Below are 71318 nucleotides of genomic sequence, written 5' to 3'. Positions count from 1 at the left end.
TTAATCTCCATTGCAATACAAAATATTCTGCTGCCATCATAGCCCTGTCCAGTGTGCATTTATTAATGCACAGGGTCTACAATGGAAATTATTCTCCATTGAAGTTACAGCACAGTTTTAAAGACTCGAGAATCTTTTTTTAAATGGCATTTTGCTCACTCCCCTCCAGGGGCCACTGTTAGCAGTGATGTAATAAATAAGCTTTTTTTTCTTTCCCAGCTCATTAAAATAATCTCACGCAGAATCAACTGAGGGAATTTAAATAGAATCCCCTCCCATTGAAGTTCAGGGCAGCAAAAGGCTATTTAATTTATAAATCACCATGAGCATGTTTTACAGTTGTCCTTCCATATGCACTTAGTTGAAGCTTGAAATTATTTCGATCTGACCTATTTGGGGATGGGTACAAGGGAAGGTGGCACAGGACATATAAAAGAAAACAGCAGTGGACTTTTCCAGGCTTTTGTACAAAATGCCCAATCACATTGGGTGGCACAGCAAGGAGGAGGCTCCGGGTTCGAGTCTCACTCTGATGCTGCTCCCAGCAACGGCTGGCGGTTTATTGTGCGGAACAAACAAATCGACCCACGTGGCATTTATGTAATGACCTCCAGCGACCCCAAGGGCATCCGTGCCAGAATCCCGGTGACTAAATTTGGCCCCGCCCCCCTCCGGGGTCCGGAGAGGGCGATGTGGCCCGTGTCCTAGCGGCACCGCCTGTCCCGTCACGCCAAACACGCGTGTCACTCGCGAGTCCAGACCTCCACCCCGTGGCCCGCAGCTTCAGGCCCGAACAGAGATGCAGACGGAGCACGCAGAGCTTTATATGAGAAAGCAGGAAGAATCCCAGCGATAGAAAACACAAATCTGTGCACGTCACAGCGGAGAAGCAGGGAATGATTAAAGCTGAGGATGCAGGCATATGAGTGGATGCAGTTTTAAGGGGGGGGGGGGGCTGGTAACATGGGGGGGGTGGTAACATGGGGGGTGCTGTCAGCAAGATTTTTTTAATTCTCTTCAGAGAGAAAACTGTCTAAAAACATCAGACGTGATGAGTCACGCACGGCACAGAAGACTCCCTCCGTAGATTTGGACACAGGCTGTCAGGCTTATCATGGGAAATATTAAATGCTCTGCGTTTAAATGAGGAGCGTAATTTAAACAACTGTCAATTTCTGTTCAGACGAAATCTGAAAACATGCAATCGGGGTGTAAGTCCCTTCTGCAGTAGCAACAATGTGAAAAAATGCTGTGGTGTTTTTTCAGCAAAAGCTGAAAACCAGGATGTTTCTCTGTTTTGCTCAAACTGTCACAGCAACGGAACATTTTGTGTAAAACCATGACATGCGGTCACCCTGAGCGCACACCATGTGACCGATCCAGGTGAAGCGACCAGGTGTTCTGACACTAGGTGAGGGCAAGCAGGGGAATTGTGCTGGAGCCTTTATCAGAGGCCGCTCTCGAACCCTGCACTCCAAGCTGCTCGTTTATCAGAGGCCGCTCTTGAACCCTGTGCTCTCAACCGCTCTTAGAGCGTCTGCCACAGAGCAGACGAGTCAGAAACCCTCCGTGCTCAAGGAGGGGTTTGATCTGTGCTTCATCTCCAGGGGGGCCTGGAACGGTCTCATCACCTCACAGGCACCTCACAGGGAAACTGAATCTAACTTCAGTTTTACTTTTTTTTTTCCCTTTCACCAAAAAAGGGCTAATTTCTTCTGACAGTATTATGTGACAGAACTATCTTTAAAGGACCGAACCGTGTCACAGCATCGAGGAGCAGAGCCTCCAGGTGCTAAAAGCAGAGTTATGTAGCTGCGCTCAGGGAAGGAAGCTTTGCGGCTCGCTAGGATAAGAGCGCAGAGATGGGCGCACGTTCCGGTGATGCTCGGCTGACCCGTACGTGCCGCACTTTAAAAGGGGCTCGGTTTGATGCCTAACTAGCAATGGGGGGCTATAATTTGTTACTGCAGTCAGGCAGACACATGAATGATGAGCCATGTTGTTCTTTTTGAATGACATTTAACATTTTTGGTTTTATACCCTAAGGGGGCTCAAATTTAAGTGCACTGAGAAAGACTTCAGTCACCCCTGATCAGGACAGCTCCAAAAAAAAAAAAAAAAAAACTTGTGAGCCCCCAGTTAGAATAGTGGCGACAACAATAATAAGGAGGAAGGAGTATATTCACGCTGTCCCTCTTTGAGGGTGAGGTGTAGGATTTTAAAGGTGTAGTTCTGTATTCTTCCCGAACTGGGGAACAGACGTGGACAGGGGGCTCTGGGGGGGTTGTACAGTAAACTAGAGAAATCAAAGGCAGAGACTGCCCCCCCTGCGTGCGTGCTGTCAGGACAGAAAAGGCAGAGACTGCCCCCCCTGTGTGTGTGCTGTCAGGACAGAAAAGGCAGTGACTGCCCCCCCTGTGTGTGTGCTGTCAGGACAGAAAAGGCAGAGACTGCCCCCCCTGCGTGTGTGCTGTCAGGACAGCACTGCAAGCAGAAATGCATTTTAAATCAAACTGCTTCCTGTTCAGCGTAGCATACGCCTTACATAACTCACCGCTTCACACCCTCGGCTCTTATAAAGCTGGATGTCGGCTGAATCAGCCTCGGCTAAGCGCTCCAGGGTGTTGACGGCTTCGCCGGGATTTGAACATGTAAACAAGCCCGACTCCTGAGCCACTGAACCACAGAGCCACTGAACCACAGCGACTGCAGAGAAAATGGAGCGCATGCAGTAAACAGCAGCATCTCAGAGTCAGCTCCTCCCTCTGTGAGCTTCAACAGCATCTCTAGGCCAGCACCTCCCTCTGTGAGGCAGCATCTCTAGGCCAGCACCTCCCTCTGTGAGGCAGCATCTCTAGGCCAGCACCTCCCTCTGTGAGGCAGCATCTCTAGGCCAGCTCCTCCCTCTGTGAGCTTCAACAGCATCTCTAGGCCAGCTCCTCCCTCTGTGAGCTTCAACAGCATCTCTAGGCCAGCTCCTCCCTCTGTGAGCTTCAACAGCATCTCTAGGCCAGCTCCTCCCTCTGTGAGCTTCAACAGCATCTCAGAGTCAGCACCTCCCTCTGTGAGCTTCAACAGCATCTCTAGGCCAGCTCCTCCCTCTGTGAGCTTCAACAGCATCTCTAGGCCAGCTCCTCCCTCTGTGAGCTTCAACAGCATCTCTAGGCCAGAACCTCCCTCTGTGAGCTTCAACAGCATCTCTAGGCCAGCTCCTCCCTCTGTGAGGCAGCATCTCTAGGCCAGCACCTCCCTCTGTGAGGCAGCATCTCTAGACCAGCTCCTCCCTCTGTGAGCTTCAACAGCAGTTACTTATTTCTGTTGGTTACTTATTTCTATTCAAATCTTTTGGAATTGAAATAATTGTGCATTTTTGTAGTTTTAGTTATTTTGTTTCTGAGATTTAGTTTCTCTCGCTATTATGTGATAATGTTACAGGTTATTGCCTGCATCTTCACCTCCAATTAGCCCCATCTACCTGAGATCATGATTCATCAGAAGAAGAAACTGACCATCAGTTTATCGGCTAAGCACTTTCCTGGAAGTTGGGTATCAACTGTCAGGCAGATGGACTGGTGTTATCGCCTATTTATCTTCCATTTTCCAGATTCAGCCGTATTGTCGAGTTGTGTTAGCATTCTGATCCATTAGGCTGAGTGTAGCAGCTCGTGCGGCTGGAGCGTGTGCACTCCTCCGGTGCATTAGGCTGCATGTGCACTCCTCCGTTACATTAGGCTGCGTGTGCACTCCTCCGGTGCATTAGGCTACATGTGCACTCCTCCGGTGCATTAGGCTGCGTGTGCACTCCTCCGGTGCATTAGGCTGCGTGTGCACTCCTCCGGTGCATTAGGCTGCATGTGCACTCCTCCGGTGCATTAGGCTGCGTGTGCACTCCTCCAGTGCATTAGGCTGCGTGTAGCGGCTGGAGCGTGTGCACTCCTCCGGTGCATTAGGCTGCGTGTGCACTCCTCCGGTGCATTAGGCTGCGTGTGCACTCCTCCGGTGCATTAGGCTGCGTGTGCACTCCTCCGGTGCATTAGGCTGCGTGTGCACTCCTCCGGTGCATTAGGCTGCGTGTGCACTCCTCCGGTGCATTAGGCTGCATGTGCACTCCTCCGGTGCATTAGGCTGTGTGTGCACTCCTCCGGTGCATTAGGCTGCGTGTGCACTCCTCCAGTGCATTAGGCTGCATGTGCACTCCTCCGGTGCATTAGGCTGCGTGTGCACTCCTCCGGTGCATTAGGCTGCGTGTGCACTCCTCCGGTGCATTAGGCTGCGTGTGCACTCCTCCGGTGCATTAGGCTGCATGTGCACTCCTCCGGTGCATTAGGCTGCGTGTGCACTCCTCCGGTGCATTAGGCTGCATGTGCACTCCTCCAGTGCATTAGGCTGCGTGTGCACTCCTCCGGTGCATTAGGCTGCGTGTGCACTCCTCCGTTGCATTAGGCTGCGTGTGCACTCCTCCGGTGCATTAGGCTGCGTGTGCACTCCTCCGGTGCATTAGGCTGCATGTGCACTCCTCCGGTGCATTAGGCTGCATGTGCACTCCTCCGGTGCATTAGGCTGCGTGTGCACTCCTCCGGTGCATTAGGCTGCGTGTGCACTCCTCCGGTGCATTAGGCTGCGTGTGCACTCCTCCGGTGCATTAGGCTGCGTGTGCACTCCTCCGGTGCATTAGGCTGCGTGTGCACTCCTCCGGTGCATTAGGCTGCGTGTAGCTGGAGCGCATGCACTCCTCCGGTGCATTAGGCTGCGAGCCCATAAGTGAATCGCAGAGTGCGCTGAGCCGCGTGTAACTGACGGCAGTTAGGCGGTGGGTGTCGGGCCCGGGCCCAGGAGACGCTAATGCAGCAGGAGCCCCGGCTGGCTATAATTAGATAACGAGCCTAACTGAGTTTCAGACCCACGACTTCCCTTCCCTCAGCCCCTTCTCCAGCCGGCCCTCCGGGGAAGTCTGCGCTCTCCTGGTATATCGCTGTTTTAGTCTTCCCATATTGAGCTGATATTTGATCCCTTTACCGAGGCTCTGGTGTTTGTTCAGCAACCTTCCTAATGTTCCTCATATTAATCTCTGCAAAATGACTGGCCAAGATGCCTCAATCTCTCTGTCTCAGTCTGTCTGTCTCTCACTCCCTCTCTTTTTCTTTCTTTCTCTCTGCTCTCTCTCTCTCTCCCTGTCTCTCTGTCTCTCTCATTCCCCTTCTCTCCCTCTCTGTCCCCCCCCCCCTCTTTGTTTGGTCCTGAAATGTGTGTAAGATCGAGGCACTTAGGTTATCCCTCTTAAAGACAGTAGAGTGACCCTGGCCAGTCAAGGCTATGATTCAGGAGCAGGGTGAGATGGGAATCCTGTAATATTTAGGGCTGGCTCTCCCATCAGTCACACGGGGTTAGGGGTGAACGGCCCCTCCTGGGATCAATACTCCCAGTCCCTGTGTCATAAAACGAGAAGAATCAGAGAGTGGGGGAAAGAGGTGGGGGGCTGGGAGGGAGAGAGCTCGGACTGAACATCCCTGTTGTTCTGCTGAGTGGTTATTCAGCTCCGACTCGCTTCAGGATTGATAGTGATTCCACCCTGATGCACTGTCTTTAAGAGGTTTTTAGTGGGGTTTTATGAAGTACAAGAAAGGTGAATCTCCCTCTTATAGTTCACCCTGTTTAAGAGAGGCCAGATATATGTTTTCCAGCCGTTTGAGACGCAGCCAGTGTGTGGGACCCGGGGAGCCGGGGATCGGGATGTAGAGCGTGTTCGTTCAGTGTGACATGCTGCACGAATGACTAAAACATGACTACGGACTCATCACCACTGCTGGGGCTCGATAGCATTCAGCACTCGACACCCCCGCAGAGAGGACTGGGGACATGTCCCCTACCCAGCATGCCCTGCTCCTGCCACACGGACGCCCGCTGCGTATGACGTCACGGGAGATGTCAGCTCCGTGTAGACAGAGGCCTGGACACCATCTTCTCTCCAAGGAGCGCTACGCTGCGAGTCGCTAACTTAGCATTGTCCACTGAGCCTCCTCCCATCACCCACTGAGCCTCCTCCCATCACCCACTGAGCCTCCTCCCATCACCCACTGAGCCTCCTCCCATCGCCCTCCTCCCATCACCCACTGAACCTCCTCCCATCACCCACTGAGCCTCCTCCCATCACCCACTGAGCCTCCTCCCATCACCCTCCTCCCATCACCCACTGAGCCTCCTCCCATCACCCACTGAGCCTCCTCCCATCACCCACTGAACCTCCTCCCATCACCCACTGAGCCTCCTCCCATCGCCCACTGAACCTCCTCCCATCACCCACTGAGCCTCCTCCCATCGCCCACTGAGCCTCCTCCCATCACCCACCGAGCCTCCTCCCATCGTCCACTGAGCCTCCTCCCATCGTCCACTGAGCCTCCTCCCATCACCCACTGAGCCTCCTCCCATCGTCCACTGAGCCTCCTCCCATCGTCCACTGAGTCTCCTCCCATCGCCCTCCTCCCATCGCCCACTGACCGCCCCCCCCCCCCCCGAGGAGGCTGTTCTGCAGAGCCAGCTGGTAGGCCTCCCTCGCCTGAGCACTTTCCGCCATTCTGTGCATCTGTCGCCTAGTTTCCATATCGCCACACAGCCCCTCTGCTTCTGAGGCCAGTATACTGAGATGCCTCTCGATCCTGTTTAATCAGTCAGTAGAACTTTAAATCCAAGCCTGATATATAAAATTCTGCATATTTATGAGAAAAGGTGAGGAGGTTTAAGTCTGTGTTATAACCAAGGGATGAGGATATACATGCACCCATCACATGTGCACTTGTCAGAATGCTGCTGAGAAACAGCGATGGGTTTTTTTAAAGGTGGCAGAGAGAGGATCACACAGGAATCCTACCTGCTGCCTGTGACTATCCTGGACAGCCCACCACTCTTTCATTTTAAAAGGAAAATGAATAAATGATTGCTCTCTATGTTTTATTGAAAATGTGCTGCTGCTGTTGCACTCAGACCCTGATAGACCCTGGATCACAGCACTCCCCACCATGTGGGCCATTTCTGTTATTCCTAAATTTTATTTTTATTTTATTTTGTCCTCTTTTAATTAGTACAGCACAATACTGCCTCAATCCAAATCCCATTTTTACCCTGGCTTGCATGGCGTGGCTGAATCATCCAAAAAATAAGGCCACTGCCATTGGATGTTTTTTTGTAGTTGTTATTTTTTTGACTAATGCCACCTCATTTGCCCTACAATTGGCTTAAAAATGTGTGTGTGTGTGTGTGTGTATATACTCCCTTTCTGCTTTATGGTAGTGTGGTGTGACTTTAAAATTTTCAAATACTCCAAATAAGGCTTTAAAATGGCGTTCCATTTTAAAGCTCCCTTTAAATCCAATAAGCTCAGAGGTTCTAATAATTCCCTCTCATTGGCTTTGTTCAGTTCTTTATTTTGTATGGGTGCCATTAATTCAATTAGAGGGAGCATTTTGGGTTAAATGTGACAGTGATGGAAATCCACTGTCGATATCCTTTCCAGCAGTGAAACAAAGCGGCTTCAGCTTTTAATCCTCTAGAATGGATCCAGAGGTCATCTCTCCAGAAAATTCCTCACGATACAGAAGATGGCAGCCTGTGAGTTATGTTCAGCTAGGGATGCCAGTGTGGCAGTCTGCCACTCAACCAAGTCAGCAGGAACTCCACATCCTCGCTGCTGGGGTCAGGGAGTTTCTCCATCCCATCTCTGAACAGGAAATGACAAAAGCATTACTCCTGGAAGTGCTGAGACCCTTACCTCTGTTTTACCTTGGCAGTGAATCGGCTCACATTTGGATCAAGAAAAAGATAGATCAAGAGCAGCCCTGGAGCATGAAAGTGGAAGTTCTGATGAGAACATGACCTTCTACTGCTGTGCATGCTGGGATACTGGCTGACCTCTCAAAGGAATTCTTCGGTCAGGGAGGGCAGTCACAGGATTTCTCTATGCTGACCAGCTAGTCAGCTTGGTCAGCCTACCAGCGAAAGTTCTGTCTCTGTTGTCGTTGAAGCTCAAAGTGTTCAGATTCGTTGCCTCATTATGAATATTCATGAAGGTGCAGAAAAAGCATCCAAAGGTGGCACAGCAGCACATACAGCATCAGAACCTCTGGTTACATCGGCGCAGGTCAAACTGAACATGGGAAACTGCAGAAGAGTTCAACTGTGAAACACCCAACCTCACACTGATGAGGTTTACTAACGTCCCTGAAGGGCTTCCGGTACACCCCGGCCAGGTAAAGATGCTCCTGCTGTGTTTCTTTTTTACTCAACAGGTGTGATAAATGGGGAAACGTGAGAACCAATCAGGGAGCTGCGGTTAAAACCCACCCGTTTAAATAGCAACAGCGTTTTAAAAAGCTTTTAATTTGTGTACAACATGCACCCATGTGTAAACGGCCAGTCTTGCCAAAGCCGGATGGTAACAAAGGATCTAGCAATTACTGAAGGCTCAACCCCAGATCTGTGGCAGTCCATTAGAACATTCTCTTTTCCATTAGAACATTCCCTCTTTCACATTCGACTCCCACAGAGGTTATTTGCATCTCATTTCGTCGTCCGCGGCAGATCCATTAACCTGACTGTCTGATCGGCAGAAGCCGTCAGAGAAGCTCACTGGCGATGGTTCCTGGTAATCTTGTGTCCTGGATGCCATTAGATGGCTTAACCTCTTAAACTGTGGAAGTCGACCGAAAACTTCTGAATTATTTAGTGATGACCTTGAGGCGAGGGGAAGGGCGGGTATTCAGAGGGGCTGAGAGGTACAGCTGTGCGGAACATTCCAGTGACTCAGGCTGACCACCCTGTTCTCTCCACAGCACCTCACACAGCCTCAGTCACACTAACACCAAAACAATAACAATAAAATACCTGTAAATCATCAGTATGAGCCCATGACTGACAGCTGACACACAACACCACTGGGAGGTCACACGATGACTGACTGGGGAGTTACCCGTGGCAGGTACAGCAGGTGTGTGCATCTGTATTCATCCTCTCCATCCTCTTTGGCCGACCGCGTGCTTCCCCTGACAAGCAAGAGGACACAAAATGAGAGTTGAGTGGCAGGTGAAATTAAATATAAAACATTCTCTGATGTGACAATCAACATTATCGCAAGCATGTGTCTTTAGGGTTATTATTTCAAGTGTGACAGGGTCACATAAATCGGACTCAAAGTACTCAGTGATACTGATGGGAGAGGGCCTACTTGGTTATATCTGGAGAATCTGTTCCATCCTATATTATTGTCCTTCTAGTCTAGAACTGCCTCCACAGTATGTGCAGTTTATACTGTTTGCATTTGCCCATGCAGCTTAGCTTATCATTCGGATACATAAGGAGTTATTTTGGAAAGGTCAGGAAGGTTCTGCTTAATCACACTTTGTGAAATAAATGCTCAGCCCGTTCATGAGTGCCGCAGTCAACACAAATCACACAAACTACGCAGACGACACAGAAGTAAAAAAAAAACAGCCTTCAGACAGAGAACAGCTTTAACGGAGCTGGCCTAGCCCCTTCCCAGCTGGAGCATGCCTCAGTGCAGTAGGAGAACAGCGCTGGAGGAACTGACCCTGAAACAGCTCCTCCTCTAGTTACTCTGAGGCTCACTGAGGGGAGGCCCTGGAGGAACTGACCTGAGATCAGCCCTGCCAGCCCACTCTGAGGCTCTGTGAGTGAGGAGGCCCTGGAGAAACTGACCTGAGATCAGTCCTACCAGCCCACTCTGAGGCTCTGTGAGTGAGGAGGCCCTGGAGGAACTGACCTGAGATCAGCCCTGCCAGCCCACTCTGAGGCTGAGGACAGAGCGCCTCGTTGCAGAAGGAGCTCCACAGAGAGGACCTGCGGCACACGGACCGCAGATCCAGCGTTGAGTCTCGCGTTGAGTCTCGCGTTGAGTCACGCGTTGAGTCACGCGTTGAGTCACGCGTTGAGTCACGCGTTGAGTCACGCGTTGAGTCACGCGTTAAACACGATGCGCAAGGCTGACTCAGCAAACTGCAGCCGAGGTGTCTGTCCTGCGTTTACCAGCCTTTTAGCATCTCTTTAAGCGCCTGGGGGACTGACAAAAAACACAGTGTTTGTTTTTATCTGCTCACGGCAAACTATGCTGACCCAGTTGTTCTGAAAGTCTATAAATGGTTGCCAGGGGCGACATCAGAGACAGGAAACCCTCCATCCGTGGCCTTCCCTTCCTGCTCTGGGCCACAGGAAGTGCTCTCCCCCCAGACACACTGCTGAGGAAGCTCTGAACTTTCATCTTTTTCTAAATTCTATTTTTATTCTTTTTACTGCTGAAACAAAAATTTGTCTTTCTATTTCTGAGTCATTCCGAGAGACTAGGGGGACTGTCCATTGCACAGTGACTGGGGCTATGTCCAGGTCAGGTGGCAAATGGGCTCTTCAGCTGATGTTTAATGTTTTTAAACCTGATCAATTCTCTCTCAGCCTTTCTGACTCCCGGTTTGAAAGCACTTCATTAATAACCCAGCAGATTACCTGCTGGAGACTGGCTTAGGGATCAAATGAAGTCAGACACAAATGTGTGTGTGCGCGCAACACACACAGAAAAACACACACACACACAAAAGCAGTGGGGCCCACACATGGGGACCAGGTTTACCATGTAACAGATGGCCTTAGATTTCATCTGCAGCACCTAGTTTCCTATTTGTGCTTGTCCTGTATGTGTGTGTGTGTGTGTCTGTCTGTGTGACCTCTAGCCTAACACTGAACAAGCCTTTTTCTCAATACAAAACGGCTTGCGAAGTCTATTTTGGATGATGTTCTTTTTTTTTTTTTAATTGTCCCCTTATGAGGGGGCGGGGGGGGGGGGTGGCTGGGGGTCACAGTAAAGGGAATTTTGGGGTGTGAGGCAGCTATGCCACAGACTACGCCAGACGGTCTTCCCAGTTTTGGGTGATTTCTGAACTTACCAAACTTAATTTTGGCAGGAAGAACGGCTTTAAAAAGAGTTTAATTGTTAGCCCCAGGTAGGAATAAACGCTGATTGGATCCCCGCCCCAGAAGGTTTGTTTAACAGCGACGCACCTGGGAGAGGAGGCCCTGGGGTGTGGGATGACTTCCTCTGCAGATGATGATGCTCTTATCGGGTGTTTCCATGGCGATTCCAAAAGGAAATCGCCTAGGAGCATTTATAGCCCACAGTGTATAAACGGTATCGTCTGTGAACAGGTGCAAAAGCACAGAAGAAACTCAGTTAAAAAAGGAATACCTTGTAATTACACATGTATTATGAATGGTTTTTAGACTGCACATGTGTTATTATGCTTGTTTATGTATTGCCTATGTTCAGCATTGTAATATTATGCTAAGTGTAGTTTTTAGTAGTGTTAAGGAAACATTACTGGCTATCAAACTGTCCACCAGCTGTGACATCAAAGCAAGGCACTTAACCAGATGGCCAGTGAGTGGGGAGCAACACAAACACATTCATCACAGATATCTGTCACTGAGGCGCACCTCAACACTCAATCCTATTTACAGGCCTGCAAAGGATCCATTTAGCATGGAGCAGGAGCCAGGCTGCTGAAGACAGACGTGGCCAAGATGCCAACTCCCTCATCAGAGTTCTGACAGAGGACCCGGCATTGGGGATGAGCCGCCAGCTTCTCGTCCAATAAGCTGCTTAGAACCCGAATGATTTATGGCTTATTTAAACTAATTAGCAGGAGTTACTGCTGTTCTGAGTGAAATGGGTGGGCATGTTTCTCTGCTCTGTGTGAAAGTGTCGTTGGCCAGCACTCAGTTCTTCTCAGACTGGTCAGGATCTAGCGTAGTCCATCAGCAATCAGCATCCATATAATTTACAATTTCCTGAACTTTGTTCATGCGTATGCAGGAGCACAAGATCCTGACATCACAACAGGGAGCACACCCTGACCCAGCATCCCCCCTGACCCAGCATCCTCTGCTTCATCCTTACAGCATTTCCCAGCATCCTCTGCTTCATCCTTATAGCATTTCCCAGCATCCTCTGCTTTACCTGACAGCATTTCCCAGCAGACAGCAGTCATCAGTATCCAGGCTCATTATCAGGCAGCTCCTGACCACAGGAAAGCAAAGATCATGCTGTCGTACCAAGAACAGCGACTCATGGCAGGGATGCTTAATGAACCGAACAAGCCCTAAAGTCTCGCGTTTAATCACATTTCTCAGCACCAAGCTGCCATACTCTCATCCCAAACACTCAGTGGTAAATTAACAAGCGTCCAACATTGAAGGCAGTTACTGACAGTCTCATGCTACCCTCTCATTCCTTCCCTTAGTTTAGGCCATCAGTCCAATTCCAATCTGCCCGATAAAGACACAGCTCCTCAATCACAGGAGACCGTTGTAGTTCCTGTAAGTTTAAATTTAACTCCATAAAATGTTATTTTTTCAGGAATATCATAACATCAGATGCAATAAAATGACCAGCTTACTTTTTTGGTTGTTTACCAATTGAAAAAGTGTGTGTGTGTATACAGTACATATACAAAAAATATGTTGGTACAGTACATCATTATAGATTTTACTGTAGCACAAGATGGGCAAAATTAGTTTGAACACTTCATATTAAATAAGACGTTTCATATTAAAACGATGTCTATTTAATAAGAATAAAAACATGGCTGTAGACCTGGACAACGACACACTGAAGGATGACAATCTTATCCTTTCCTCAATAAGACATTTTTCCAGTGTTTTTGGTGCATTTAAGTAAAACCCTGTGTACCTGGCAGTCCACTACACATTGATTTTTCATGATAAGAGCACGCATTCTTTCGCACCAGAAATGCCAGCATACTCTTTTATTCCTCTAGCTTCTGCATTAACTTGATTCTCTGTGGTGTCCTTTTTCTTTTTTGTCACTTTTCTCTTTTCTTGTTTCATAGAAATATGGAGTCTTAGAACACAAATAAGCTTTTAGAAACCTGAATGGAGAAACGGACGAGGTAAGAGAAGAGCGGAGAGTGGTACCTGGTGCGGATGCGGAGAGAGAGGCAAACTGCATTATCCTCCTGAATTATTCGCACCCTGATGTGATCTGACACCCCATCCCGGGCCAGCCCTGCCTCGGCCATTACGGGGAACACAGGAAGGGGCTCTCTCCCGCCTCTCACCTCACCCTGATATACTCTGCATCCTCTCCTGTCAGCACCTCCACCGTGGGGCAGCGTAACCGTCCTAATGTTTCAGAGAGAAGAGGAGGGAGAGACAAAGAGAGTCAACAGGCCGTTCACCTCACCTCCTGACCAGCCTCCTGTTATGAGAAAGCAGCAGATTCTTTCCTTACGCAATGATCCCAAGATCCTCTTCGGTTTAACATGAACCGTGGGTCAATCCCATGGGTCATTTTTAAACACTTACCTATTTAGCAGAAAGGGAGAGGGGTGGCACTGCTTGAGCTGAAGGTGTTAGGATTGCTAAAATGGTCCTTTCACACCTGGCACTCTAACTATGAACAATATCAACAACTACAACATGTCTGGGTTTCCCTCTTAAAGAATTCCATTCACCTTATCTTCCAGAAAACCAGGTCTTCACACGGGTTTCTCCCAGACGCAGTGAGCTTCTCAAAACCCACTCACCAGCACCCTCCTCGGGACGTCCCACCCCGGGTTTGGAACAGGGTGCTTAAACGGGGTGCTTGATGAACGACGCCCTTGCAGGTGTGTCCACTAGGTGCTTGTTAACTTGGTGTGGCGCCCCCTGCTGCAGGCACCATGCACCAACACAGAGTCCTTCCCAGACCGGGCCTCTCACTGTGTTACTGCATGCGTTCTGTTTGCCCCTCCAGCGCACTAGGCGGGAGCTGGGGATCATCCTGCACACTCACAGGCAGGATGCTGTCCGCTGGCCAGGGCTGGCTGGGGTTCCATTGGCTCAGGCTGTTGCCGGGGTAACCTCAGACACCCTGGCTGGCTGGGGCACTTCCTGTAGCGGGAAGAGGCCAGCTGGGTCCCGCGGTCTCCTGGTTACGGTCTGATAAAGCTCCTGGCTGAACCCTGCCGAGCCTGGGCTGCAGGCATGTGGGTGGGCGGGGCCTCTACCAGCTGCGTAGAGCGTTCAGGCGTGACTGGCACTCTGAGTGTTGGCACAGCACAGAGGGGCACACACCAGGAACGGGAGTGCCAAGTCACCGTGGTGACGGACCGCTGGGTAAGCTGGGTAAACTCACAGAGCACTGCTGGATCAGCTCTGTGGATGACACTGTAAGACCAGACCTGTGCACCTCTAACTATGGTTACACATGACTGTAACATCAAGCCACCCCCACCATAAAAAAGGAAAAAGATTTACACCACATTGAGCAAGGCTAACACTATAAAACATTGTATAGAACTTCTTGTGAGTAATGCTGTGGTACATTGTGGTATGTGATTGTGAGTACACTTGGCAATGTGTCACATGTAGTACCTTGGCTGTGTTCACTTTGTGTGGGACTCTTGGCTGTGTGTCACATTGTGTGTACTCTTGGCTGTGTGTCATGTTGTGAGTACACTTGGCTGTGTCACATTGTGTGTACACTTGGCTGTGTCACATTGTGTGTACACTTGGCTGTGTGTCACATTGTGTGTACACTTGGCTGTGTCACATTGTGTGTACACTTGGCTGTGTGTCACATTGTGTGTACACTTGGCTGTGTGTCACGTTGTGTTAAGGGTCAGACAATCTCTCCATCAGTCAGTCCCTCCTTCCTTTCCTCTACCCAAAGATTATATTAAATTGTTAAATAATTTAATTTATTACTTTCTTCTTTTCTTTCTCCTCATTTCCAAATTCAAGAGACTCCCACGATATTAATGGATGTATTATTTGATTCCAGGGAAGGAAAGTTCAATTCAGGCGTTTATTAAAATTCAGAGATTTGCCTGTAAGAGCTAATGGTACTTTCAGAACTCACTGTGAGTGCAGCCACTACACAAAGCCAATTCAGTTTGCTTTGTTACTTCATAAAAACTGAATGCATGTTTTTATGAAGACCTAAAACTTACTTTAAATGCTTTTTAACAGAGGAGTGTTTGTTGTGCGTTATAACTTCTGCATAATTAATCTTCAAACACTTCCCCAGAAGAGCAGAGTTGCAATTGGCTGTTAAAAACACCATTAAACTTCTGCAGTGTTTACACAGCACTGGGCCCCACACAGAACTACACAGCGCTGGGCCCCACACAGAACTACACAGCGCTGGGCCCCACGCAGAACTACACAGCGCTGGGCCCCACACAGAACTACACAGCGCTGGGCCCCACGCAGAACTACACAGCGCTGGGCCCCACACAGAACTACACAGCGCTGGGCCCCACGCAGAACTACACAGCGCTGGGCCCCACACAGAACTACACAGCGCTGGGCCCCACCAGAACTACACAGCCTGGGCCCCACCAGAACTACACAGCGCTGGGCCCCACGCAGAACTACACAGCGCTGGGCCCCACACAGAACTACACAGCGCTGGGCCCCACGCAGAACTACACAGCGCTGGGCCCCACGCAGAACTACACAGCGCTGGGCCCCACGCAGAACTACACAGCGCTGGGCCCCACGCAGAACTACACAGCGCTGGGCCCCACACAGACTACACAGCCTGGGCCCTCAGCGCAAGAACTACACAGCGCTGGGCCCCACCAGAACTACACAGCGCTGGGCCCCACACAGAACTACACAGCACTGGGCCCCATACAGCACTGGGCCCCATACAGCGCTGGGCCCCACGCAGAACTACACAGCGCTGGGCCCCATGCAGAACTACACAGCGCTGGGCCCCACACAGAACTACACAGCGCTGGAACAAAGGCCCGGTCGACTCCCAGGGAAATGTGGGGCTACGCAATAGTTACTTCTTTTTTTTTTAAGGATGCAACGGGGAGGGGGGGACAAACAGAGAGAGAGAGAGACAGAGAAAGTCTGTCGGTTACGCTGGACACAGGAAGTCTGTTTGTTTCAGCGGTGCAAGTAGAAACCTTCGGAGCACAAGCATTACCAGCACTCAGAGCAGATAATGGGACACCCATCCAAATCATCTCTTCAAAATTTTGCACTGAGGCACTTTTAAGATTCATTTATCTGCCATGTGATGCATCCAAACTGAACCACGGAACGAGTCCTAAGTGCTTCTGTAATGGATACATTCATTATTCAATCACACTGGTAACTACCAGCCAGCACCCCACTGCCAGTATGAATGCAAATAAATAAATAAATATATGTACAGCACATGCTCTGAGACCACAGCCAGGGAGCCTAGGTGAGTCTGGAGTAACATCTGCTGGTGACAAGAGGCATTGCAGGCAAATGGAAAGGACACTCAGAGAGCTCAAACGTCAGATCTGAGAAAGGCAGACTGTTTCTAACAGAGCCTTAGAACTTTACACACAATAGGTCTTTTATACGCACTCATAGATTAGTGGTCTTTCGTCACTTTCTATAATTTATTTTGAATCAGTCCTGTTACGCATTTAAATGCCCGCTGTTGCACAGTCTCACCACCAGGGGGAGGCGGGCTGTACACTCGCACTGCCAACTGCAATGGAATACAAATGAACAGGGACAACAGTGGAAGTGTACATTATACATTTATTACTGAACCACCCTCTCAAATCCAGAAAACTGGGCACAGGGATTAAAAATAAAAATTCATTGCACTACTTAGTAAAGCATTACTGGTAATAACTCTCATAAAAAATGTACAAATGTCTGTTAAAAATTTTTATATCAAGCCTTCAAATGATTTTGGTTACAGTTATCATACATGTGAACCTACAACATCATGTTAATTGATACCGTTGTGTATATTTAATAGAACAAAATAAAAATAACAACAAAAAAGAACTCAAATTCAGAAGCTCTTGTATTGGTTTAGCAAATTCTGAAAATACATAAATAGTAAAAATGAGGTAACTGCAAGTGTACCAAGCAGGGGAGGAAAAAATAAACACACCAGATAATGATCCTAAAATAAGGAGAACCCAGACGGGCCGGTGGAACCCGGGTTTTGGGACGGGTAACGGGCTCGGCTATCGCTGGAGACGAGGAGAAGGCCTCTCTTTTTAAGACACTGCAGGCTCCGGGCGGAAAAATTGTTTATTCTAGTTATTCAGCGGGAAAACGGATGGATGGGAGCAGGAGGCTGTGGGGGGGGGGGGGGTGGGCAGTGGCTGTGTGTGTCGGGGGGTTAGCGTTGGGGGTGGGGGGGTACGAGAAGAGGGATGAAAGAGAATGGGAGTCAGGCTGAAGATTTCGGGTGAAAATGTGGAACTTTGGGATTGACGCATGATTTCAGCACCCTGAACCTGAAACACAGTGGGGAGAGGGGGGGGGGACCCCACAACTGAGACTCCCCAGTTTCAGCCAAGACCCAAATCTCTCTGCTGACCTCAGTGCACACACACAGGCACACGCACACACGCACGCACACAGGCGCACACACACACACACGCACACGGGTACACACACGCATAGGCGCGCACACACACTCATGCATACAGACAGGCACGCACTCACACACACACGTACGTGCACGCACACATACACGCGCACACCACACCCTCGAGCTCACTACTACAGAAACCGGTCCAAACAAAACCAAAAATACGAGTGTGTGCTTCCCTTCTACCGTAAACACAATCATCTCAGTGTGATACCGCATCACGTTTATGTGCCTTTATCTGTACAACCATTAAGAAAAATAATCATAATAATAATAATACACAGCTAATATTGTGCACTCAACCAAAAAGAAAAAAAGGGGACCCATTTCAGAGAGAGGCAGCCTGGGATTTCTGCATCGCCGTGGCAATGACGGTGTTGCGCACGCGCACGCGCACACGCACACGCACACGCACACGCACACGCACACGCACACGCACACGCACACGCACACGCACACGCACACACACCTCCAGTACTCCAGTCCTCAAATATACCCTATAACCTAATATTGAGCTTGTTATCTGTACGTTTTCTTTGTCCGTTTTTGTTTTAATTCCCCCTTAAACGCATGGTCAGTTTGCACAGCCACACGCAAAACTGTCTGAATACCTGGGAATGTTATAGCACACACACACACGTGCACACACCCATGCACAAGCGCGCACACACACACGGCCATACACACGCACACGCGCACACACAGAGCAAGAGTTCAAAACATGGCACAGCAGAGAACACCATCACCAGGTGAAAACACACCATCATACTGACCGTAAGAATATTCAGAACAATAACCTTTGGAGTTACAGTCACAGTCAGTTAAAAACAACCAACCGTGTGAATGCTTCAGTCTGTTCAGGTGCAGTTTAGAAGACTGTAACATGTCAAAGGTACACATTAACTCCCGCAGTGCAAAAGGAAATCCTGTGTGCGAGCGTGTGTGTGTGTGTGTGCCCGTGTGTGAGTATGCGTGCGCGTGTGCGCGAGCATGTGTGTGTGTGTGTGTGTTGTAATGGAGAGAGATAAGAAAGAGGGGACAGGGTGAATGAAAAGATGAAGAAAGGAGAAACAGGACCCAGGTGAGGTTGCAGATGCAGGGCAGGGGGAGGGGCTTATATACAGGTGGGCGGGGCAGAAGGGCAGACGGGGGGGCTGGACCCGCCCCCCTCACTCGGAGTCCCGCTGCACCTCAGACGCGTCCGCTCTGCAGATGGGGCAGGTTCTGTTGGCCTGCGGGGGGGGCAGAGAAGACGAAAATCAGCTTCAGCTACAAACGGTCAACGCGTGGGGGGGGGGGGCAGCTGAAATAAACAGAGTGCAGTTCTGCTGGGCTGCAGCCTCTAAAGACACACAGTGCTGAACACTGCACACCCAATGGGCCTCTGACTGCGAAAGGACACCTGCAGTACCGAGGCAGGCCACAGGAGGGCGCACTCACCTTCAGCCACTTGTCAACACACTTGGCGTGGAACTCGTGATTACAGGGCAGGACTCGCAGCAGCTGGCGAGACTCGAAATCGCACATGCAGACCACACACCTGCAGGAGCACACACCAGCGTCACATTAATATATACACACACACAGACCACACACACACCCCAACACACACCCCAACACACACACACACAGACCACACACACCTGCAGGAGCACACACCAGCGTCACATTAATAATACACACACACACAGACCCCAACACACACACACACAGACACACACCTGCAGGAGCACACACCAGCGTCACATTAATATACACACACACACACAGACCACACACCTGCAGGAGCACACACCAGCGTCACATTAATATATACACACACACACAGACCCCAACACACACACACACAGACCACACACCTGCAGGAGCACACACCAGCGTCACATTAATATACACACACACACAGACCACACACCTGCAGGAGCACACACCAGCATCACATAAATATATACACCCCAACACACCACACACACACACACACACACACAACACACACACACACACACACAGACCACACACACAGACCACACACACACACACACACACAGACCACACACACAGACCACACACACACACACACACACACAGACCACACACCTGCAGGAGCACACACCAGTGTCACATTAATATATACACACACACAGACCACACACCTGCAGGAGCACACACCAGCATCACATAAATATATACACCCCAACACACACACACACACACACACACTCACAGGGTGTGACCCCGCCCCCCACAGGGTGAGACCCCGCCCCCCTGGCTCAGGCACGTGTCACTCACAGGGTCTGCTCAGACTGGTGGTTGTTGGAGTTGAATCTGTAGGATGGAAGCTGCTCGATGTCGGCCTTGGTCAGTCCGCGCGGCTTAGCCTCCCCCAGCCTCTCCGCCAAGTTCAGCAGCGCCTGAGGAACACACACACACACACACACACACGTCACACACACGACCAACACACACTACCACGAACACAGCTCTCACACACACACAGCCCCAACACCACAAATATCCAGAAAAATGCCGCATTTGTGTGCATCTGCGAACAGGATTTCACTGTGAGCGGTTTGACATTATCACTTAACGCTTCCATCTGGAGTTTGGAATGAAGTAAACTTTCGCGTTTGAAAAAACAAGCCCTTCAGAATGCGTTTGGCTGCACAAAGAACTTGCAGTGCGATTATGGGCTTTGAAAACAGTCCATTTTAAATAAAGGAAAAGCTCGATACAGCATGTCTGTCCAAACAAACGTTTTCCCTGAGGTTAACTCTCAGAGACCAGAGCTTAAACAAACACAAGCGCCACGGCGGCCATCTTCCTGTCCTAGCCCAGAGCGGCTGTGTGAGAGCTCAGGAACAGCCCAGAGAGAGAGAGAGAGAGCAGCTGTGTGAGGAACAACCCAGAGAGAGAGCAGCTGTGTGAGGAACAGCCCAGAGAGAGAGCAGCTGTGTGAGGAACAGCCCAGAGACAGAGAGCAGCTGTGTGAGGAACAGCCCAGAGAGAGAGAGCAGCTGTGTGAGGAAGAGCCCAGAGAGAGAGCATCTGTATGAGGAACAGCCCAGAGAGAGAGCAGCTGTGTGAGGAACAGCCCAGAGACAGAGAGCAGCTGTGTGAGGAACAGCCCAGAGACAGAGAGTAGCTGTATGAGGAACAGCCCAGAGAGAGATCCGGTTGTGCGAGGAACATCCCAGAGAGAGAGAGCAGCTGTGTGAGGAACAGCCCAGAGAGAGAAAGAGCAGCTGTGTGAGGAACAGCCCAGAGAGAGAGAGAGCAGCTGTGTGAGGAACAACCCAGAGAGAGAGAGCAGCTGTATGAGGAACATCCCAGAGAGAGAGAGCAGCTGTATGAGGAACAGCCCAGAGAGAGAGAGAGCAGCTGTATGAGGAACAGCCCAGAGAGAGAGAGCGTGTGAGGAAAGCCGAGAGAGAAAGAGCAGCTGTGGAGGAACAGCCAGAGAGAGAGAGCAGCTGTGTGAGGACAACCCAGAGGAGAGAGCAGCGTATGAGGACATCCCGAGAGAGAGAGCAGCTGTATGAGGAACAGCCCAGATGAGAGAGAGGAGCGTATGAGGAACAGCCCAGAGAGAGAGAGAGCAGCTGTATGAGGAACAGCCCAGAGAGAGAGAGAGCAGCTGTGTGAGGAACAGCACAGACAGATCGAGAGAGAGCAGCTGCATGGGGACACTGATCCTGGGGCTGGGGCAGGTAGCGGAGAGAACAGCTGAGAGGGGCTTGTGAGGGGGGGGGGGGGGGGTCTGACCTCGTAGTTCTCCACCTCGCCGTCGTCCACGTCCAGCTCCAGACTGATGGCGGGTCCCACAGTGGGCTGGACCGGCAGCATCGAGCTGGGGGGGGGGGGGGGCAGGGAGAGAGGGCACGGTCACACAATGACAACTTAAGCATTTTATTTAAATGGGACTGTAAAACTAACCCACACACGCACCAACACTCTCATTCACACACAACAACACACTCACACAGATACTAACACAATCCCACAGACACTCACACACACGCACACGCTACGGCACTAACTCACAGGAAGTAGGGCAGGAAGCTGGGGTGGTAGGGCGGGGGGGGCACGGCCTGCTGGGAGCGGTAGCGCCTCCCTGTGACCCTCCGAGGCATGAAGTGGGGGTACGGCTGTTTGAGAGAGACACAGAGCACCGTCACCCAAATACAGATCCATTACATTACATCCCCAAGGCTAACATCTCAACGGCTTCAATCCTTTAAGCTGTGACGTCACAAATATGCGATTAGAGCGCTCCAGACTGAACATTCTAACGCTGATGTCACAGTCACTGCTGGTGACTGAAAGCAGTGGAGTTCTAGAACTCTAAACCATCCCAAGATACCCACTCTTCTAATAGCGCTGAGTGGGGAGGGGCCTTACCACTCCAAAGAGCTCCTGAGGTAGAGGATCATGGGAAAGGAACTGCAGAGGCGTGGAGGGGGGCATGGCGCTGGCGTGGGCCGAGTGGGGGAAGCCGAAGCCGCCGCCCACCGACAGGTGCTCCCCAAGCAGCTCCACCTCATTTTCGATTCTCTGCAGCGGCTGGGGGGGGGGGGGCAGTGGGGGGGCAGAAAGAGTGTGAGAATCATCTGGAACGCAGACCGGCCTCGCTGACAACTACAGCAGTGCACCATCTGCATAACGATGAGAGGACGTGCTTACAGATAAGGGCCTAGGGACCACACAGGAAGTCCGTCTTAACAAGTGCACCTTAATATCCACCACCAGCCAATGAAACAGTCCACTGGGCAGACGGCACACTCAGCTGGCCTAATTCCTGTCAGCCAGGGCAGCCATGAGAACAATGCTGCAGCCAATCAGATGAGAGCAAGTACACTGCCCCGCCCCCTAGACTCACCGAGCGGGACTGCTGCGTCTGGAAGGGCACAAACTGCCCCGGCGGGGGCAGGTGGGGCGGGTGGTGCGAGAGATGGGGGGGGTGCAGGAGGAAGGGGGGGTCGCTGGAGAGGAGAGAGGGGAAGGCGTAGGGCACCGGCAAGTGCTGGACTGAGCAGGCCTGCAGCATCTGGGGGGGAAGAGGGCAGTTAGATTTCACATTCACCCCAAAAACAGCCACCCCCACTCCCATTCCCCCCTCCCCACTCCCACCCGGAGGACACTGCATGCATTCTGTTAATTTACCACCATTGTTTCCACTGGTGAAAAGGATTTGACCTCCTTTCTCCCCAGTTCTCTAGCCCTAACTGACTCCCCCTCCTTCTTCAGGTCCATGTTGTGCTCTCCAGAGACAGAATGTATTATTTAACAGACTGGCCACAAGGGGGCAGCAAAGGCTGCCAGGAAGTGCCGGACTATTTTCCACTCTGAAACACTGGAGGTTTACTTAATGGACAAATCACACTCAACGCAGGGGTACTCACTGGGGGGGGCACACACACAAACACAGATACAGACACACAGACACACACACACACACACAGATACAGACACACAGACACACAGGGGTACTCACTGGGGGGGCACACACACACACACAGATACAGACACACACACACACAGGGGTACTCACTGGGGGGGCACACACACACACAGATACAGACACACAGACACACACACACACACAGGGGTACTCACTGGGGGGGGCACACACACACACACAGATACAGACACACACACACACAGGGGTACTCACTGGGGGGGGCACACACACACACAGATACACAGACACACACACAGACACACACAGACACACACAGACACACAGACACACAGACACACACACACACAGGGGTACTCACTGGGGGGGGCACACTGCAGACGGGGTAGTGCTGGCTGCTGAAGACCACGGAGCAGCCCGGGACCTGCTGCTGGGAGGAGCAGGCGGGGAGGTGCTGTCCCGTGCAGAGGGGGGGCGGCAGCCCGTGGGGGGGCACCGGCGAAACAGTGTACGACACCGGCACCGTGCCCTGCTGCAGCTGGGGATTATTCACAAATCCATTATTCACAAATCCTCAGAGCTAGGCCCAACCCTCACAGAGCTCCATGCAGGAATCGCACACCGGCCCTCCAGGACCAGCCCTGCTCTCGATGGAGTGAATTCACTCATGAATTTAGCCAGAAAGGCCCGACTGCACACACAGAACGTGCTAGCGGCCGTACGTAGCGCACGCGCAGAACGTGCTAGCGGCCGTACGTAGCGCACATGCAGAACGTGCTAACGGCCGTACGTAGCGCACAAGCAGAACGTGCTAGCGGCTGTACGTAGCGCACACGCAGAACGTGCTAGCGGTCGTACGTAGCGCACGCGCAGAACGTGCTAGCGGTCGTACGTAGCGCACGCGCAGAACGTGCTAGCGGCCGTACGTAGCGCACACGCAGAACGTGCTAGCGGCCGTACGTAGCACACGCGCAGAACGTGCTAGCGGCCGTACGTAGCGCACACGCAGAACGTGCTAGTGGTCGTACGTAGCGCACGCGCAGAACAGCGGGAACAGCGCCTCACCTGCTCGTGGAGGTCCATCACCATGCTCTGCTGCTGGGGGTGGGCTGCGGGGTGCAGCAGGCGGGGGGACAGGGTGGGGGGGTGGAAGGCCCGGGGCTCCTCCAGGCCGGGCGGGGGGGGCGGCTGGCCGTACGGGTGGGTCGGGTGCGAGTGGGGCGGGTGGGGGATGTGGTGGGCGCCGTGGTGGGGGGCGAGGTGGGGGTGGTGGTAGTTCTCGTCCTGCCCCCCCCCGGGGGAGCCGTGGTGGGCGTGGTGCTGGCGGGTCAGACGCTCACGACGACCACGCTGACGCCTGACGGGAGGGCTGGACGACTCATACATCGATCATCAATCACAGCTCATCATCATCAAGCTCATCATCACACTCATCATCATCAGAATCACCAGCCTCATCATCATCACCATCATCATCATCATTAACCCTGTTCCTGGATCTACCCTCCTGCTCTCAGTCCAACGCTGATTGATTTTACTAATTAGCAGCTCAGAAAGATCTCTAGCTGTAGAATGAGGTGTGCTTTGTCAGGGTCGGGGTGAAACAGGACGGTAGATCTCCAGAAGCAGGTTGGGCAGCCCTGCTCTAATCCATGACCACTGATGTTCAGAAGAGATCAGCACAGTAAAGTGAACAGTGTTAAATCAGTGTTAAATTAACTCTGTGCTCCTACTGGACTCGTGTGTGCTCTGAATGCAGCTCTGGAATATGAGAAGTGTGGCATTACCAGGGAGGCCCAGGGGGCCCATTAACAATCAGTGTGTGTACTGAGCACTGCTAACTGCCCCCCCCCCTCACCTGCGGCGGCTGCGGGCCGGGGTGTGGCAGCGCTCGGGGGCGTAATGCGGGTGGGCGGGGCCGTGGGGGAGGGGGTGTGGCCTGCGGCTGTGCGGGAGCTCCCCGGGGCGCAGGGGGGGCGCGGGCGTGGAGGGGGGGGCGACGGCCAGCTCCAGCACTGACTGCTGGGACAGGCGCTGACGCTTCGGGCTGGGGCAGTCCTCACTCTGGGGGGGTAAGAGGGAGGAGAGAGAGGGAGAGGGGGAGAGAGATCATTTATGAGAACCTTCTGTTTAACAGTTTATCATGGCTTCCCTTTTTTGTGAACATTCACCTCATCATTACATCACTGAGCAGGAACTCTTACTCAGTCTTACTCAGTGCTCCTCTCCGGAATAAAACATCACCAGGAAGGCACAGGTCCTGTACAGATGTGTGTAACCGGGGCGATGGGGACTGTAGCGTCCCGTACAGATGTGTGTAACCGGGGCGATGGGGACTGTAGCGTCCCATACAGATGTGTGTAACCGGGGCGATGGGGACTGTAGCGTCCCGTACAGATGTGTGTAACCGGGGCGACGGGGACTGTACGTCCCTACGAGCTGTGATCTCAGGCTGGGGACTGTGGAGCCCTCAGATAACCGCGAGTGGAGTCAGATCCCATTCGCACCCTACAGGCTGTGGATGTACGCTCGCATCAGGATGTGGGACCCTGCCCACAACCACTCTGAGCACAAGCTCGATGTTGACCCATCCAACCCTACCCACCTCCTGACCAATCACAAGCCCTGCGATCATTCACCTCCTGACCAATCACAAGCCCTGCAATCGCCCACCTCCTGACCAATCACAAGCCCTACCTGCTCCACAGCTTCCAGGGAGGGAAATGGAAAAGCCAGGAGAACTGGCATGTTAGAAAGTAAACAGGAAGCACTGTTTGATTAAACCTTTAAAGAGCAGGTCAGAATGTTTTTGGGGATTCTTTTTGGGAATTCTGTTTTCAGGGAAATTGGAATTGTTTTCAGAGAAATGGAAATTCTGGTTTCAGAAAGACAGGAATTCTGTTTTCAGAAAGACGGGAATTCTGTTTTCAGAAAGACGGGAATTCTGTTTTCCGTCTCCGTTCTCGGTGGTCCACCATGTTCCCATATCTTCGATGTCCAGTTGTCTGCACGGTAAGCTGTCAATATTAGTGAAAAGGCAAGATGGTGTGAAGCACAAATTGAAGGTAACTTTTGTCAGAAATTAACAAGATAATTCAGACTAAAATGTATCAGCCAAATAGATTTCAAATTGTGTTTTAAGTAAATTATGTTTGAAAAGATCGACCAAATAATCCATAGTATGTGAAATGGATTCACTAAATACACGTCTCCTCTTATCCAGGCTCAGAAAACACGGCTGGCACCGAGCTGTGTGTGACCTCAGCTGAGAGAGAGAGAGCCAGAGACCCTGTTCAACACCACAGACACACACAGACACACACACTCATGACTCACTGTGTTACTCACAGGTACGCTCACTCACACACGCTCATACAGACACTCTTACTGAATATAAACACACATGTCGCCTGCTGGGAACAGGCAGAGACAGACACACACACACACACACACACACGGGCTCTTAGTCATGAACACCCAGGGACATGAACTCATTCAGTCAGTCAGTCTCACAGAGCACAGCTTTAACACAAACACACACACACATACACGCAAGCATGGACGCACGCACGCACGCACGCACACACGCACACACGCACACCAGACAGAGAACTGCCACACCTTCCCACTAACTGTAATCACCTTTAAATCAGCGGAGGGTTATGAGGTAAAAGCAGCTGTTGATTTACCATCATGCAGCTTTACATGCAAAAAACATCATTTTACATTTACATTACATTACAGCATGCAGACTGACCTTTCCACGACTGTAATCAACTTCAGAATGAGCGGAGAGAGAGAGGGTAAACAGCAATTACACATGCACACACGCAAAAACGATATTGCTAGCCAATGAAGCTCAGAATGAGCTAGCAATGAGGAAAGCTTCAGAACTGAGGCTACCACGAAAAGCTTCAAATGGGCTAGCCAATGAGAAAGCTTCAGAACTGAGGCTAGCCAATGAGAAAGCTTCAGAACTGAGGCTAGCCAATGAGAACGCTACAGAACTTAGGCTACGGGGAAGAAACGGAGCAGCCTGGCCGTACGGGGGCTTCATTCCGGGGGTTTTTACGGTTTCACTGGGGGGAGGGGGGGGGGGGTTTCCAGGCACCTCTAAGGGCAGACTCAGCCGCCCACACCCTCACTCTAAACACACACAGACAGGAGCGCCCATTAGCATCAAACATTCATGGGCCTGTCTGTGAGGGGGAGGGAGAGAGGGAGGGAGGGAGGGAGAGAGAGATGGAAGAAGGGAGGAAGGGAGAAAGGGAGGGTGTATAGGCCAAAAGGTCAGGATGGCTGGTTTGACTCACAGCCCACAAAGAGCAGAATTAATTCATAAGCACTACATGCGTGTGCGTGCGGTGATGAGTGCTCACTGGGCAGTTCAGCGCGCTCACTGGCTGTTCAGCGTGCTCACTGGCTGTTCAGCGTGCTCACTGGCTGTTCAGCGTGCTCACTGGGCTGTTCAGCGTGCTGATTGGCTGTTCAGCGTGCTCATTGGCTGTTCAGCGTGCTGATTGGCTGTTCAGCGTGCTGATTGGGCGTACATGCTGGTTTAATCAGGACCAGCGCTGCTAAACTTCCAGGAAGCAGTGCAGAGCAGAGCTCCGGTCTGACTGGCAGACTGAGTCACACAGGAAGTGCTGCATGTCCACCACACTCCGACTCCCAGCTGCTCACACAGGACATGACCTCATATCCCAATCCCTGTGTGAGCCGTCCAGCGCTACGCACACACACTCACTCAGCAACTCACTTTAACTGGGAGTCTTTTTCCCCTTTACTAAATATTATCATCGCTACACCCTCAACATAATGACAAAACATGTAAACACACAGTTCATCCCATAAAGAAGATCCCATGTTAAACCTAACCCCCCTCCCCAACGCAGGGGTACAGACCAAAATAAAGAGGTAACTCTGGAGGAGATCACACACACACTCACTCACACACAGGTTCAAACTCAGATTCACACACACACACACACAGTCCTCAATTTCAAAAGCGGTTTTCTCCCTCTCCCTCTCTCCCTCTCCCCCTTCCACCCACTCACACCCCCACAGCTGAGCAGAAGTCAGCTGCTGACCCCGCCCCCTCTCCCACATTCCACCCCTCCCCCTCAGCAGAGCTCAATCAGCAGCCCAGGCCCCTCCCTCCTGAGCCCGGCTCCAGCCAATCAGGCGGCAGTACACGCCTACCCCTCCCCCCTCCTCACAATGTAAACACGGTAGTGTGAGAGCTCGGGTCTGGGCTGCTTTTGTTATACAGGGGGAGCAAACGACACAGCAGGAACTCAAAAATAATACGACACTTAAACAGTCTGCAAAGTTTTCACAGCTAATATGAACAAACAACATGAATACATAATGATGCCTCGGACCAATAATTAAATTTACAGTTTCGCTACAGTTATCTCACAAAATTAGGGATTAGGTTTCAGGATGCAGGCCTGGGTGAGAGTGCACAAATCTCACTAAAAAACAACACCGCAACACAAACATAAAAACGACAGCCACAGATTTCAACTGACTGACTACAGTTCTTTTCAGGCCTTCTGGTATTTAAACTTACTTAATGTTGGCTAATTGCACGGTCAACTGCGTTTCAAGCAACCAATCAAACCAATGCTTATAGGAACAGCAGATTTATTTGGACTATTTTTCTCATTTACTATGCAACTCTTATGCAGCCAAAGCAAAACCAAGTCATTATTCACAGAGAACAGCCTGCAGTCCAAAGGGCTGGACTGTGCAATACTCCAGCAAACCTGCACCCCCCTCTGGACCTGCACAACTGCACCTTCCTCTATTCCATCAGCACAGCTGGGGCTGATAATGTCCCCTGCAGTGGACACTTTCCCCATGTTACATTAGCACAGCTGGGGCTGATAATGTCCACTGCAGTGGACACTTTTCCAATGTTACATTAGCACAGCTGGGGCTGATAATGTCCACTGTAGTGGACACTTTTCCAATGTTACATTAGCACAGCCGGGACTGATAATGTCCACTGCACACCCAAACATACAGTGGTGATGTCACTGTTGCCTCAATGTTACATTAGCACAGCGGGACTGATAATGTCCACTGCAGTGGACACTTTTCCAATGTTACATTAGCACAGCTGGGGCTGATAATGTCCACTGTAGTGGACACTTTTCCAATGTTACATTAGCACAGCCGGGACTGATAATGTCCACTGTAGTGGACACTTTTCCAATGTTACATTAGCACAGCCGGGACTGATAATGTCCACTGTAGTGGACACTTTTCCAATGTTACATTAGCACAGCTGGACTGATAATGTCCACTGTAGTGGACACTCCATTCTACACAGCGAAGCACGGACACTTTCACTTTTAGCTGCAGTGGGCGATATCCTAGCTGAGTGGCTTACCTCACACAGCTAGATGCAGAACAACAGGTAGATCTCTTGACATCATCTATTCCAATAGCGGTACTGAAAGCATTCCTGGAAGCGTTCTTAGCAAACCTTTAGGGAGACTTTTGAATTTCTAACCATTCATATAAACACACAAAGAGTATCTAGACACTCTTATAAAACCACTGGTCAGACTTTATTTCCTCATAAGCACACAAGGTACCCATTATAACCAGGGGCTAGGTTTTTTATTTTTATAATGACTGCACAGCCTGCGTAGGCAAATTCAAACAAATTAATTACTGCTTGGGCCTATCGATTTTCCTAATACTAACAGAGAACGAACACCGTTCTGTAGTAAACCCTCAGCCTGCCGAATGGTTTCACATTAACCCTACTGTGGAATGTGCGTGGGCAGACGTGTGCTTTTTAGCCTTTTTGCCATGATACTGCAATAACATTCTCAGACAATTCTACACTGCAATGCCACAACTAAGCCCATCACAATGCATGTGCCAAATACACACACACACACGCACGCACGCACACACACACACACACACACGCACACACACACGCGCACACACGAGCAGTAACACGCTGAACAGAAACTGCCCACAGACACCAGCTCATCACGCTGCCGGTAACTGAGCCAGCAGAGAGGCCTACAGACTCACACAGTGCATGAGCTCCCGTCAGCGAGCTGCTGAGCCAGCCTCAGACTGTGAGACCTACTTCAGCCTCCAGGCCTGGGGGGGGGGGAGGCCAAATAATCTTCCCCAGAAAAACACCAAAGAACAAAAACAAAAACAACACCCTTTAATGTGAGTGTTTCCTGTGAGGGGAGAGCATGAGGAACGTAAGCAGTAATCCAGGATTAAGGCCTTCCCTGATGCTGATGCTGTCCTTGTTGTTGTTTGTCATTTTTTACTCCGTCTTTTCTGAGAGTGTTTTTGACAAACCCGCCCATCCGACGCAGCGAGGAGCCGTCCCAAAGCCCCCCCCCCCCCCCAGTGATGATGAAACCTGGTGAAAAACACCCAGCCAACCCGCCACTCTTCCCACTGTGGCTCCAGCTCTCTCCCATGTCTGTCTGCCTGTCAGTCTGTCAGTCAGGAATAAAGGGGCTCTCTAGCCCCATGAGCTCCAGTGAGGCCGGCTCACAGGCACAGCCAGCGACAGCTCCGCAGGAGACCGCGGCTCGTGTCACTTCCTGCCGCGGCTCGTGTCACTTCCTGCCACTCTCCCGCAGCCGACACACAGGGTGCTGTATCGGGGACTGCACTCACTTCCCTCTGTCCCTCCATCCCCCGCTCCATCCCCCTCTCCCTCTCTGACCATCCCTTTTATTTACCCCGGTCAACTGACACCAAAATCGAATCGGGCAGCTCCCCCAGCCCCCCCCCCACGCTGGTCAGGAGGGGTCAGCAGCTACAGCTCTCTCTGTACAGGGCTGATCAGAAACAGGGTTTCATTCCAGTCGGGATTCAGACTAAACAAAAATATATAAGCTGTATTCTGCTCACAGCAGGCTGAGTGAGAACAGCTGAAATGCTGAACTGCACCAGAGCAAGTGTGCACGAGAGTAGTACACTGCACTGCACGAGAGTAGTACACTGCACTGCACTAGAATAGTACACTGGTAGCATACTCTGGTGAGCTGTAGTGTGAGCTGCAGTACAGACTGGTTGCCGTGGGGGATGGGAGGTGTTTCTGCAGCCAGATGAGTAGTGAAGGGGAGAGCTGGGGGGAGGGGGGCTGTGTGGCGGCGATGGGGGACGAGACACGGGGGGGTGGGGGTTGGGGTGGGGGTGGGGGGGTCATGGCTTACCCTCTTTACTGCTATTGATTCTCTAAGCAGCATGCAGAAGCCATTTCTGCACATTTACTTCCAGCCCCCAGCCCCCCTGCTCTCCCTCTGCAGTCCGTCCTCTACATCCCTCCATCTTAACCCCAGTCACTGACCTGCAGTCTCTCCATCCCTCTCATTCATCACTGTTCACCCTGCCCCTTCTCTCTCTCCCCCTCTCATTCTTCCCCTTCTCTCTGTCTCTCTTTCTCTCTATTCCCCCTCTCTTCAGCTGCTCATTCATCACTGTTCATCCTGCCTCTTCTGTCTCTCTCTGTCTCTATTCCCCCCTCTCATTCCTCCCCTTCTCTCTCTCTCCGTCTACCCCCCATCATGGTGGTGACCGTTAATCTTGCAGTCCCTGTTCCTTTAAACACGACACACACGTGCAGCATCATCTCACTGGACCCAAATTTCAAAGACGGTGCAACACAGCCCAACACAGCATAACACAGAGCACTCTGATCTACACTGATCCACAGACGGACGGTAGGCCCCTTATCACAGACGGAAGGTAGGCCCCTTATCACAGACGGAAGGTAGGGCCCTTTCCACAGACGGAAGGTAGGGCCCTTTCCACAGACGGAAGGTAGGCCCCTTTCCACAGACGGAAGGTAGGCCCCTTTCCACAGACGGAGGGTAGGCCCCTTTCCACAGAAAGAGCAGGAGACCCCCGGGCGAATGAGGCCCGCCGGTCTGCAGGCAGACACTGTGCGGGAACCCGGACGTCCCGTCAAGAGATGCGCACAGTTTGGGGTGCGTAAGGAGAACACAAAACCCAGTAGCGCTGTGTAAACAAGGACTGTCCCGCATGCAGGATGCCCCCTCCCGCATTAGGAACTCTCCCATCAGGGCTCCAGCAGCGGGACTGTCAGTCATGAGACTGACCACGTCCCGTTCTCTAGAAGCTTCCATCGGGCGAGCGGAGCTCTTTACGATAGGGACCCACCGGATGAACGAGGAGCTGTCCGTCTGCACCCAGAGCAGTCCGCCTGCGAGCGCTAACAGGCTCCACATCGCCAGGTCTGCCTGAGCACGCATTAATAAGCTTAAATACACATGCATTTAGCAAGTCAACTATGCCCAGGAAGTACAAGTGGATCGAAAGATGTCAACTCTTACAAGAGTTAAAGGAGGACTATCCCATGTTTCCACTGAGCGTATTGATCGAGAGACTATTCTCGTGCCACTAATGGAAACAGTAATAGCTACCGTCATAAACACAGTCAATGCCACCTCCAGGGTATTCCTGGCTTTAAATATTTCTTTTTAAAGAGGGTTTCCATTTACAAGCCTAAAATGAACCAAAAAAACCTCAAAACCCGCATTGATATAATTCTGGTAAACATGTGAAGTGCTGGCTCCTGAAATGGAGCAGGCAGATCTGTGAAGCTCTTGACCTCACAGGCTGGAGGATCATTCAGGAGGAGCAGCAGTAAAATGGCCGAAACGCTGCTCTGTGCTCGCTTCCCTGCGACCGTGGGGGGGGGGGGGGGGGGGGGGGCACAGCCCAACAGGAAACGGTAGGTGCCGGAAAGAGAGGGAAATGAAAAAGGAGAAAGAGGAGGATCAGGAGGGATAAAGGGAGGAACGGGAGGGGAGGATTCCAGATGTGCATCCACCAGCAGCTGGGCCCCAGGGTCATGGAGGTCATTCACCCTCTCCAGCAGATTCCCTCCATCCCCTGCGGCCTACAGTCTGATCTACACACCACGCCCCTCAGCATACGGGCTGCCAGGTGCACGCAAAGTCCCCACAGAACACCTAACCTTAACCCCCCCTCCCATCGTCCGACACTCCTACACTCCTACACAAACGCAAACCCAAAGCTTCCTTTTAAAATCCCTTATTCTGCCAATGACTCCTCCGCCGTACATTTTTCACAAATCCCCACGTACCCCCCCCCCAACCAGGCGCCCCAGCGGAACGTAAGCCAGTGCTCGTGAGGGAGGAGAGGGACAGGAAGTGGTTTCAGAGGAAGTGAGGGGAGGGGAGAGTGGGAGGACACGGGACCGAGCTCCTCCTGATCCCTTTGGGGGAGAACAGCAGGCTGGGGGCCGATAATCAGCACACACTGCCTCCCGTCCTTCCTGTCTGAGCACAGGCCCCCAGCAGACCCCATTGGCTGCGGGGGAGCACATGACCTCCGTGTCACTGGGCGGGTCTGTAAGTCTCAGACGCATGTGTGGAGCTGCACAGTCCAGCAGAAGAGGCCGGAAGTGTTCCTTTCCCAGGCGTGTGAGGAGAGCCTTTATGTGGATCACCACCGCTCAGCACACGGGTCACAGGGACAGCACTTAAAGCACGACAGCCAGACGGCAAGAGGAACTGTTACCCACAATGCCACAGCACCGCCATCAAACTTCCTCAAACATCACCGCAAATCTCACCAGGGCACCTGACTTACTAGTTTACCGCACAGGGCCGGCCGAAGTGGAGCCGGATCAGAGCCAAAGCAGAGAAGAGGGAAGGAGGGAGGGAGAGAAGAGGGAAGGAGGGAGGGAGAGAAGAGGGAAGGAGGGAGGGAGTGCTGAGGGAGGGAGAGAAGAGGGAAGGAGGGAGGGAGTGCTGAGGGAGGGAGAGAGAGGGAAGGAGGGAGGGAGTGCAGAGGGAGAGGTTGAGCTGCCAGCGGCTGTGTTTGGCTCAGCAGGGGCAGCTCTTCAAGCCAGACAGCCAAGGAAGCAGGCACTCTCTCCCATCCACCATCCCCATCACTTCCTCAAAATCCCGCCCTAACCCACCTTCTTCTGTTCTACTCGCCAGTGCCGCCAATCCATCACCAAAGCAAACTTGCTCTAGTGCTCACTACAGAACCACTTCCCCGGCTCACGCCTCTAGGTTGGGAAAAAACCCCCGTTTTTCATTTTCTTTTGAAAGTTTCTCACCGCTCCCCAGCTCTAACCTCACCCCTTCATCCCCCTTCATTGGGTTACCCCTCCCCCCCTCTTCCTCCCTCTCTCTCTCCCTCCCTCCCACAGCTCACAGTCACAGAGCTCAAGCGGGGTTCTGTGAGTTCCAGCAGACGGCCATGCGGCTCACGTTTCTCCGGGGGGAGGGATTCCACAGGCGACTGTAACTCTATCAGGAGCGACCGGCCCCATTTCGGCTCTGCGCAGACCCAGCGAGACCCAGCAGCAGACCCAGCTCCACCTGCGCACTTGACCACTGGACTCTTTTACCATCTCTGGACAAAATGAACCCCAAACAGGCACTTCCCCGGTTCAATAGCGGAGTCCCGGGACAGATGCGCTCCCTTTCTGTGCCTTTGTGTTCGCCCGCGTGCGCTCGCAGGTGGAGAGCTGCCGCCGCCGCCCCCGAGCCGCCCCAGCACCGCGGCGCACGCTGGCGCCCGGGGAGCGAGTTGGGGGGTGAAAGCGGCGCCCCCTTCTCTCCGAGCGGCGGACGTGGGGGGGGGGGGGGGGCTGCTCGCCTCTTCAAACGCTCTTCAGACGGGTGTGAGAGGAGCACGCTGTGGGACGGGGGGGGGGGCATTCAGGAGCGATACGGGGCGGGGTCCTGACCGGGGGGAGCGGCGTGTGTTTGGGGGGTTTGAGTGCCACATCCCCACGCCTCCATTCCACCCCCGAGGGCCCTTCTGGCCCCACCTGGACCTGGGGGGGGCAGCCGCCACGGGCCTGACAATGCTGAGTGCCCTCAGCCGCAGAGGCCGCCATTGTCCCGCGCCGCGCCCTAATTGGGAGCGGCCCTTTAGACCCCCCAGGGCTGGATGAGCCCAGGACAGCGCAGACAGCGCAGACAGCACACAGCGCAGACAGCACACACAGCGCAGACAGCACACACAGCGCAGACAGCACACACAGCGCAGACAGCGCAGACAGCACACACAGCGCACACAGCGCAGGCGGCAGTAATTTTACTGCTTCTATAGACTATAAATAGATATAAAATAAAGAGAGGAAGCATTGATAAAAGTGATATATTCTGAAGGCATTTTCACCAGGAAGCTACACATATTTTAGGAAGTGGGAATCACCAAACCCACCAATCAAAGCGGGCGATTCCAACCTCCGCCACAACTGGGCAATGGCAGCCCGCAGGCTGCAGGCCGAGCAGTCAGGATTCTCACAGGATATAATGGTGCCGAGAAAACTTCCACCATCTTCAGAAAATGTGAACAGGCTGGTTGTCTGAGCAACCGGCTCAATACAAAGGGCTCTGGCAGAACAGAAGAACCAGCTCAAGCACTTGTTTATCTGATGAAAGCGCAGAAACACAGAAACGCAGAGCTTATGGTGTTTGTGCTCGTCACAGCGCAACTTAAAAAGAGCGCCTCGCGTTCTTTCATCCTGCGAGCACGCGGGCAGAAGAACTCCTTCTGCTCTGTTCTGGAGTCTGATCACTTTGTGGGAGCGCATGTTCTGCAGAATTCTCATTTACTCTGTGAGCAGAGGAACCAGACTGAGCAGCGTAACACTGGCTGAGGGAAGCGGGCTTACTTCGCGATGGAAACGCTGATTAGCAGGAGCTGATTAGCCAGCATTCTGCGCTCTCAAACTGCACTTTTAAAGGGGAAAAAGCATCTTAGGCGACCAAGTCCAGCATCAGGAACCAGAACTTTACTACAAGAACAGTTTTGGCTGTGAGTATTTTTTTACCTACTCCAGAACATCATAACAAAAATAATCAGGATATATTTTTAAAACTTTATTTACACTTACACTCATTTGATTACATTTAAAAGCTGGATTAAGAGCAGACTCAGGCCCAGCCCTCCCTCTCTCTCTCTCTCTCTGTCTCTGCGTGCGTGCCTGCGTGCGTGCGTGCGTGCGTGCGTGCGGTGGTACAGCTGTCGGAGACGCAGGTCTGGGGAAGAACCATGCGGGACCAGGGAGCTGGAGCCCATCGCCACGGCGACCCGACATCTGTCCCAAAGCCTAAGCCCAAGCTTTCAAGAGCCGGTGACCCTTCAGCGACCCCCCCGATCCGCAGCTAATGCCCCACCCACTACAGACCCCACTGCAGCCACACCTTCAACAGCAGGCTAATGCCAGCACCTTCCCTTTAAGCCTTTACGCCTCGCACTTTACAGCATTACCCTACATTACCCCACGTTACCCCACACTACCCAACACCTCCTCGTACAAACCTTTCGAGCGCCAAAAATAAGTGTGGCACGACGGTACGCATTTATACCTCAGCAGAGGGCGGTGGAGAGGGTTCGGCTGTCTCTATGGTAACGAGACGCCAAACTGCTGATGTTTACATCTGTGAGAACATTGTTCCACCCGATGAAATTACTGAGAAAGGGGGGAGGAATACATTTAATATCTACTTTCCTCTAAAAAATGGTGCAAAAGGAAAAAAGGAGTTGATCTGTCACTCAGATAAATCGAAAACAATGATGCATCCATGACAATGAATTTCGGTGTCCCACCTGGCTGTCCAATCAACACTGCGTGACAAAGTATGTTCTTTGATATAACAAAATTATAGAGGTGTGCAACACTGAAAAAAGTGTGTCGTGGGACTCTTTTTTTCCTGTTGAAAATACGTCATTTTTTTCACGCGACACTTCTCGAAAGGGTCGTGCACCAAAGTATAAATCAGGCTTTGGGGTGCAAGACCACAGATGCCTGATTAAAATGCTAACCCACTGAAGAGCAGGTTTTTTGGAATGTTTTTTCTTTTTTCAAATTATAAGCTTTCAGTCACCAGCAGTGATTGTGACATCAGCATTAGAACATTCAGTTAAGAACATTCTGATCATGTATTTGTGACCTCACACCTTGAAGGATCAACTGAACATTTGAATGTTGATGCGAGTGGCTTAGAATTTTGAAAAAACATTCTTTAAAAAAAACCTACTCTTCAGCAATGATGGAGCGCACATCGGTACGCGTGAAGGGGGGGGTGCTGAGGGAGGGGGGGGGTGCTGAGGGAAGGAGGCGCTTACACCGTGTCCAGGCACGGGTGGGGACCCGGTCTCGTTCCGGGGAAAGTGACGAACCCCGCGGGCACGTTGTGAAATCGCTCGGCCTCTGAGCGTGCGTCAGGGGAAGTGATCACAGCCGCTGACGCTCACACTCCCAGACAGGTATTTCCAGTCCCAGCTCTACTCAGCCCTCAGTCACTGACTTCCTTTCAAAAGGCACAACACACCTTACATAAGCAGCAGGTACAAAACAATCTCCTCACAAGTACACTAATAAGCACACTTACAAGCACACTCACAAGCGCACCAATAAGACCACATGGCACTGGGACTCAGAGTAACTAGGAGGAGGGGGTTCAGGAGAGTAGATCTTGAGTGGCCATTACCTCTGAACCTACAAGATTCCATTTTGGTTTACTGGTGTCAAGGACAGTTCAGGGACTATGTTTCAGAAAACTTTTACAAAGTTATTAAGTTCAAGCTAAGCAGTTGAGAATTACTATTTATGAGGGAATGGCATTATGAAGCAAAACGGGACAGATGAGACACAGTTAAGAAGGGAAAACTGCAACACTGGCATCAGACGCTTATTCAGAAGTGCAGGACAGAGAGCAGCGGGCAGAGGGAGGAGAGGCCAAAGTGAGAGAGAAATCTGAATAATTTCACGCAGCCGGTAATGAAGCGCGTCAGGCGCAGGCGGCAGCAAGCGCACGCAAAGATGGAGGGTCTGTCGCTAATCTGAAACTGCGCTGCTCATCTCCGCACGATCTGACGGGAACGAAGCCACCGCTCACCGCACCAAATCTTCAGCAGCTTTACAGCGAGGCAAAGTCCTAACCGCACATATAACAGGCTGCGTGAGGACACCGTCTGCCCCCCCCTCATTAAAATGACCCCCCACAACAGAAACTTAAGCACCTGTACAGCACGCAGACACTGGGAATATGATGCCCTGTTTTCAGTCCCAGGAGAGCGGGAAGCGTTGTCTCGCATCTCATTGGAACAAACTCAACCGCGCAGAGAACAGTGAGGTGGAAAGTTTACTGGGTTCATTTCACCCCCCCCCCCCCATCTCACTCTACACGCCAGCTACGCTCTGTACAGAGTGCGTAAAGACTCACAGCGTCACCACAGCGTAGGGCACGCGCTGCTGCACACGCTGCCGCACACGCGGTCTCACACGCTGCCTCACGCGCTGCCAGGCCTCACACGCTGCCGCACACGCTGCCAGGCCTCACACGCTGCCGCACACGCTGCCGCACACGCTGCCTCACGCGCTGCCTCACAGCCTCTCTCCCATAATGCAGCTGGACACTCACTGAAGCTGCTCAGGTTAAGAGGGGACCCGAGGGGACCGTGGAAGCACCCGATGAGGATGTGAACCCGCAGCCCCCCGTCTGCAGGCACAGTTTCTGACACAGCCTGCCACAGCCACGTTTCCCTACCACAGTCCGCAGTACAACCAACTCTGACCCAGCACTCCAAAGCACAACCCACTGTTTTTACAAAAAAACTCTGCTGTCCATTTTAATCAATTTTTGGCTGGACCGCAACAGCGGGGCCAGCCGTACAAACCCGAATGTCTGTGACTGAGCGACTGAGTGATGAAATTACGCCATTGGTTGGCCAGTTCGGTCCAGCCATATACTAGGTTTTGACCTGGTCTTGTTTTAGAAAACATTACTTCTGCCACAACACATTTACAGCAGCATAGACAACACAGTTTATTGCTAGGCAGTAGGAAACACTTAGATACACCTGCCAATACTCATTTCTGGTTGACAGTAATGTTTTGCTGCTAATGTTAAAATGATACAGAAACAGTGAATCAGGGTAACGCATTACAGTTAACGGGTCACATTTTGAATGTGACTATGACACTTCCCATTTTTCCAAGTTATCTTGGATGTGACAAAGTAACCAATACACCAAGATAAATATCTGACTGTCCAACCAGCCAAGTGAGAAACAACACTACAGTCAAATAGTCCACCTGGGCCTTAAGAAGGGTAAAAAGTGCAAGTAAATTGCCAAGAATGAATAATCACAAAAAACAATCAAGTCATCTTATATGAAGAGGCAGCAACTGGCCACTTCCATAACACAAATTCCACTGTAAAAATTCCTAGCTATAGGACTTAAACATTTTCATTGGACTATAAATATCCCATACGTTTTATTCCAGGTTTGACTCGCAGGGGACGCGGGTAAAGTTAACGTCAGTTACAATAAAAACGTGTACAGGAGGAACTGAACTCCAGTCCCTCCCACACGGCCACACGTGTCAAGTCCGGCGGCGAGACAGCCAACAACGGTCGGAAAAACAGAAACTCAGGAAATCCGATTGCACATGGCATCTTTTCGAAAGACTTATTGCGTAGTCATTTTCCCTTCCCATCCGCTACTCTAAAAAAAAACCCTCGCTGGTTTTATAATTAAAACGGTAACTTAACCTTATACCACAACTAAAGCTGGTTTTCATAAAGCTTTGAGTAGACCAACAAGGTGAAGACGTCGTTTTGAGTAGCAGAAAGTAACCTACATCTCACCAAGGATAACGTAAGTGTATTTTTATTTGTAAGCCGGCTAACTTTCAATGCGGTATAACACGCTGGTTTAGTAAGCCACATCAAGCCATGAGCTAGCATCATGCTAGCTAATAAGAAACGAACACAAATGTATTGCCATGCCAACGCAGTCGCCCATCCCCCTGCTCCATTAAAACCCAAATGCTGGCCGCCTCACCATCACACATTCAGGAGACTGCCGCTGGCAGCTGATCTGCCCGGCCATATTTCTCTCAAACCGAGCTAGCTACCCAACTAATATGGGCTTGTTAAGCAGTACCATAAAAGTAATAGGAAAATCGCTTACCTGCCCCGGCGTTTCGGTGTGCGCCGGGCCCTGCGTGTCTCTGTGCGCTGGGCGGCAGGTTACTTCCTGGGGTACGCTGGATTTCTGAGGGGCTGGGTCCCCCGCGGGGCATGCACCCAGAGTTGTGCTGTTGTGGATGAGGGACGCCGAAGCCGGCGCTGGCATTAACGGCGTTGTTGCCGTTAGCCCCGCTGCTCATGTTGTACTGGTAGAATCCAGACCGCGACCGCGACCGAGTCCTCGGGGGCTCCATGGCCGGGGAATGGGGGTGGTGTTGGGGGTAGGAGGTGGCGAAGGGGGAGGGGGTAGGAGGAGACTGCGACTGAGAGGAGGATCCGGGCTCTGGAAAAACCCTGCTGCTGTGGCCCCCGGGTCCTCTGCCCCCCTCCGCTCCCGCGTAGTCAATGTGCTCCTGAGGCTGCACCCCCGTGTCCGCGCGAAGATGACCCCGTTTTGGGATGGGATCGGGAGTAGCGGGCAGCCGGGAGTAAACGCAAGGCTCTTGTGTCGTCGGTTGACCAGCGGCAGCGATTGGCATTTCCTTTCAGATTTCCCGAGCCTTTTTGTCTTCCTCTAGTGTACCGAATCACTTCAAAGACAGTTCAAGAAACAAAAAAAACGTGTGAGGTTGATTTAAACGTAGCTAGCTGGCTTAACAGTCCTATCAATTATCCATCACATCAAATATATATATGTATAATACTGAAAACTCTTTACACACAAAATGTAAAGAAATCCCTTCACAACACATATATGGTCTTTCTACTTTAGGATCTGTTGTTTTGGTGCTCTCAAAGACGGTGAAGCCAACCAACCCTTCTCAGTATGTTGCGAAAAGCTGAACCGTACTTAGGTAAAATTCCTCCTGCGTCCCAGTTGTATGTTGGTATTATTAGTAACCTTAATCCCTCATTTCCCCCCAAATGTTATCTTGCGTTTACCATAAACGATCGTGGTTTTATTCATTTAGAATTGTAATCCACGGGTAAACTCCTCCTTTCATGGAGTAAAATTAATCGCACAGCCAGCTAGCACTTCCGTAAAGCCTCGTCCATGGCTCCGGATGCTCGATAGCTCGTTAGCATCGGCACACACACACACCAAGAAAACCCCGGTTCGCGTTTACTGGCTCACCGCTTGCTAATGTTTGCCCCGCAACTCCTTTTTAGCAAGCTAAAGTGGGCACCCAAACAACACAACTCAAACCAGCCAGATATGCTACTACATAAGCCCGCAGGTAAACGAAATGTTAGCTAGCTAGCTACAGCGTCACTTTTTGTTCTTTAGCCACTAGCTAAGCTATAGCGTGCTGTTCTTTGCCAGCCTTTGCGTCTGTTCCTTCCCCTTTGCCGTACGTTCTGGTAAAACTAGTTAGTTATCTATTCTCTAAAGGCTAGACGAGTAGACCGGACAGGCCAACAAGCTTAAAAGCTTGAGACCTTTCCCATTTCCCATCTTTTTAAAAAGCTAACGAAAACTAAATCAATTCGTTTGGGCGTGCGTTCCTCAGAAAAATCTTTGCTCACAAGCCTGCTTGGCTAGATAGGCTTGGGAGGTAAGGTTAATAGCAAACAGAAAAGTAGCTAACCTCGCACAAAGTATACCCCAGATGGAAATAGCTAGTTAATCGGAGTAATATAAAAGTGGGTTCCGTTTTACAACCAACCTTGAGTAGAGCGTATCCGCAGAATTCGTGTTGTTTTCTTCCGATTTAAATCCCCGACTGGAGGAGGGACCCTTCTCCGGACTCCGCAGTGCCGAGCGCGCGCTCCCTACTCGGTCTGTGTCAATGTGAAATGTGACTGAGGTCGGGATCAATGAGATTTCACATCTCCATAAAGACCAAACTCGTCGAAACCAGAGAAGTATTAAACTAATTCAGAGTTGATAACACGTTTTCCCAGATCGCTGTATACCAAAGTTCCGATAGTGTAACGTAATTATTTTCAAGTTTTTAGAAACAGATAGTCATCTATTTAGCCAGATAACTATATTACCTATGTTACTTCAAGAACTCCAAGGTAAGATATCAAGTGGGTAACATCAGTACATAGCTGATTCGTTAACTTTTGTTAATATAATTTCTACTCAATTAAAAAAATGCCTAGCAGCAGTTATTGCTGATCATCGCGCACTGCCTGTTTTGCTGTTACGGTGTTTCTCATCGATTGGTTAGGTCTTGCGAAGAGCACGCAGTGGCTGAGAGGCGAAGGGAGGGGTGCTGTGAATTATTTACAAACAAGGAGTTTTGTGGATTAATAGCTGTCGTAGCTACACGTGACAGTTTGTTGTCTGCGGCGTTACCTGTGCCTAACTTGCGACACCTAAGGTCCTGCTAGCTATTTTAATACTAATATTATTGGATTAATAATGTGTTGGACGTCTACACTTCAATTCACTTTACCGAACAGCTATGTCGTGTGGTGACGTGACGTAGTTGAGATAGTCAGCCAATTATCTCGTTAGCCAGTTAGCACGCTGTATTTGATAAGGAACTGCACTGTAGGGCAGGTAGTCATGTCGCTGGTTTATGTCCAGTAAAATATTGCATATTCCAACCGTAACTGATAAAATTAGGTAGGCGATAATAGCAGGCTTGCAAACTGTGACTAGCGTTTATTGTTTTGGTATTTCCATGGTTGCATGTTATAGAACTATCTGTGCAGCTACCAAATAGAGGAGCTGCATAAAATAGCTTAGATAGAAATAATATCTAGCATAATAGTTAGTATGATGAAAAACTGCTGTTGTCGTACCATTCTAAATAGTGAATTGCTCTGCAGTGTTTGATTGATTTGAAGTTCGTTAAAGTTATCGCAAATTTGCTAATAAAATAAAATAATTACTACAATAAAATATGAATAGAAGTTTTATTTCATAAACTAAATTAATTGAACAAAGACTAAAAATATAAATAGAATTATGAAGTTAAGTCCTCTAAATAATAAAAATAGAGATATGCAATTGCAATATAGTCTGCATTTGCAGATATGCATTTGCAATATGTTTGCATTTTTTCAAGGTGGGGTGGGGTAGGGTGGGCAGGGATTGGTTGCGGTCGGCAGGGATTGGGTGTGGTGGGCAGGGTTTGGGTGGGGTGGGCAGGGTTTTTGGGTGGGGTGGCAGGAACCTGCATGAGATCTATTCCTGGGCCCAAAACTTCCTGGCAGCAGCCCTGCATCCAGGCATCACTATCATGAGGACAACCCCATCTTTTTATCTATTTATTTATTCATCACTGCAGTTAAAAATCAGCTACAGTTACATATGATCCACGTGTCTCCCCGGTGTGTGTTTCTGTCTGTTTTAAAAAAATAATAAAGATAATTTCATTTCAAACTGGCCAAATTTAACTCTGGCTTTCCCTTATCTACCTCCTTCCTGCTTATTGTTCTCCATCTCTCTCTGAGACTGTCACACACAGACACACACACACACTTTCTACACTTTGATGGTATGCAAATTACAGTGCCCCCCCCCCCCCCCCTCCCCAAGCCTTCACACTCACACACATGCAGTGGCAGCCAGCGAATTAACATGGGCAGGCGAGGAAGATCAATTTTTAACCCAGTGTGCCACTGATATTCATGATAAGGCTGCAGATGCAGTGGGAGGAGCAGAGGGGGGTGAGAAAGAGAGGGGTGGGGGGATGGGGAGCTTCGAGGGGGAGGGGGTGTGTGTGCTGCTGCTCAGGGGGAGTGGGGGGGGGTCTGCTGACATGTTCTCTTATTGGTTTGTTCAAACAGCAGGGGGAGGGGCTCCTCACACACACACACACACACACATAGACACACCTGAGTGGGAGAAAACAAGACCCAAAGGGACCCATTGGGGATACACACTGCTCGAGAGGGGAATCAGGAGGAGATACAAGACAGACCCAGAGAGAGGGAATCCCATTGGGGGGAGATACACAGACCGACCCAGAGAGAGGGAATCCCATTGGAGGGAGATACACAGACAGACCCAGAGAGAGGGAATCCCATTGGAGGGAGATACACAGACAGACCCAGAGAGAGGGAATCCCATTGGAGGGAGATACACAGACAGACCCAGAGAGAGGGAATCCCATTGGAGGGAGATACACAGACAGACCCAGAGAGAGGGAATCCCATTGGAGGGAGATACACAGACAGACCCAGAAAGAGGGAATCCCATTGGAGGGAGATACGCAGACAGACCCAGAGAGAGGGAATCCCATTGGAGGGAGATACACAGACAGACCCAGAGAGAGGGAATCCCATTGGAGGAGATATGCAGACAGACCCAGCATCAGTAGAGCCAATAGCGGTGGCCCTGCGTTGTGTGAGCACAGAGTCAGGAAGTACGAGGTAAACGAGCCCCCATCCTTATATCAACACACACACGCAGCTGATCCAGGTCTAGAGTCTTGTTGTTAAATGAACTTTCTATTGACCAGTGGATGGTAGCATTTAACGCAAACATATGCTAATACCTATTTTGATTTAAGTATGCAATGTAAATGCATGCAATGCATACATATTTTGTGTATCAAGCTCTTGCAGTATAACCAGATGGATATCTTACATTTCAACTTCACTCAGGATCCATGGTCTGTCATAAATAAAAAAAAGACAATGTACTACTACTATTATTATTATTATTATTATTATTATTATTATTATAGTGCTCTGTGCAGTACATCTCAAAGTGCTTGCTACATATTACAATTAGGCAATAAAAGCAAAAGAGGAGGAATGCTTACAAAGATCAGATAAATGGAAAGCCCTATCTGTTCCTATCCTTCCAGTTTTACATGTTAAAAATAAATAAAATCATTCATTGATACTGCAGTAACATGTGGCTCTCAAAATATTAGGTGGATATAGAGCAGCAAAACATAATGTGATCATGCTTTTGTCTGCATGCTTTTTTTGTTGTCACCCAACATTAAATATTGCATGGGTCTTTATTCACAGCTCAAGTAAATACCATGAGTGCTTATTGTCTACTGTAAAAAAAGCACTCTGGAAAGATATTGCACCCATTGCAGCATGTCAGGGAGACCTGCCTCCGTCCCATTCTCTGTGGAAGTTAACACAAGCAGGCCAGCTGGGGGCCAGCTGGGGGCCCGGCTGAGCTGTGTGTATTACAGTCGAGTGCATGCAAGTCCTGTGAGGATCTGTGCTGCATCAGCAGAGGGGACATCCCAAACGCTATGACAGCATTAGGGTCGGGGTTCCCCCGGAAACAAGGCCCGGTTTATTGGCGATTACTCGCACACACAGAAAATGCGAGGACATGTTTAAATATGAGTCCCGACTGAACATAATTATTCTGTAAAATCCATGGATTTTAAATCTGCTTCCCGGAACGTTTGCTCCTCATGCTGATCAGTCCTCTCTGTGTGTTAAAGTTTGACAGCAAGGCTGAAAGTGTGCAAATGTGTAATGTAGGGGTTCTTCCAGATATCGCATTTCTTTAAAAAATACATGTTTGGGCCCTTGTAGAATTTCAACTCAGTACATTTTATTTTGATGGTGCAGCCCATAATATTTTCTCTGTCATCTTCCTGCAATGCCATCAGTTATGAATGTGAATGGGCAAATGAGCATGATTGGGAAAACCCAAGATAAGAATGAATATGTCATGGCTGTGGTAGAGCTAAAAAATTCAGCTTCAGTAATAACAAATAAAAGAGTCCAGATTCCTGGGGAACATAATTCACAGGCCCAATGCAATATTTCCGTAGAAGCATTGATCTTAGCTGCAGCGGAAAACACGAGCTATTCACGTAGATATGCCTGTGTGCAGTCTCAGCTCCTGAGAGCAAACCCGTTTCCAGCATTCTCATTTTGTTACTTTTATAATTCTGAGCATATTTCGAAATGTGCTAATTTAGTAATCTGAATTCTGATCATATCCTTCTACATCAAACCCATAAATCCCAAATAAGAATTTTTAATGAAATAATTTTCTCAGTGGTTTTTATTTAATTGTGTTTTCAGTTTTTTTGTTAAATAAAAAACTGTTTCCACCCGTGACCCACCGGCATGGCACCCCTGCTGGATCCCGTGAGCCCGCGGTCACCCCAGCGATATTCGGGTGGAAGTGTAGCGGCTCTGGGAGAGACTCTCGGTGAGAGCAGAACGAGGCCTCAGGAGACACCAGCACAGGTGAGGGGAGTGAGTGAGGGAAGAGAAATGAGAGAGAATTAGAAAGGTAAAAGACAGAGAGAGAAACACTGAAAAGCTTGAAAAAAAATGAATAGAGAGAGGGAGAGAAGGAGGGGGGGGTTTGGGGTGTTTCAGTGTCAGCCAAACCAAAACTGGGGGGATTGGTGTTGGAATTTGGCCTTTAAAATAAATAAATGAATTAAAAACAGAAAAAAGCAAAGTAAAATAAAAATGAAAAGCAGTGAAGATATGCCAGGAATGGAAGACAAGGACAAGCACATCTAGGGCATTTTCCTCAGTGGGGGTGGGATTTTTTCTGAATGAATGATCAATAAAATAATAAATAAATAAATAAATCCATGATACAAATAAAACAGCTTGTGATGACAGACTCGCACATTGGAGAGCACAGCAAGAACCTGCCAAGTTTTTTTCTTCTTTGGAAAAATCTGTTTCCTCCCCTCACCAGTACAGACAAAATGGCCGACCGTTCCTGCTGATTTGAGACCCTGTGCAAAGCCTGAGCAGGGTATGGGAGCACAGGGAGTGTGCAGGGTGTGTACAGGGAGTGTGCAGGGTGTGTACAGGGAGTGTGCAGGGTGTGTACAGGGAGTGTGTAGGGTGTTTGCAGGTAGTGTGCAGGGTGTTTACAGGGAGTGTGTAGGGTGTGTACAGGTAGTGTGCAGGGTGTGTACAGGGAGTGTGCAGGGTGTGTACAGGGAGTGTGTAAGGTGTTTGCAGGTAGTGTGCAGGGTGTTTACAGGGAGTGTGCAGGTAGTGTGCAGTCTGTGTGCTGTGTGTGAGATGTCCCAGTCAGACAGGCTGTATGTGAGTGCAACAGTGTGTGTGTGTGCAGAGTGTGTGCAGTCCTCTTAAAGCACAGTGTGTGAGCAGGGTGTGTGCAGTGTGAGCAGGTTTGTGTGCAGTGTGTGTACAGTGTGTGTGCAGAGTGTGTACAGTGTGTAGGGAGTGTGCAGTGTGTGAGCAGGGTGCGCAGAGTGTGTGTGTGCAGTGTGTAGGGAGTGTGCAGTGTGTGCGCAGAGTGTGTGTGTGCAGTCCTCTTAAAGCACAGGGTGGCGCAGGCTCACCCAGCAGTGCCTTGGGTGCACAGTAAAGAAAAACAGGCCTTTGAGCTGAAAGTGCTTCCCTGGCCGTTGGTTTTTAATATAATAAAAGCACGGGTTTCCACTGCTGTGGCCTCAGTCAGGACAGCAGTACAGGGGCTAAGGGGCTGAGTCACACTGTTTCTGCTTTCAGATCCAAAGACAAACAGTCAGCAGTATATTTACTAAATATTAAATAATATATATTAAATGTATTGAAAAAAATGTATTAAATAATGCATTATCCTGATTTTTTTATTTTTACTAGAATTTAGTTTTTTGTTCTGTCGAACGTTCATTCATGTGTCTTTGCTGCTCTTGCATGTGTGTGACAGTTAAAGAGTGATGGATGGCTTGACAGAGGATTGATGGGATGCCTTCCTCATCTCTGATAGTAGCCTTGAAGTTCTAAGTCTGATAACATGACACACGGATGTCCACACGTGTGACTCTGTGAAGACACTAAAATCAGTATGTAATTAGATAATCACATTCCACACGGTTTACCGTGGTCCGCAGTGATCGACAGCCCCTTGTCATTCCATTCCTTGAGGAAGCGTAGACCTCCTACCTCAGCTGAGAGCAGTGCCCACGCCTCTGGCGACAAACACTTTATTAATTTCAGACGAACCGTTGTTCTGCAGGTTTGGGTTTCCGGTGGCAGACAGTGGGGATGAGACACAGCCCAGCTGATAACGGCGCCATTCCGGCGTGGACCTGAATTAGCGCGTCTGACGGACCGGGGGGGGGGGCTCCTGAGAGAAGTCTATAAATAAGAGTCAGCGACAATGGCAGCCTGCCCCAGAGGAGCATGGGAACATTCGCGCGTTCAGGTGGAGGGTCTTACGCCTCTCCCAGGGTACGCAAACAAAGCCGAGGGGTTCAGGGAGGGGGGGCCGCAGGGGGGGGTTCTTTGAAGTTGGACGGCTCACTGCAAATTATACTGATTAGTCGCACATCTCCCCAAAGAGACAGTTCTAATCACTCTTTCGGTGTACCCCCCTCGTCTCTCACTTCCCCCATCTCTCTATCGCTCTTCTCTATTCCTCCTTCCCTCCTGACATCCCAGTCTCACTCCTTCATCCCCTCCCTCCCTTCTTTCCTCTTTTTCACCATGAGTGCTCGCCCTCATAGAAGCAGAATGACTTGCAGTGAGAAGTTTCGGTTGCTGTTGATTAGTAGTCAGTGACCTTCGCTTGTGAAAACAGCTCTTTGTCAGGACCGTCAGATCCACGGCCACAGTGAGATGCAGCCGTGGTGCTGCTCCACTCTCAGACAGAAACGAAATACGCAGCGAGGCATTAAAATAAACTACTGAGACGTAGTAGCATTTCACAAGTTTCCCTTCAAAAAGGACACATATACGGATCGAAAATAACCTATCCAATGCCACTCCACGATTGGAGACAAAATCTGCCCCCTCAAAACACAAACTGAGGGCCCTAACTGTGAGCCCAAACTGTGAGCCCGGGGGGGGGGGGGGGTTGGTGGTGGCAAGGGTCATGTGCTAAATGAGATGAGTTTCTCTGTGGAGTCAGTCAGTGTTCTCATTGAGTCTGTTTCAGGCTCTCCTTTTCCAATCTCCCGTGTTGAACAGGGATTAAACAGCCTTCTGCAGACCAGACAAAAACTCTCCTTTCACCCTGTGTGTGTGTGTGAGAGAGAGAGAGGGAGAGGGGTGGAGGGAGGGATAGAGAGGGAGAGATACAGAGAGAGATAGAGGGAGAGAGAGGAGAGAGAGACAGAGGGAGACAGAGGGAGAGAGAGATAGAGGGAGACAGAGGGGTAGATGGGAGGGGTTTGGCAGCTATCTTGGTGAAGTGCCAGTGTGGGTCTTCTGGGAGCTGTGGTTTCAGTTCTCCTCGACTGCATTTGTAAATGTGCCACCATGCCAGTCTGCTTGCCAGTGTGGCAGTCAGCATGCCAGTGTGGCAGTCAGCATGCCAGTCCGTGTGCAGGAACGGGGTGGGGCCAGTCTGGGGCAGGACCCCACATGTCGGGGTGGGCCCCCGTGAGCCAGGAACTCCAGATATTCAATATGATGTTAGCATGTGCCACTGATCTCAGGAGGAGAAGACAGATTACCCAAACCATGAGAACTACACACAATCTGCCAACAGAATCTATAAACCCCCCGATGAACTTCATTGATTGGCTGTATGAACGCGGCTCGGCACAAAGACCAGCAGGCCAAGCGAGCGCACATTCAGGCACAAAGACCAGCAGGCCAAGCGAGCGCACATTCAGGCACAAAGACCAGCAGGCCAAGCGAGCGCACATTCAGGCAAAAAGCTGTACTGGCCTGACCTCAGAGCTGGAACAGCACTAAGAGAGAATGTGAAACGTGAAGCTGCGAAGAGAAAAAAAAAAAGCTCGTTATTTATTTTTCCTGTCGGGTGTGACTGACAGTCTCAAAATACAAGAGAGGAGCAGGGGAATGTGTGTGTATGTGTGTGTGTGTGTGTGCGTGTGTGTGGTGTGTGATGTGTGGTGGTAGTGTGTGTGGGTGGCATGTGTGTTGTGTGTGTGAGTGTGTGTGTGTAGTATGTGTGTCTGTGTGTGTGTGTGTGTGTGCGTATGTGTGTGTGTCTGCATGTGTGTCTATATTTGTGTGTGTGTGTGTAAAGAGGGATAGACAGGCAATTAAACAGTTAATACATAAAAATAAAAAAAATTTAACAAGACATGCGACCACACCCAAGAGTTTCATGGCAAGAACTGAAAACAGTGTGTCTACCAGTTTATTGCCTAAATAGAATGCATATGTGTTTGTTTAGGAAGGGGGCGCGTACAATCAAATTTAGATGTGATTTTGTATTCCAGGACCACACAAGCTGAGCGGGACAGGCGCAGGGGAGGTGTAAACCAGGCTCCCGCGTAATGTCTCTTTTTTAAAGACGTTTTGGGGCCGTTTGAAGTTTAGCAGCTCATAAAGTTTAAAAGGAGAAGCAGGAAAGGGCCTTGCTGATCTCCAGAAGAGCTCTTCGCTGCCTCAGCGTTTTAAACGCCTTCGCTGGGTTTCATACCCACGCCAGCGGCGGGGTCCCCTCTGGAGGCACACAGCCTGCCGCACGCATCGCCCTGCACATGGGGGTGCAGGAGAACACTGTTTGGGGTTTTTTGGAACCAATTTTAATCTCAAATTTTTCCTTCTCTCCTACTTACACACTCTTATGGAATGGTGTATGAGCTGTATGTAGTTTTTTTGGAATGTTTTTCCAAAATTCTACGTCAGTGTTCTAGAACTCCACTGCTTTCAGACACCAGTGGTGATTGAGACATCAGCATTACAATGTTCAGTTCTAGAGCATTCTAATCACATATTTGTGACCTCACACCTTTCAGGGTTAAGATGGAAACATGCCACTCTTCCAGTCACAGAGTCACTGCAGATGCACTGGCAGTGCTGACACAGGACAGTGACGGCAGCTAGCTTTGGAAGGACAGGGCGTAGAGACGCCTGTGGGAGAGCACGCAGCAGAAATAAAGGCAGATCACAGTTCCTGTTGCTATTTTATTCTTTTTTTGTGTCTTCAGCTAGCAGGCGGAGTGTGTGAGAAGGAGAGAGGGAGTGTGAGGTGTGGTGTAAGATCTGTTGAACGAGCGGGAACTCAGTACGAAGCGTGAAGCAGATCATCTCTGCGATACTCAACCTGCATACTGAGCAGGGAGGTTAACTTTGGCATGACCTCAGTCATGGTTAAGGGCACTACTGGCTGCTTCTATGCAGCAGAACCATGTTTTCAAAGCTCATTGAGTTATAATAGCATGGGAGGCTTTTGAAATAGGGTCTGACTCTTTGACCTCTGTCAGGTTTCAGCTGTCCATGACATTGTCCTTTTCTCTCCATCCTTATCTTTCACTCACAATCTCTCTCTTTTAGCTCTCTTCCTCTTGTGAAAAACCTTTTATTTTCATCTTCTCTTTCTCTTCCTGCCATTGCCCAATCACTCACAGTAATTTAGGATCATGTAGAGTGCTCTCCATCCAAACAGAAATTAATTTGATCTTTTATCACCCCAGAAAACACATGGAAGCAGAATGCTACTCAGCACTTCACTATGTAATTAACAATGGATAAATTAACAAATGTTTCAGCTGAGTAGGAAACAACTTCTATATTTATCGGTGTTCCAACTTGATGAAGATACTAAGAGGATTCACAATAACAGAATAGCTTTAAAATTCAGCATTTGTATTACTGCATGTATAATAAGTCAGTCCATGCTATCATTACGACAGTGGTTAACCCTGTTCGGCAACCTAGGTTGGTGAGTCGTTCAGGTTGTGGACTCGTGCAGAGTCACCCAGTCAGTCTGCATCATATTTATTTACAAAGAGGTTCGTGAATGAGCATAGAAACTGGTGGTTCGTGCCTCAACATTAAGACACTGACTTAGACAGATCATGTGAATTTCTCTAACTATGAAGTGTATATATGTGTGAACAATCAAGTTCTTTTTAGATCGGCTGCAGACAGAAACAGAAGAGTGTGGTTCACACACACCACACAGGGCTTCTCTTACTGACTGTCAGCAGGTCAGCAGGTCCCTGCAGTTTCTCTCTGTCAGTCACCTTCAGCAGCTGAGTCACGCAGGACCGCCCCGTCGTTTCACAGGTGTGAGCAGACGCCTTCGCCACCCTTCAGTTCTTCAAAACAAACCGAAATTCGTTCACGACAAATGTGTGGTGACGCGCACACAGTACAGTCATATCCGATAAGGATATCACGACTCAGGTGTTAGAACGCACAATAAAACAATAAAGGAAGTAGTAAGACTTTCCACGAGGTTCGCCAACAGTCATTTGCGATTCTTTCAACACACTCCTCATGGATTTTGACTCTCTTTTTGAATCTCCCACTCAACGAGTAACACCTGATTAGACGAGAGTGATTTATATCATTAGCCAATAGAATCGGAGTACAGAAGGAATGGCTTTAAACATCACACTGTTGATGACGTGCAGGGTCTGGATCAGCAGTTCCCTTACTCTGTGTCATGAAGGGAGAACTCAGCCAGGGTTGGGGATCCACAGAGCACAAGCTGAGCGAGGGTTGGGGATCTGAGCGCAGCTCTGCAGAGGCAGAAACAGCCGGAGAGAGGAATGTGCGTCTGTTCTCAGCCACTACCCTACGCAAAGTGACTCACAGCAAAACAGGAAGTGGGTTAGGCAAGAGGAAGAGCCTGTTCACCCAGGCAGGAAAGCGTCGCAGATGCACGGACTGCGGTCCCCGGCGGAAAGAGCAGGGCGGCGGGCGGGCCGCAGACGTCCCTCCGCGGTAAGAGGGCGGGGGGGCGGGCGGGGGGGGACGCAGCTACGTCTCCCCGCTCTCCCTGCCGGTAAAAGAGGGGGGGGCAGGGTTTTATTTTTCATGTTGACACAACTCCCCGGCATGATAAAGCAGCCCAGCTCGGTCTGAGCACTCACCCTCTCTGGATTGACAGCAGTGCTGTGCCACAGCCCAAGTCCGCGGTTAGGAGCAGGACGACGCAGGACCCTAACCCTAACCCTAACCCCAGCTTCCACTGGGAGGGGCGCTGCGTCTCCCCCTGTGAGCTGGCGAAGAGAGAGAGGAGATCTGGGTTAGCGATTAAATTACTGTGAGCTTCTGACTGGTGATTAAGCACATTTAATCCTCAGTGGAAAAACTCTGCAGGTATTTGAACATGAGCCCCAGGTAAAGTGTGCAGTCAGGTGCTCTGTTAAATAGCGCTCCCAACCTGAACATTGAACAAAGCGTTTTTCCTGGCTTTTCATTCTTAATGGAACAGCCCCAGTAGGCATATTTTTAAAATCGGTTTGCAGTTTGTCACTGACATATTTTATTTCATTATCTTGTCTCTCACTCTTTCACTCCCTCTCTTGCTCCCTCACTCCCTCTCTCTCTCTCTTTCTCACTCTCTCCCTCTCTCCCTTGCTCTCTATCTCTCTCTCTCTCCCACCCTCTCCCTCCCCAGGTGAGAATAAGCCCTCTCTAATCCGAGAGCTCGGCCAGCTCTTTCTGAAATACCAGAAGCACAAGAGTCGCCTGACCACCACGCAGCAGGCTGAGAAACTGAATATCTGCACGCACACACACACTCATCCACACACACACACACACATATACACACACATACAAACACACACACCCTCACAGACACACACACACATACAAACACATACACCCTCACAGACACACAAACACACACATACAAACACACACACACACACACACACAGCGTACTGCTTCTCACACACGGTATAAAAAGCCAGGAAAAACACCAAAAAATGTTTGTGTGAAAGCATATTTTGGTCGCTCTGAATTTGCACATTGGGCGCTATAAATATTCCCCCTCACAGATGTCTAATTAACACGTCTCTAATTACATTCACAGTAGCAATCATTTAATTGTGTCTAGTGGACTTGAGCTGGAGAATTTTAAATTTAGATCGTATTGTTCTGTGCAGGCCTGTCTTGTGGCCTGTCACTTGAACTGTAAGAAAAGAATTCCACTCTGAAACGGGGAGAAAAACAACTTTAGCTTCACTAGACTGCTTTCTGCTTTTTTAATGAGCTTGTGGTAAATAAATAAGTGCAGGTTATCTTGTACTCATAAAAGCGAGTTCTGAAATGATGAGGATATTAATAAATGCATAATTCATAAGACAAAGCATTAAAAAAATCTTGGTGATAAAAGCTCCACAATTATACCAACAAACACAGAACAGCTCCAGACTTGATAAAGTCACAAGTTAGAAAATCTATTGATAATATGTTAGTGCTGATGATATTATTTTTGTGAATATTAAAAGGATGAGAAGCCCCAGCGTAGTGACTGCTCTGTTGGGGGTCAGAGGTCAGATAGGTCTGCGTATGTTTTGGGAAAATTATGATTTTCTGCCTTTGTCCCCGTATTGGCCAGAGACCTCTGTGTGAATATGACGCATATTCATAAAGCCTCCGTGTGAATATGACGCATATTCATAAAGCCTCCGTGTGAATATGACACATATTCATAAAGCATGTCAGAGAGGGAGCAGCAGTCTATGATCACATTCCTATTCTTTATATCCAGGTCTTTTTATCCAGGTCTTGTCCATTATGAGCAGAACTGCCCATCTGACCAGATATTAATGAGGGACTAATGATGCATAATGCTTCATAGCCAGAATGTACGCACCAAATTTACAGTTTTGAAATTACGCCTCAGCTGACTGGGTCTTATAAAGCCACTTCTGGTCACTCTTTTACAAGTTTAGTAAAAAAAATTAAACGGTATATAAAGTTTTTATGAATACAGTCATTTGTTTTCAATACTGGCAGTTTACATATTGTATTTTAACAACATGAATATATCTTTATCGAATAAAAATAAATTGAAACATACTAAGTGTTATTTTATTCAGATTCTGTCTATGAAGTTTCCTATAATTCCTAATACAGCGTATACAGTACAAATTATATAATTATTTTGATGTGAATCTACAAAGCAAAAACTTAAATTCATAAATGAATCAAAAGCAGGCCGGTTCTCTCTTTTCTCAGTGCATTGTTACTCCTGACTAATTTGTAAGGATTGAGGATGTGTTGATGTTCTTTAATTCCTCAGTGTGTTTTATCAAAAAGCCTCAGTGCACAGGTACGCAGGCATTAAAGGCCCACGCAACAATTAAAAATTAAAAATTAGGAATAACGCGGAGGATTACTTTGTTTACCCACAAGAATCTGCTTCACAAAATGTCTAATACAGAGAAATTAATTCAGCAATGTGAATAAGACTTTTCATGAATATCACCCAACCATCACAAACACATGCCAGCATCAAGGGCTCAGATAAAGGGCTAATTGCACAAGCAGATGAACACACAAAATTGTCTTCAAAGGGACGAGGACAATAATTAATCATCATAGAGATCTAATTTAAAACAGCACTCGCGGCTTCATTTCCAGCAGAATAGCCAGAATAGCCCATTGCTTGACGTTTCATTTCCAAAAGGAACATGTGCTGGTTCTCTAGCGCTTCATCTGTTGTGTCTGCAATTTTGTATTTTAATGAGCCACGAACAGAACATGACTTGAAAACACAGAAGAGCTGAGAATGTCTTTTCCCAGCTTTAACTGGAGCCATTTTGCACGTGTGTAAGGAAGACGCTTATATTTTCTTCGTCGTAAATTAATTTGTGCACAGCGCAAGGTCACAGCAATCACAATGGCAGACAGCTGGTGCGCTAAAGATGGCTTCTCCCCTCCGAGGCCTCGACTGCGCTGACAATCCTGTTAGCGAACAGTGAACCCAATCTACATTTCAGCCTGCCACTGTATTACTGAATTCAGCGGTATACACGTCCATATCCGCTCACATTTCAGCGATCATGTGACCAGCACGCGTTCTTCCCTGTGTCTAGGGGGCGCTGTCAGTGGACATTTGCTGGGAGTGGTGGACAGGTCACTCCCACTTCCTGCGTTCCAGCAGGATAATGAGGACAGAGTATGCTAATGTGCACTAACACAACAGACATACACTATTCTGTATGCTCTACCACTGTGAGTATGTTCACTAAACATATGCACAGTGCAGTGGTAGAGAGAGAGAGACAGAGAGAGAGGGCAAGGGAGGGGAGAGAGAGAGGAGACACAGAGACAGAGAGAACGAGGAGGATACACAGCGGGAGAAAGAGAGGGGGGAGACAGAGAGAGGGAGGACACAGAGAGAGGGAGGGGGGACAAACAGAGGGAGAGAGAGAGAGGGGGGAGACAGACGGAGAGAGGGAGGGAGGGGGAGACACAGAGAGAGGGAGGGGGACACACAGAGAGAGGGAGGGGGTCACAGAGGGAGCTGGCCCAGTCAGAGCCAGCGGGAGGAAGCTCCCTGGCAACCCTGCCCTGCTCTGGAGTCAGTGCAGCCTGCTGGAGTCTGCATGTGAGAGAGAGAGGCAGACCCGGCAGCCTGCTGGAGTCTGCATGTGAGTGAGAGAGGCAGACCTGGCAGCCTGCTGGAGTCTGCATGTGAGAGAGAGAGGCAGACCTGGCAGCCTGCTGGAGTCTGCGTGTGAGTGAGAGAGGCAGACCTGGCAGCCTGCTGGAGTCTGCGTGTGAGTGAGAGAGGCAGACCTGGCAGCCTGCTGGAGTCTGCATGTGAGTGAGAGAGGCAGACCTGGCAGCCTGCTGGAGTCTGTGTGTGAGAGAGAGAGGCAGACCTGGCAGCCTGCTGGAGTCTGCATGTGAGTGAGAGAGGCAGACCTGGCAGCCTGCTGGAGTCTGTGTGTGAGTGAGAGAGGCAGACCTGGCAGCCTGCTGGAGTCTGCATGTGAGAGAGAGAGGCAGACCTGGCAGCCTGCTGGAGTCTGCATATGAGTGAGAGAGGCAGACCTGGCAGCCCCTCACTGGCTGGCTGCGGCATACCTGCTGCTGCTGGGGTCGTCACCAGCCTACAGACCCAGGGAGGGAGGGGGCGCGTATTTTTAAATGATGAACCAGGTATTTTTGCCTTCAGGGGTTTTAATGTACAAAGGGAAGGATGGAAGGGGAGACTGGGAGGGAAGGATGGAAGGGGAGACTGGGAGGGAAGGGAGGGCCAAAGGGGATTCTCTCCAGAGGAGAGGAAGAGCTGCTGTGGGTGTTACATGCCTCTGAACACCCCCGACCCACCCCCCACCCACCCCCCGCAACTCCCCCAACCCCCACCCAACGGCACGTGAGCCCTGTGATGCCAGCTGTCTCCATCTCATTTGCATGTGTTTTAACAGCGCCACAGACTGATCATTAAAGAGAGAGAGAGAGAGAGAGAGAGAGAGAGCCAGAGACAAGACAGAGAGAGAGAGAGAGAGAGAGAGAGCGAGAGCCAGAGACAAGACAGAGAGAGAGAGAGAGACAGAGAGAGAGAGAGAGACAAGACAGAGAGAACAGCTCCATTGATTGGGCCAATGCACAATCTTATCCTCAGCCTGTACATATCAGATTCAGGTCAGAACAATGCAAAGATTATTTCCCCCCCATTTGCATGTTCTTCTTCCGTTGTGCAGGAGCTGATTTGACATTCCACGTCGCTCAGGTGCACACGTGTGCATGTGCATGTGCATGTGCGTGTGCATGAGCATGTCTGTGTGCGTGTGCATGTGTGTGTGCATGAGCGTGTGCGTGTGCGTGTGCGTGAGCATGTGTGTGTGCGTGTGCGTGAGCATGTGCGTGTGCATGAGCGTGTGCGTGTGCGTGTGCATGCTAATAAAGAACAAAAAACACGGACACACAAGACCAGGAACTGAAACTCATAAATGGCCACGCATCATGATCTATGATGACAGAACGCGTAACCCAGGCTGTGCACAGGGTGTGATGGGTTCTCTGATTATAAATACACCTCAGAAATATAACTGGAATATTGTATTGTGTGTGCGTGTGTGCGTGTGTGTGTGTATGTGCATGTTTGCATGAATAAAAAATTAGCGTAATATAAACTTTAAAACAAGAACACCAATGAAAAGAACTGTATATCAAATGGCATGCATATATACTCTATTTATAAATATCTTGAAAAATAGATGTAATAAATATTCAGAAACAGGTATGCTTACCAGACTTGGTCATTAAAACAGTTATTCATAGTTATATAAAAAATATTGAAAACAAACAGTTGTGCACTGCAGTCTACCAAACACAGAGCTAAATAATAATACATGTGCCAGACATATGTATTATTATTATTATTATTATTATTATTATTATTAGTTGCCGGAGATCAAAGGAATGGAACTGAGGTTGAATTGCGGCCAATTGTACACAATGTATCATCAACGATCTCCGACATTTCTTTTTTTTTTACAGATTATTTTCAAGCGGCTTCATGTTTTTACTGTATTCTATGTTTTTTTTCTTTTTTACTGTATTTTATGTTTTTACTTGTATTCTATGTTTTTTTTTTTCTTTTTTACTGCATTTTATGTTTTTACTGTATTCCATGTTTTTTTTTTCCTTTTTTACTGCATTTTATGTTTTTACTTGTATTCTATGTTTTTACTTGCATTCTATGTTTTTACTTTTTATTATATGTTGTATTTAATTCCCTTGACACTGTTCTCACTGCTGCACAACCAATTGCCCCAATGGGGACAAATAAAGTTCTACTTGACTTGACTACTTGACTTTAAAGGAGTACCATGGTGATTTTCACACTTTCTCTGTTTTATGTGCTATTTGCACAAGAGGCATTGAAGAAACACAATGAGCAAAGTATTAAATATGTCCGTTCTGTATTTTTGGAGAAATATGCGTTTTAAATTCATCGTCCCATTTTCAACCGGTTGAGAAAGTTGTCATTTTTCTACGTCACGAATACAGTAACCACTCCTATTTCCACGCCCCGTAAAGAAATCTGACAGGACACACTGTCCTGCTGTTCAGACAATGCAAATATTTGACTAACGTTAGGTTCACTTAAATTAGAGTTCCTTTAGATTATTTCTGGTTATATGCATTTAGCTAGCTAGCTAACGTTAGTTGGCTAGGAGGTTTGCTTTCATAAGGCAATGTTATCGATAACGTTAGCTTGCTAGTTCGCTTTTATGAGGACGTTATAGTTGTGCTTTTATCTTAACTTGGCTAGCTAGATAGCAAAAATTGTAACTGGGTACAAGTCAACGTCCTTACCTTAGCTATCTATCGATACTTGATATACTACTAAGCTAGCTAGCTTGTGAATATTCAGTCTCCCAAAGAGAGCGCGTATCATGGGGGTAGCTATGGTAACGGGGAACGGTCTGTCAATCATAGCTAACTGACAGTTCTCATTACCACGCCCAGACGGTTCGGGTGAATTTTTATAGTGGGAAATTTAGGCTTAGAAAAATACGTTTTAAAGTACATTGAAATGACTGAAGAATAAAAAAATTATGCACATTTGTTTTGTTGTTGCCTGAAGACAACTGGGAAGTGTCACGTTCAACCACCATGGTACTCCTTTAACCTAAACAAGCTTCTGTTTTAAAACATTATTATCCTTTGATGTTTAATCGCCCTGTTTTACTGCTGTTACAAAGTTAAATATACAAATAATCTGATTAAAGCTTCCGTTAAACTGGCAGACAATCTTCAAGGCAGCTATTCGATACAGTGAAGCCATCTGAAGTAAGTTTAAGTCTATATCAGCCTGTCCATGGAATGTTTAATTTTTTAGCCCCGCCCACGTATTTTAGGATTGGTCACGGTGAACCGGAAACCGGAATTAAGTCATTCGGGGGAAATTCAAACTTTTGTAGTTGACTAACTTCTCAGTTACGGACAGCTAACTCATTCCGGTGTTTATAAAAAATACCTGAAAAGCACTGATTTTCGCTGGAGAACATATTTAGCTACAAGAAACAGGTAATTTGTCTGTTCCTGGCTACAAACACATAATACGATTCTTTCCACTGTGTTTGAAAGCTGAGATAGACTAGATGGTTAGATTTTTTGGAAAAGAGTAAGCAAGCCTTGTTAACGTTCATTGATGACGACTAGTGATTGCAATAGCTGGCTTACAAATGGAAGCCAGTTGGCTTAAAATATGCTCATTTTAAGAGCGAGTTAACCAATTTAACGAGAATTCGCGATTCCTTGTTATAAACTAACTAACGTGCGGTTAGCGATAGTTAAACCACAGAGTATCTGGCAGTATCGAGGCTAGTCTTTTCTTTGTTAGCTAGGAAGCTAGTGAAGAGAACGCACGTTAAATTATCTGCACATTAGAAAATACGAGGAAACATTATTTAAGATGCCATCAATGCTGCGCTAATGCAATTAGAGACTGCTAACTTACGGTAGGTTTCGACGTTTTGTTTCAAGTCCCATTGCTAAATTGGGGGTTGCAGGATCCGGAAAGATGCCTGTGGACAATGCTGCAGAACTTCTCAAGTATTATGAAGTGTACGAGACAATAGGCTCCGGTAAGATATGACAGCTACATCTATATGACACGCTAATGAAATGCATTTACGGCTTTATGTGTTGCTAACCGTTTAAAATACGGTTGTATGCAGGTGGATTTGCCAAGGTGAAACTGGGGCGACACATCCTGACGGGGGAAAAGGTTGCTATAAAAATAATGGATAAAAAAGACCTTGGGGTACGTTGTTCTGCCTGTTGTGCGATGTCTGTAACCTGTCAAATGTCTGTTTACAGTGGAATGGCGCAAGTTGCTATGGAGGTAAATTGCTTTGAATATGCTTTATTCCAGTCTCCGAATGACTTAATGAAGAAATTATTTTTGCCGTTTGGCCCCGGGATTTTGATTACTTTGAAGCACACTCTTTAAATGTACAACAGGCCTTTGCACCGCCTTGTTCCGTCTTTACAGAATGACTTACCCCGAGTTAAGATCGAGATCGAGGCCATGAAGAACTTGAGCCACCAGCACGTGTGCCGGCTCTATCACGTCATCGAGACCTCCACCAAGATCTTCATGGTGCTGGAGGTGAGGCCTCGCTTGGCAGCGTGTCTGTCAGGCTGTGTGACAAAAGCCCGTTTTGTTACCACCAAAGGTTGCCTCTGCGGTTGGTTTATGAAAGAATGGCGCAGACTGGAGTTTCATACGAGCGAAGGTTCCATGCGTATGCTGCCAACCACCGCCAGAAAATGGAGTACCTTTACGTTGTTTCGTGTCTGTTTATGGGAGGGCGGTTCCAATAGCTTGTTCTGCCTTCTGGCATATTCCAGCTCTTTTGTCCTCTGATAAATTAAGAACAAAATGGTGAATATTTTAAATGTTGGACTCCATTACACGTCACACACTTCTCCAGCCCTGTCATATCCACGAACTCACACCTCTGTGGTTTCTCTTAGTTTCCAATAAACCAACTCTGGCTTGGGCTTACATAGTCACTTTTAATATGTCCCCACGGCTGCGTGCAGCACTGTCCCGGTGGAGAGCTGTTTGACTACATCATCGCCAAGGCTCGTCTGTCGGAGGAGGAAACGCGGGTGTTTTTCCGGCAGATAGTGTCCGCGCTGGCCTACGTGCACAGCCAGGGCTACGCCCACAGGGATCTGAAGCCGGTGAGTGTCTTGGACCAATCAGGAGCTGGGTTTCTGGAACGATGCGTTGTTAAAAGCACCCGGTCTTTTTTCTGAACGTACAGTGGCAACGTAGCCAAAATATTTAGATGGAATTTCACCTTCCATTTCATGTCCCTGTTAGAGTCCAAACATATTTGATAAATCTCGATTCTATGGCATACTTTTGATTATGGTGAAAACATCTTAATCTTCCTTTTTGATGGCCTGTTCAAAGCTAGATGATAAATGTACCTGATTTACCCAGTCATTTTAAGAGAAGCTTTCTTGGTGGTCTTTGGAGGCTTTGAATATGTATTGTAAAGATATTTCTCCTGATGTTTGTAAAGCTATTTCCTGAGGTTTTTTGCATTAATATTTAGTACTTTTATTCCGGTCTCCTCTGCCCCTCAGGAAAATCTGCTGATCGATGAGAATCACAACCTGAAGCTGATTGACTTCGGTCTGTGTGCCAAACCCAAGGTACGCGGCAGTCCACACCGTCTAACGTTCGTCATCCTTCCCGCCATTTTCCCATTGGCACGGTCGCCGGTGACTGTGCTCAAGCTGTCTGACTCAACTTGAAAATCAAGTTCTTCTTTTTCTCTCTCCAAATGATCATTTTCAATTGACTCTCTATTACATTTTCTATTCTATCCAAAATGTTTCTGACTCCCTGTTTAGCTTTGGGCAGCTGTGCAATCTCGAATGATCTTTCATAGTTTAGCGCAGTAACAGCTAGATCTAATTACTCTGAATCCTTGGAGATTTGACGTTTGGTTGTGTTAAGTTTCAGTGTCTATCACTGTTTCATCAGGCTGAGTTGCAGTCTAGCTGAGTGTGTGTGCACTTTTCAAGCTTTAACACTGACCACGTTTCCCCAGTCTCGTAGGACATTAGACCCTGCAATGCAATAATGCTTCATATGCGCTTGTAAATGTGGGCCACGCCTACTACCGAATGTGTCTTACTCCAACACGTCACATTACTCATACATGTAAGGTTTTACCACTGAAAGTTACCCACGCGGTGGTTCTGTTTGTTTTTGTTTTCGGTTGGGGGGGTTATGTGTCTCCTCATGTTAGAAAGTTATCCGTCTGTCAGACATTTGACTCATTTTGGAGCTGAATGGGCTTCGGGCCTACACCACCCCCACCGCTCCAACGCCCCCCAGGCTGGGTGCAACTGCTCTAACCATAACCCCCCCCCAACAGGGCGGTCTGGGCTACGAGCTGAAGACCTGCTGTGGAAGCCCCGCCTACGCAGCTCCTGAGCTCATCCAGGGCAGGGCCTACATCGGCTCCGAGGTGTGTGTGTGTGTGTGTGTGTGTGTGTGTGTGAGAGAGAGAGAGAGACAGAGAGAGAGAGTCCAGGGCAGGGCCTACATCGGCTCCGAGGTGAGCGAGAGTGAGCGAGCGAGCGCCCCCTTCGCCTGCTGGGTTAGAGAGAGAGAGAGAGAGAGAGAGCGCCCCCTTTGCCTGCTGGGTTAGAGAGAGAGAGAGAGCGAGCGCCCCCTTCGCCTGCTGGGTTAGAGAGAGAGAGAGAGAGAGCCCCCTTTGCCTGCTGGGTTAGAGCATGTCCTGCGTGTTCAGTAGATTAGCGTGTGAAAGCACACGGCTGCTGGCGTGTGTTGAGCTGGTTCTGAGCCCAGAGAACCATGGGGGTGGAATCCAGACCTGCGCTCAGGTGTGTTCTCCTCCCCGTCACTCAGACAGGTGAGAAGATGAGTTGGGTGGAAAATGCATCAAAGCGCAGGTCTGAGTCCAGCCCGGCGGCTGCACAGTCACACAGTCACAATCCAGCCCGGCGGCTGCACAGTCCCTCTGCAGTTTTCAGTTCAGTGTGTTGTGCAGTGTGTGTGTGCTGAATTAGGGTGTTGTGTGTCTGTGCTGAATTAGGGTGTTGTGTGTCTGTGTCTGTGCTGAATTAGGGTGTTGTGTGTCTGTGCTGGAATGTGCTCTAAATGCTGGTGTGGTGTGTCTGTGCTGAATTATGCTTGAGCGGGTGTTGTATGTCTGTGCTGGACTGTGCTCTGGCGTGTGTTTGTGCTAGACTATGCTGGACTGTGCTCTAAATGTGGATGTTGTGTGTCTGTGCTGTAAATGCTGCTGTTATGTGTGCGTGCGTGTGTGTGTGTGTGTCTGTGCTGTAAATGCTGCTGTTGTGTGTGTGTGTGCGTGTGCGCGCGTGCGTGCGTGTGTGTCTGCTCTAAACGCGGGTGTTGGCTGCTGTACCAGGCTGATGTCTGGAGCATGGGGGTTCTGCTCTACGCCCTGCTGTGTGGCTTCCTGCCCTTCGACGACGACAACTGCATGGTCCTGTACCGGAAAATCACCGTAAGCCTCCCGCCCCTTTCAAACGTACAACTCGGCCATCTTGGTTTGCTGCACAGAACGTGTGACCTCTGGTCAGAGCGACTCTGAGAAGCACATTAAAGCCCTAACTAGTCAAAATTTATAAATTTGGCCCGTGTATCTAAGGACCTGTTTCACAATTGTTTTATAGCCTATAATTCAGTCCTTAATGTCAAGACGCCTGTTAAGCAATCATCAAGAAGCGTCACACTTCAGGCTACTTGAATCATCTCAAGTAGTCATTTATAATGAATATCAATTGAGTACTGTGGCACCAGCTAGATATTGGACCCTAATTGGTTCCTGCATGCATAAATGATCTAGTACAGTATGATGTGTTGGGTTAAAGCGGTGTCAGTGATATGTTGGATCCTCCCAAGCTTCGTATGTTTGATCTCTCTTATAGCTGCTCACAGAAACTTCTCTGATTTGCTCCGGGTCAGTAAAAATGTACATACAATGAAGTGAACTACCGCTGTAAACAGACTGAGCTGTGTGGACGCGTCGGTGTCTTTACTGAATGCTGGTTTGGCTATAGTGACACACAGTGGACTCCAACTGAACTGCAAGATTAAAAATAAATAAAAAACTCCAGTTAAAGCAAGGCCTTCTCCACCAGGTCCGCTGACTGGAGAGAGTGCTCAAGAAAAGCACACACTTTTCTATGTCTATGTGCAGCTTTTAGTCTCTAAATGCTTCCTATTTCTGAGTATTTAAAGCAGATTTTCTGCTCCAGCTAGATGCACACATTGGTATTATTAAGCTGTGGGTACTTTTCAGATTACAGACCCTTTCCACTGCATGGCAGTTTAAGCTCTGTGTTTGTCCCCCCCCCCCAGAGAGGCCACTATGACCACCCCCACTGGCTGTCCCCTGGCAGTATCCTGCTCCTCAATCAGATGATGCAGGTACTGTGTCTGGATCCACCAATCAGCATACTCTCTGCTTTTGAACAACTGTGATTGGACAGTTTTTGTTGCTGCTCTTGCTGTTGATATGTCTCTTGCTGTCACTCTAAGTCCCATCGGATCCTTCTGTTCATTATTCCATTGGTCAAACCCCCCCCCCAGTCCTGTTCTCACAGGCTGCCACTGTTAAAGTGAAATTCAGTTCTGGCATCTGTCCTGCAGGTGGAGCCAAAGCTGCGTGTGACGGTGCGGCAGCTGCTGGATCACCCCTGGGTAATGGAGGGGTACAGCAGCCCGGTGGAGTGGCGCAGCAAACAGCCCGTGAGTTCCCCGTCCTCCTGGAGCCCTGCACCCCAAAACCTGCCCCTGGGGACCTGTACCCCAAACCTGCCGCTGGGGACCTGCCCCCCAAACCTGCTGCTGGGGACCTGCCCCCCAAACTTGCTGCTGGGGACCTGCCCCCCAAACCTGCTGCTGGGGACCTGCCCCCGAAACCTGCCGCTGGCGACCTAACCCTATCCTAACCCTGGGGGGGGGTGCAGTGTCCAGGGGGCTGGGTTTTTTGTTGAACACTATTCCTCTCCAGTACTCCGGCTTGTGTCACACTCTCCTCCTCTCATCCCTCCTTTCTTGCGGGGCTGTTCTCTCTGTCCAGCTGGGGCACGTCGATGAAGACTGCATCACTGAGATGGCCGTCCACCTGAAGCGCTCGAGGAAGAACACCGTCCAGCTCGTCTCGCAGGTGTGACTCCGCCGTCCCGCTTCCTCCCTGTGCTCTCCTTTGAGGAACGAGTCATCGCCTGTTCTCATTACTGTAAAGTTTAGTGAATACTAGGCCCGAAGTATTTTATTCAATGTGAACTACCGAGGCGGCCAGTAGAGCACAGGTCATAGGGGTGGATGCCCACTTCAAAAATTCTGTGACTGCTGTTGTATTATCAAACAAATGAAAAGCATTAATGTAATCCCTTATGTCCTCTAGAGGGGACACAGCCAGGCTGTAATACTTTCTACTGTATTCACACATCACTGAGTCTCCAGGGGGCCCCTGTAGAGGATGCTGATTGGGTTTTTAAGGCTTAAACGCTGTCCTTGCAGTGGAAGTACGATCAGACGACGGCCACTTACCTTCTGCTCCTGGCCAAGAAACAGCGGGGCAAACCAGTGCGTCTCCGGCCCGAGCCACCTGCGCAGGACCTCACCTGTTCCCCCCTGCAGGAGCCCAGGGTGAGAGCCAATCACAGCAGGCCTCAGTGCAGCTGCAGTTCTGGAGATGTGACCACATCCTCTGGTTTCTGTCAGAAATGTAGTGAAATATCCCTTTAAACCTTTTGAAGGCTAGCTTTTTTGGAATGACTGTTTTTCAAAATTCTAAGTCAGTGTTCTAGAAGTAGTTGTGACATCAGCATTAGAATGTTCAGTTACGAACATTCTAGTCACGTTTTAGCCGGTCAGTGACTTCAGTGCTGACTTGTGCCATATCTCAGCAGACACTGGGGTACGCCAGGGCTGAAGTCTGGCACCCCAGATCACGGGAGATCCAGACACTGTTTAATGACTTTGGGTGAACAGGAACAGAGATGACCTTTTTCTGCTGCAGGTGCAGTGTTGGACGTTGTGTTGGTGCTTATCTCTCTCTAATGGCTGTACCTGCGGCTGTCTTATCTGTGTCTGAGCCTTCAGCTGGTGCGCTCACAGTCACACAGCGTACCGCCCGTCTCCACAGCCGTTTCCCCAATGCCTCGACTGTGATTGACTGTGATTGACTCTGCTTCTGCTCTCAGTACAAGACGACCCTGCACTTCTGTGAGGATGAGGACGAGGACGAAGATGCAGAGCCCCCGGTGATCCTGGGCCCCCTGGAGGGCTCCTCGGGCGGCCCCTGGGTCCGACGCTCGCCCCGAACGCAGGAGGAGAACCCAGTTAGTTTGGGGGCCGTGTGCCTGTCTTTGGTCTGCTTCTCCCTCGGGCTGTTTGTGATCGTGAGCAGCGGTTAGGGTTCGGGACTCCTGGGTTTGCGGGTTTGAATCCATCAGCGTCCACTGCTGCTGGGACGCCTGCCTGAGGCAAAGCAGTCAGAATGGTGGCTTAAGATCCGCTCCGCTTCTGAAATTCCTCCAAACTTAACATAACGATCAGTGTTTAAATACTATTTAATATCCATCTGTGCTCAGTGTGTGATGGTGTACCTGTGTGTGCTCAGTGTGTGATGGTGTACCTGTGTTCTGTGCCTCTGCTTCTCCTTTAAAAGAGGCGGGCCTGCACGCCGGGGAGGAAGAGGGCGGAGCCAGCCAGCGCGTATGCCATCGACCGCGAGCGCATCCACCCCCGCAAGCAGGCCCATGTGGAGAACAAGGAGAACGTGGGCGGAGCCACGCCCGAGCCGCGGGGGGGGGACACGTTCGCCCTCCCCGCCCCCCGCACTCCGGTCAGCAGCAGGAGGAACGGGCGCCCCCCCAAGACCACCCTCACCACCCCCAACAACAACAGCCAGCGTCACAGCCACAACGACAGCAGCAGCAACAACAACAGCGGCCACGTCGCCGACACGCGCAGGGGTGAGTTTACTGCCTGCGCTGCCTGCGCTGCTGCCTGCGCTGCTGCCTGCGCTCTCACTGCGTCTACCGTCTCCTCTCCAATTCTCTTTAGGATATTAGGGTTCTGCTGACATTGTGGGTAGAGCTTTGAGATGTCCAACTGATGACCACCTAACCTGTGTAATATGACCATTTAACGTAGTTTAAGCTTGTTAGCCATTAGATCTGGCCTTGCTGAAGTCTCCTGCCCCAGTGCAGTCCTGCTGCTAGGAGTCCTGAGCCCAACCGCTGCTTTCCTCTCAAATAGAAAACCCATCAGCTGTGGACAGGGAGGCAGCAGGCAGGGGAGGGGGCTTCATGAGGAAACTGCTCTGTAAAAATGTAAAAATGGCTGCTTTTCCCCCATTTGTGCCTCAGAACCACAGCAGTGCAGCTTTGCTTCTTCATTATTCAGCACTACTCTTATTCCCCTGGTGTCCCTGTGTCTGTGTGTCCGTGTGTCTGTCTGTCTGTCTGTCACAGCGGCCGGTAGCAGTTCTGAGCAGCCCCCAGAGAAGCAGTGCATTGAGCAGCCAGTGGAGGGCGAGCTGGAGGTGCTGCCTTTCAGCCCCGATAGGAGGTACGGTGTCCCGTTTGGGAGGGGGTGCGGGGGCGTGTAGTAAATGGATTGTGGGGAATGTAGTTTTTTCTCTCACTCTGCTCAGTGCCACATTCCACATTGTTCTGTCAGGACTGTGGGAGAAGGGTCTCTGGCCCGCTCCCCCAGGTTATTGCAGTAGCTGTCAGTCACTCGGTGTGCCCCCCCCGTCCCCCAGGTCGCGGTCCCTGGACATAGCCACGCCCCAGAGCGACAGTGCCCAGAAGCGGAAGGCGGGGAAGGTTTTCGGGAGTCTGGAGAGGGGGCTGGACAAGGTGATCACCATGCTGACGCCCAGCAAGAAGAAAGCCCTCCGGGACGGCCCCCGCAGGATCAAGGTGAGGCTGTCGCCCCGCCCCTCACCTGTCTGCTCCGCCCTTTCCTTACGCGGTATCACGGAAACAGTTTGAACTAATAAACTATCCATCACTAATGCTTAAATGAACCAACAGAACTGTATGAGTATGGGTTTCACTGGAGGTGAGGCTTTGTGTGCAGTTTCAGTAGCAGAGCCTGCCTTCTGCTCTTCCATTTTTACCCATGCTTATTTACTGCTAGTTTTCCTGTATATAAAGAGCAGAATGAATGGCTAATACTTCCCAATGCTTAATTTTTCTGTTGTAAACTTTATGAAGAATGTAAATCTGAGCTCTACTCGGCTCCTCTGCCTTCTGGGAGTTTCTGATTGGCTCTACCCTTCTGGGAGTTTCTGATTGGCTCTACCCTGTCGCTTTGTGTCCAGGCTCAGTATAACGTGACTTTAACCAGCCAGACCAATGCAGAGCAGGTGCTCAACCAGATCCTCAGCATCCTGCCCGAGAAGAACGTGGACTTCGTACAGAAAGGGTGAGTCTGCCTCCTGCACACCTGTGTGTCGTTTCAGAGCCCTTACCTGAGTCAGAATTTCAGGGTTTCTCTCACTAAAACACTGGTGCAGTCCAGTCATGTAAAGTCTATGAGACGTGAATCCACTGATGTTCTGCTCTGAGAACTGCAGTGTTAGAACAGGCTGGCAGGGTGTGCTTTGCAGGAGAGGCCGATTAGGCTTGCCAGGTTGGGGTATGGATAGGTGTTCTTATATAGCAGAAGCTGATACTCACTCTGTATTTCTGAAGCTGGTAGCTGATATTCAGTAGTCTGTACAGGTCGGTCTGCTCTCAGTGATCAGCCCCGGTGTGGTCTCTAAGATGTGTCCTGTGTCCTGTGTCCCTCCCCCTCTGGGACGTCCCGGCTCTTCCTCTCCTGGGGCGCAGGTACACGCTGAAGTGCCGGACGCGGTCGGATTTCGGGAAGGTGACCCTGCAGTTTGAGCTGGAGGTGTGTGTGCTCTGCCGCCCCCCAGTGGTGGGGGTCCGCAGGCAGAGGCTGAAGGGGGACGCCTGGGTGTACAAGCACCTGGTGGAGGACATCCTGTCCACGTCCCGAGTGTGAGCGTGGCCGGGGAGACAGCATGCGGTCTGGCCCTGGCGCGGCCCCGCCCGTCTGTATTTCACTACCCCCCTACCCCCCCAAAACCCTGTGTCTTAATTTGTCTGTCTTGGTTGTTGTGTACTGTCCTGTTTTCTTCTTTTTTATTCTGTAAGATAAATATTAATAATAATTAAGTAATAAAGAAAAAAGCCTTCTCCAGCTGAACTGGCATTGGTGTCTGTATGAAGTGAAATCGGGGCTTTGAGGAAGTGGTGTAGTTTTTTAGTGGCGTTGCTTGATGCTGCTTTGTAACACAATAGAAACCATAGAGTTCATCTGCACACTAGAGTAATGCCTTAATAGGATGAAGCACCCTGCTGCTGCAACTCTCCATTTTTGCTCTTTTTCAGTCGTATCCCATGGGCGTCAGAAAGTATATCCTGAGACTTTGACAGGTTGTGGGTTTCAGACTGTCCTAGTGCCCTGTCTCTCTGTCTGTTTTGTCTGGTTGTTTGAGAAAGTCCAGAAATCCCCGAAATGTCCACATGGTGGCACCATTTAGCTGTGTCTCACCATTTGCTACTGGAAGCTTTCTCTAATCCTGCAACGCTTTGAGCTTTCAGCTCTTAACATTAGCTATTTCTTTTCTTCTGCTGCAACTTAAAAAAAATACTAATAATTTGAGCAAACCCTCAGTCCTCAGTAACTTCAGTTTGTTCACCAATCAGCTGGGCTTTTGCCTTGTGTATTCTGATGGAATATGAATTCAGTTTTTGCATTTGACATATTATTCACTTACAGATATGACACATGTGCCCAGTGTGTACGTGAGAGAGAGAGAGAGAGAGACAGGGAGGAATAGGGAAAGAGAGAAAAGAGAGGGAGAGAGAGAGACAGGGAGGAATAGGGAAAGAGAGAAAAGAGAGGGAGAGAGAGAAAGCATGAGTGAGAGTTTTTCCCCGCTGTGTGACAGTTCCAGTTGGCTCACGCGTGTTTTAATTGGGCTCGGGACGAGCTCCTGTAGACAGGGCCATTTATCATGGGGCATCGCGGAGAGACAACCCCACAGGGAGGGAATGAGAGACCTGGGGGGGGGGGGGGGGGTGTCAATTTAGCCTCCCCCCCCTTCATCCTGTAAATGATGTCATGATGTCAGTTTTGTTAAACGCTGGGGAGAAGAGCTGGTTTCACACGTCAGAACATTAGTGTGGACATCAGTCCAACAAGCCGGCGCTGCTAGCTATACACACAGACTCCTGCCATTATCTGGCATGCAGAGAGAGGGTGGAGAGGGGGGGCTGATATAGAAGCACAAACAGCCTGATGCTATGTCTTATTCAGTCTTAAGTCTTATTAAGACACCCCAGCTGCTAAACCTGCAGTAAGGTATTTTGTGAGTATGGACTGGGTGCAGGCTGGTATACGGACTGGCTGCAGGCTGGTATATGGACTGGGTGCAGGCTGGTATACTGACTGGCTGCAGGCTGGTATATGGACTGGGTGCAGGCTGGTATACTGACTGGGTCCAGGCTGGTATATGGACTGGGTCCAGGCTGGTATATGGACTGGGTGCAGGCTGGTATACGGACTGGGTGCAGGCTGGTACACTGACTGGGTGCAGGCTGGTATATGGACTGGGTGCAGGCTGGTATATGGACTGGGTGCAGGCTGGTATATGGACTGGGTCCAGGCTGGTATATGGACTGGGTGCAGGCTGGTACACTGACTGGGTGCAGGCTGGTATTCTCTGGGCACAGACCCAAGCTGTGGGTAGGGTGTGCCAGGGCTCAAGCTGGGCTGGCTCTGTTCAGCAGATGTGCAGCATGTTGTTGTGCGTGTGTCCCATTATGCCCCCCCACACCCCCGGCCCCCCATCCCCACTCCCCGTCCCCATCTCTGGGCCTGCCGCCAGGTCCGCTGCCGTCGCGTTGGGGCTCATTCTTCCCGGGGACACCAGCCACACTCTTCAGCTGGCATGGGGGGGGTAGAGCCACTCAGCTCACTGATTGGCTCTACCTCCCGGCTGGAGAATTGAGCTATTCAGCAAATTTAGGTGATTAGAACAAAGTACTGGGGAGGACTTTTACTTTGCGAACATGGAGTTTCCAGCTCTGTGTGCTGTAGGATCAGGTGTGCATAGTCGGCCAGGTGTGGAGGAGATCTCAGGTATTCAGGGTTCGCCTGCGTTAACAGGTTTTCAGCTGTAACAATCAGCACCAGGTACAAACTCCAGGAGCCTGTATTTCCATGTTTACACTGAGAGGCAGAAATTAAACTGCACTATTCGTGTAAATGTTGTTGCTTATTTTAATTGTACGAAAATTATGGTTTATGAGGACTGTGGCTTGGAAGATGACAAATACACTG

At 49.7% G+C, this 71318-nt stretch overlaps 2 protein-coding genes across 3 annotated transcripts; one reads left to right on the top strand and one right to left on the bottom strand.

Annotated features, from left to right (window-relative positions):
- Positions 1-16569: 16569 nt before the first annotated feature.
- On the bottom strand, positions 16570-42180 carry LOC135256020 (E3 ubiquitin-protein ligase RNF38-like). The gene is made up of 13 exons (XM_064337892.1): positions 41524-42180; positions 39822-40446; positions 38303-38380; positions 24715-24946; positions 23922-24225; positions 23218-23394; positions 22317-22484; positions 21839-22000; positions 21482-21585; positions 21203-21287; positions 19730-19851; positions 18881-18980; positions 16570-18672 (listed from the first exon to the last, which is right to left on the bottom strand). The coding sequence occupies exons 2-13, from the start codon at positions 40393-40395 to the stop codon at positions 18610-18612; spliced, it is 2169 nt and encodes a 722-aa protein (XP_064193962.1). The 5' UTR covers positions 40396-40446; positions 41524-42180; the 3' UTR covers positions 16570-18609.
- Positions 42181-59283: 17103 nt separating this feature from the next.
- On the top strand, positions 59284-69108 carry melk (maternal embryonic leucine zipper kinase). 2 transcript variants are annotated; one of them, XM_064334500.1, is made up of 18 exons: positions 59284-59440; positions 59900-60000; positions 60094-60179; positions 60411-60527; positions 60965-61108; positions 61520-61588; positions 62320-62412; positions 63343-63441; positions 64299-64367; positions 64590-64688; positions 65023-65109; positions 65466-65594; positions 66152-66289; positions 66619-66925; positions 67427-67523; positions 67720-67879; positions 68284-68387; positions 68795-69108. In XM_064334500.1, exons 2-18 carry the CDS (start codon positions 59937-59939, stop codon positions 68970-68972), a joined length of 2040 nt encoding a protein of 679 aa, XP_064190570.1. In that variant the 5' UTR covers positions 59284-59440; positions 59900-59936; the 3' UTR covers positions 68973-69108. The 2 variants fall into 2 exon arrangements, with proteins under 2 accessions (XP_064190570.1, XP_064190571.1); XM_064334501.1 differs by having other exon boundaries at positions 59296-59440; positions 59926-60000.
- Positions 69109-71318: the final 2210 nt, after the last annotated feature.

This window comes from Anguilla rostrata, chromosome 5, assembly GCF_018555375.3.
Source record: "Anguilla rostrata isolate EN2019 chromosome 5, ASM1855537v3, whole genome shotgun sequence".
In the NCBI taxonomy this organism is placed as follows: Eukaryota; Metazoa; Chordata; class Actinopteri; order Anguilliformes; family Anguillidae; genus Anguilla; species Anguilla rostrata.
This window is presented reverse-complemented; position numbering and strand designations above follow the sequence as displayed.

Coding starts and splice junctions, on each gene's coding strand:
- LOC135256020 (XM_064337892.1), bottom strand. CDS start 40,395: ATGCCAATCGCTGCCGCTGGTCAACCGACGACACAAGAGCCTTGCGTT. Junction 23,395..23,921: donor TGATGGACCTCCACGAGCAG/GTGAGGCGCTGT, acceptor AATAATCCCCAG/CTGCAGCAGGGCACGGTGCC. Junction 22,001..22,316: donor AGACGCAGCAGTCCCGCTCG/GTGAGTCTAGGG, acceptor CCCCCCCCCCAG/CCGCTGCAGAGAATCGAAAA.
- melk (XM_064334500.1), top strand. CDS start 59,937: ATGCCTGTGGACAATGCTGCAGAACTTCTCAAGTATTATGAAGTGTAC. Junction 61,109..61,519: donor CCCACAGGGATCTGAAGCCG/GTGAGTGTCTTG, acceptor TCTGCCCCTCAG/GAAAATCTGCTGATCGATGA. Junction 65,110..65,465: donor CCGTCCAGCTCGTCTCGCAG/GTGTGACTCCGC, acceptor CTGTCCTTGCAG/TGGAAGTACGATCAGACGAC.